This window comes from Magallana gigas, chromosome 6 (genome assembly GCF_963853765.1).
Source record: "Magallana gigas chromosome 6, xbMagGiga1.1, whole genome shotgun sequence".
NCBI lineage: Eukaryota > Metazoa > Mollusca > Bivalvia > Ostreida > Ostreidae > Magallana > Magallana gigas.
In genome coordinates, this window is record NC_088858.1 from 25,676,509 (window position 1) to 25,727,039 (window position 50,531).

At 32.8% G+C, this 50,531-nt stretch overlaps 2 protein-coding genes and 2 long non-coding RNA genes across 6 annotated transcripts; 3 read left to right on the top strand and 1 right to left on the bottom strand.

The window, feature by feature from the left end:
• Positions 1-1,283: 1,283 nt before the first annotated feature.
• Positions 1,284-9,794, bottom strand: LOC105324413 (vesicular glutamate transporter 3). Of its 3 annotated transcripts, XM_011423477.4 has the most exons (13): positions 9,653-9,794; positions 9,462-9,570; positions 8,622-8,824; positions 6,173-6,315; positions 3,689-3,803; positions 3,462-3,549; positions 3,234-3,320; positions 2,789-2,928; positions 2,542-2,691; positions 2,304-2,436; positions 2,062-2,172; positions 1,807-1,928; positions 1,284-1,713 (listed from the first exon to the last, which is right to left on the bottom strand). In XM_011423477.4, the coding sequence occupies exons 3-13, from the start codon at positions 8,763-8,765 to the stop codon at positions 1,480-1,482; spliced, it is 1,467 nt and encodes a 488-aa protein (XP_011421779.3). In that variant the 5' UTR covers positions 8,766-8,824; positions 9,462-9,570; positions 9,653-9,794; the 3' UTR covers positions 1,284-1,479. The 3 variants fall into 3 exon arrangements, with proteins under 3 accessions (XP_011421779.3, XP_034326442.2, XP_034326443.2); XM_034470551.2 differs by lacking the exon at positions 9,462-9,570 and having other exon boundaries at positions 9,653-9,789; XM_034470552.2 differs by lacking the exon at positions 9,462-9,570 and having other exon boundaries at positions 8,622-8,798; positions 9,653-9,782.
• Positions 9,795-13,845: 4,051 nt separating this feature from the next.
• On the top strand, positions 13,846-18,666 carry LOC105317198 (uncharacterized). The gene is made up of 4 exons (XR_010714656.1): positions 13,846-14,576; positions 15,631-15,667; positions 16,136-16,348; positions 16,502-18,666. It is a non-coding gene; the product is annotated as an uncharacterized lncRNA (long non-coding RNA).
• A 3,804-nt stretch (positions 18,667-22,470) lies between these two features.
• LOC136276282 (uncharacterized) lies at positions 22,471-27,288 on the top strand. The gene is made up of 3 exons (XR_010714753.1): positions 22,471-22,571; positions 22,740-22,807; positions 27,114-27,288. It is a non-coding gene; the product is annotated as an uncharacterized lncRNA (long non-coding RNA).
• A 76-nt stretch (positions 27,289-27,364) lies between these two features.
• On the top strand, positions 27,365-47,362 carry LOC136276355 (CD109 antigen-like). The gene is made up of 14 exons (XM_066088232.1): positions 27,365-27,386; positions 27,468-27,615; positions 27,727-27,797; positions 27,907-28,032; positions 28,131-28,170; positions 28,269-28,353; positions 28,521-28,617; positions 28,720-28,932; positions 29,438-29,638; positions 32,305-32,397; positions 33,481-33,546; positions 45,277-45,471; positions 46,773-46,922; positions 47,345-47,362. Exons 1-14 carry the CDS (start codon positions 27,378-27,380, stop codon positions 47,360-47,362), a joined length of 1,512 nt encoding a protein of 503 aa, XP_065944304.1. The 5' UTR covers positions 27,365-27,377.
• Positions 47,363-50,531: the final 3,169 nt, after the last annotated feature.

Here is a 50,531-nt window from a genome sequence, read left to right on the forward strand (position 1 = left end):
AATCCCTTAAATAATTAAAAGATGATATTGGCATCTGTTTTGTATTTCAATCATTAAAAGCTTCTTTATCGATTCATCAAATAAAAATATTGCAGGTGTGATGAGGACATTAGGCATGTTAGATTTTGCATTCTCATCGATCATCTGTCTTATAGACTAAACAAAAAAACATGGAAAGTCTATATATAGTTGATAAAGTCTATCAATGATTCCTACTTTTTTTCCATAACCATTTTTTATCTTTTGTTCCTTTATCTTTCCTAACTGTGTGTTTGTGAATCAACACTTCGTAAAAACTAAGATCCACACCTTTTTGAAGTTGTTTGAATTTATGATATTTGATCCCGATCACTTGGATCCCGATATGTGAGTAATTGATGTTGGGATCGAAATTCCAAAAAAAAAAAAAAAAAAAAAAAAAATTAATCGATAAAAATACACATGTATTTCCAGATAATTTAACTATGATAAACTTATCATGGAAATTTCTATTTTCTTTATTTTATTTTTTTGAATACTTCTTTTGATAAAAAATGATTTAAACAATTTAGAATCTGCACTATCTTAGAATGATTGCATAGTAATCTCACAAACTGTAGCATTGTAATTCTTAAAAAGAAGAGTTTAAAAACATTTTCCCATTATATAAGTTTATGTTAAACTTTGAACATATTTTGGAGCCGTACGTAGTATTAGTCCGGGGATCACGGTTTTCACAATTTAGAATCTACACTATCTTAGGGTACTTGTATAGTAATCTCACTAATTTTAGCACTGTAGTCCTTGAGAATACATTTTTAAAAACATTTCCCCCCATATATTTCTATGTAAAATTTGACTTTTTTAATCAACTTTGAACCCCTCTTGGGACCCCAGTATTGACCTGGAGATCGCGATTTTTACAATTTAGAATTTTCACTATATTAACAAGCTTTGGTGTAAATATTGGCATATATGGTGCAGTGGTTCTTAAGAAGAAGATTTTTAAGACACCCATCCAATTTTCGCAGTTTCGCAATTATCTCCCTTTTAAAAAGGGTTGTGCCCTTTATTCTAACAATTTAGAATCCCCTTTCCATAAGGATGCTTTGTACCAAGTATGGTTAAATTTGGTTCAGTGGTTCTAGAGAAGAAGTCACAAATGTGAAAAGTTTACAGACGGACGGACGGAGGACGGACAACAGGTGATCAGGAAAGCTCACTTGAACCTTTGGTTCAGGTGAGCTAAAAATGAATTCTCTCTTTCTGAAGATAATACTGAATGCCGTCAAATAACTAATATATCTGCTGTATAAAAATTTATTACAGAAATTGATATGTCCAACACATGAAAGCTCATCAAAGGGCAAATTGTGATCATTTGACCGGTACACCTGTTCCTAATCCGACATAAAAGATGTAATGAAAATTAAAATTCATCCGATAAATTTTTTGGTTAATTTAGCCCTTTTCATGGTTTTTGCTGGCATTAATTATCTATTATTTGAATATGTGCAGACCGACACGCCCATTCTGTGACGATGTGTCGGGAAACGGTTCATTGGTAGATTCATAAGTTGTTTGTTTGCGTTCACTCTTTGGAGTCACTAGTTTCTCATAAGCCGGTTGAGCCCATTCCTGCTGTTTTCCCGATCCAAAAATGGCGTATATTATAACAGCAAATAGATGTACTGAGCCGGTGATAACCAAAATCTTTTGCCAAGATTCAGCATTCTGAAAATGTTACAGTTAAAAAGAAGTCGATACCTGTTCATGAAAATCAAAAGCACAAATGGATGCATTCTTACACGACGTTGTCCCTTGTACCTTCTGTCTGAGGGCCCCTGCTATTGCAGTACTGACGATAGCCCCAAACACCCCGGACGTTACCAGCCCCGCAAGAACGCTTGCGTACTGGGGAGCTAAGTCCACGGGATTTACTTTGTATCCTGTCAAGTATATAAGCAATTAATCATAGTTTATATTTTTTTCATCATTAATTTCAAAGAGAAAATTATAAATATTAGATAAAGGAATCATTTTCAAGCATCTTTCAATGAATGCATTTGTGGATACACATACCTGCAATTCCAAAACCCGCAAAACCTTCTCCTATGACCAACAAAATAGATGCTACGGTGTAACTTTTGACAAAGCCCAGAACTATGATGATTGCGGCCTCTGATCCAAACCCTTCAGAATATTTTGAAAGTATTTATTGAATGTGTGTTTTTGAGTTACTAGTAGTGTTTTTTTAAAAGATCAAATATTATACTTTAAACTTCGATCCATCAACCACTTAGATTTATATGTATCAAATTTACCAATGCAAATGGAGAGTTTCCGACCAACAGTGGTGGATATTTTCTCCTTTTTTATCAGTTCATCCATAAGGACCCCGCCAAATATAATAAACACAGCCATCAAAACTGGTGGGAAAGATGTCAAGAATCCTATCTAAAATTGCGGACGAAATTATCTTTCCTAAAGATACTAGTATGTATTTTATACAGAATCCTCTAAATGTAATACAGAAATTTCCAGCAAATAAAAAAATCAAACCGTTGCAACATTAAGTCCGAAAACGTCAGCTAAATACTGAGGTATCTCCATCACCATAGTAGCAAAAACCCAAGACCTTGTTACATTGGCTAGAAGTAATGCCCACACAGGAAGTGACGTCAATATACTCTTCCATGGTATATTTTTGGCCTGTATAGAAAATTGGTGGACAAATGTCATGAAAGAAATGAATGGAGACGAAAGAACGTTCCCTTTTTAGTTGGTCATTTCATCGCGTGAAACTTACTACATCTGCAGAGGCTATTTTAATCTTTGAACCTTCCCTTTCGAAGATGGTTTGTTCCTTCTCGCTAAGATGAGGGTTTTTTCCGGGACTATCATAGACTACAGCGAACCAAACCAGGGACAATATAATTCCGAGAATGCCTGTAATTATACGGGTGTCTTAAGATGTTTGCAAAGTTAAATCGAAATATATTTGTTTATTAAGTACTTCCTAATTGGCTATTTTTTAAACAGTATAAATAAAGTTGTTGTTTTTGTTTTGTTTTTTTTTTTTGCTTTTTTTCTGGATAAGTGGGAATTATATATAAATTAAAGCTTGTGCAAGACGGTATATTCTATTTAAACTAAGTGAAAAAATACGTTTATCGAGGTAGATTAAGAAAAAAATATACTGATTATGAGAATCATGGAAGTTACGGATCACGATTGAAGTTCGCAATAATTACCGTAAATGAAGAGTCCGGCGTGCCAGCTGACGTAACAGGTGGCGGCCCCCGTCACTACCGACGCCAGAGAGGTGCTCAGGTAAAGTCCTGTGAATAAAGACACAAGTGGTGCAGGTGCAGGTCATTTTAAAATCTGAAATATGTGCAAATGAAATTTTAAATCTTACGAATTATTTTGTTAACAATACTACGATATTACATTTGCATATCCAATATCATTTTATGTACCTGAATATGACAATCCAACAATTCTGGCTCGCTCAGATTTCGGGGCCCAAGCCGACACAATAGAACTCATTGCTGGCTGACATACGCCCTGCATTTGAAGTTGAGGTAAATATAGCACAGAATTGAAACTTTAAGGTGATGTAATGTGGGGAAAAATCCAAATAAATGTACGAATCGGTTGAGTGTTACAGGCAATACTAAATAAAGTAAATTCCATTTAAACCTACCTCTACAAATCCTTGGATAAATCTGATCACAAAGACTATGATTCGGCTGTACTTCATTGTAAATGCCAAGATCACAAAACACGACCCGCTTATGAATATGGATCCGCCAAAAATTCTAAACGAAAACAAAAATCAGACTTTGAATGATGAGCAATAGTAAGACACAAACAACGACAACTACATAGAGTCAAATTAACATTTAACGACAGTTCTAAGTATTCACCCTGATAAATGAAATAATTTGAAAATCACGATATAAAATGGTTTGAAATTTTGAAAATTTTATAACCGATGTGTCTTCTCAACAATGGCAGCGATAAATTGAGACAGTACCAAAAAAAATCAGTTTCCCATGATGAAACTTAGAAACAAGAAATTGATATTCTGCAGCACGTGCTTCGTTTTAAAGGCTACCTTTTGCAATTTATATCAGTCTGTGTTTACAATCTCAGATGTAAAAGCACTTAAAATAGACAGAATGATCACTGACCACTGAGAAAGGAAACAGAGCCGTTGGAATTTAAATAAAGTTTTATGCATTACACTGAATCCTTGTCGTGAATCCTTGACCGAATCTTTCTCGTTTGACTTGCGTCAGCCAGACATACTTGACTGCTTAAGAGGTTCGTTCCTCTGTTTTGAGGTAACAATTTTGGATCACCTCTTGTCTAAACATTCTGCATCATATATTAATTCCACTAGTAAATTTAAACATCTTACAAACGAACGGAAATAAGAATTATTCTTTATTTCTCATCTTTTGTTTTCATTTCAAGATGTCATCATTTACATTTTCTCTCATTCTTGGTTTTTTTTTACCCTAAAGTCTAATCACTGTGAATGTCTCCTGCAGTCATTTTTTATATATTTTAGAACTGTTGACAACAGTTAGTGTGTCAAAAGTACTTGATAATTAATCCCTTTGGCCTAATTCTAGCTATCCAATCAGTGAAAAAAATATGATGAACTGAAGCTCTATTCCTTGTTTTGTCATCGTACAGATTTGTTTTAAGCTACTGCGTGGCCTTAAAAGGTCTTCTTCTGAGATTTCCACCAGTTTGATGGTTTTCAATGTGCTGCCTTCATGTCAAAATTCAATGTAAAGTCGTCGTCAGATTTCTATTGTTTGGTAAATATACATGTATGTGTACCATTTCCGTATTTCAACTCGAACATCAGTGAAACTTAATCAAAAGTCAGTCGCAAAGAATAGCAAAATGATCATATTTAATTTGATTTAAACTCGAACATCAGTGAAACTTAATCAAAAGTCAGTCGCAAAGAATAGCAAAATGATCATATTTAATTTGATTTCATTTATCGTTAACTGTAATTCTACGGACACTTATAAAGTAGATATTTAAGTTGTTATATATCCGAGTTTATGGCTGCGCCGGGTAACCCGACCACTGACTTGTTTATCTACCGTCGTAAACAAAATATTAAATATTCTTTTAATATTACTCTGTTTTATTATTTGTTGGCGTTTTTTCAGTGTCAATGCCAATTTTCACCAAAATTCGTCAATTAGAAAAGAAAATATTCGAGTTGTCTCAATAATTTCCGAACAACCCTCGTATTTTACAATGCAAAATAATTTATATTGAATAGAACAGTTTAAAGAAAACTGTATATTTACAGAGTTAAGTAAGGAACTATATTTTTTGACAGAAGGTTTTGAAGAACAAAATGATTTTTTAATTTTTTTTTACCTTCATAATTTTCAGTGCAGATCAAACCAGATAGTTCGTGCATTACGATTTCTTCATGTTGTTCCAAAATCATATTGTTTTTGAACATTTTGTTAATATTTCTATCGCCAGATTTTGGCATATTTAGCTTATAAATCATAAAAGTCCAGAAAATATTGTCTCCGATTTTTTGCCTTGATTAGCTTGATATTTCATGCCATATCTCAAATATTTGAAATGTGACCCCTACTTTTTTTTTTTTACTTCTACATGAAACATTAGAGTTATGGCTATTTGTATGCAAAGTTTTGGAAGTATAGCATTTCTTATAATGTTTTTATTTGCATTAATGTCTACTCTTGTGTTTATTATGTACATTGTAATGGCATTAGTAAAGCGAAGTTTTATCAACTTTGACTTCAGGATGTTGAAATACATGTACAAGTATCGTCAGTCATCCGGAAACCAATGAGGCCGAGGGCCGTGGGCAACAGTTTGCGAACCGGTCCGACAGATCAACTGTTGCCCGAGACAAAGTTAACAACAATTTTTTATACCCCAACTGATTTAATCACTCGTTTTCGCGGAATATGACGTCACCGGTCAACAGTCTTTTTTAACAGTCGGTTTTAACAGTTCAAGTCCAACAGTCAAAACGCTGGACTTTCTTGTATAGATTTATATAATTGTTGACAGGGGTAGTATAATAGAGATATATCATTATACATGTATATGTCGATCGCAGAATCTTCTGCCATTTGTCTTGTTCAGGGGTTTTATGAACAATGCTCACTTTGTAGCAGAGAACCTGACGGCTAGGAATCCCCCTGGTAACTGTGTGATGACGTAACCCACAAAGTAGGCCGTGTTGAAGTACTGTGACGTAGACACGCTCCAATCCAACTGTAGGTCGTAATCTGTGCCGTTTATTGTGCACTTCAACACAAAAAATAAATTTGATCATGGATTAAAACTATTTTTATCTAGATAATGGATGATTTAAGAAATGAATTTCATAACTTTCCTATTGATCGACGTATCAAATGAAAAATTGACCGAAAACTTCATCAATGCGCTACGGTCAATTTTTCCTTTAATACGTTGATCAAAAATAAAAAAATAATTTCTTAGCATTTAATAAAACATTTTCAAATCATAAAATGTGAAGTGTCATTGATCAAAAATGTAAGTGATGTAAATGAATACAAAACAACAACAGCAACAATTATATTCAAAATGGACGCGCCTTCGGCTGATGCAGAGCTATTGAGCTGAATTAATGGATTAAACACAAATAGAGAGTTAAAATCTGAACCGGATGAATAGAAAACGAAAAAGAAATACATGCGATGGCTTGTGATGTTATTCACTGTGCCGCAAGATTCGTTAAAACTGCTTTTAATGTGAGTTAGAGCGCTGGAATATGCAACTGGGCAGACAAAGTATGTATGTGCAACTTTTGTAAATGTTGTGGTAACTAGATAGCCAGTGAGGTATTAAATGATTATATGCCGCTTGGAATATGTCGAAGGAGTTGATGCACTAACTAAACATAGCTTTGCATTACGATGCGTATTCTGATGACCGATCATGTACGTGTGTTAATTTAAAACTTATCGTAACAAAATTTTAAACAGCAGTGTTACCGTGAAAGTGTACATGTATATGTATATGCCTATATGTTCATGGAATTAAAACAGCCAGCCTCTCCGTAAATGTTGATCGCCATCTAAAGCAGACGATATCGTGAGAAGACGCTTAATTTTCTGTTTAGTGAATTAAATAATGTGACTGTATTATTTTTTTTTAAGGTAAAACTTTAAATATTTTTATATTTATAAAGTTGTATTTTGTTTGCTAACAATTAAACAGATACAACTCTACATATTGTTGACAGTATTTATTTAGGAAATCCCCGTTCTATAAATAGTGTTAAATCAGAACAGATGAAAAAAGAAGATCTGGCAAAAATTTTATTGATTTAAGAAATGAAGATAATAATTTTTCTATTGATCGACGTATCAAAGAAAAAATTGACCGGAAAACTTCATCAATGCGCGTAGCGCATTGATGAAAAAGTTTTCCGGTCAATTTTTTCTTTGATACGTCGATCAATAGAAAAATTATTATCTTTATTTCTTATCATTTAATAAAACATTTTCAAATAAAAAAATGTGAAGTGTCATTGATCAAAAATGAAAATAATGTAAATGAAGCGGCGCGTATGAATACAAAACAACAACAGCAACAATATTCAAAATGGATGCGCCTTCAGTTGATGCAGAGCTTATTGAGCTGAATTTAATGGATTAAACACAAATAGTGAGTTAAAATCTGAACCGGCTGAATTGAAAACGAAAGGAAAATACATGCGATAGCTTGTGATATTATTCACTGTGCAGAAAAACTCGTAATAAAACTAGTTTTCATGTGAGATCCCTGGAATATGCAACTGGACATAACCATCCAAGGAAAGGCGATCGTGGACGAAAATAGCTGATATGTCGACAAAGAATAGTATGTATAAGCGACTTTTGTAAACGTTGTGGTAACTAGATAGCCAGTGATGTACTTAAATGGTATATCTGCCGCTTGGAATGCGCCGAAGGAGTTGTTGCATTACTCATAGCTTTTCTTTACGACGCTTATATTCTGATGACCGATCATTCACGTGTGTAAATTTAAAAATCATCGTTACCAAATTTGAACAGTGTTACCGTGAAAGTTTATAGGCCTATATGTTCGTTATAATATTCCTGGAAAAGGAACAGCCAGCCTCGCTGTAAATGTTGATTGATCTCAAGCAGACGAAATCGTGAGAAGACGCTTAATTTTCTATTTCGTGAATCAAACAATGTGTTTTGTTTATTTTTGAAGGTTAAACTTTCAAGTTTTTATATTCACAAGGTTGCATTTTGTTTGCTGACAATAAAACAGACACAACTTTACATTTTGTTGACAGTGTTTATCTTTGAAATTCCCGTTCTATAAATAGTGTTAGATCAGAACAGTTGAGAAAAGTAGATCCGGCAAAAATTTTATTGATGCAGGTATCAAAGAAATTTTTCAACCAATCAGAAGCGTCGATATCTCATCAAACGAATAAATATTAAATGATACAGGTATCAAAGAAATTTTTCGACCAATCATAAGCGCCAATATATCATCAAATTAATTAATATTAAATGATTCTTATATCAAAATCAAGTGGCTGATTTTAAAAAAAAATTGTTGGTTCTTACCTCTTTGAACAACGTCACACCGTCGTTGTCGTTATCTTTGATGACGTAAACCATCACCATGGTGAAGACCGTCCGGAAGCCAAAAAGGACGAGGAAACCCAGGAACGACAATAAAACGACGATTGCTCTCTTTGGACATCCCATAATGCAGTGCAATGCAGTGGAGTTTCCTTTTATCTCTATCAACTGAAAATTATGATTCCCTAAAACAGATTTAGTTAAAGATGTTAAGTTTTTTTTATTACAGAAGACATGCTGGTTATCATAACAGCCATGGAATAAAATGACAATATAATAACTAAACTGTGATTTGATAAAAAAAAAAATAAAAAAAAATGCAACGACTAGAAAACCACAATCGCAACTTTTTCGGGCCTTTCCAGCAAGCTCGGAAAAACACCTCGAATGTATTAGCTAGGCGTCCATGACAACCCCCCTTTTTATAAAACTTGATATAAATACAACACATTTTACGATCTGTTGAGATGTGAGCTATACTTCATTAAAGTAAACGATATCCATTAAAATATAACACAGAAGCGACATACAAGACTGTCTAGCCGATACTTATTTTAATGGGAAGCGACTCCATTTTGTATAAAATTCTAACATCCGGTGATGTTAATACATTCGAGGTGCTTTTCCGAGCCTGCTGGAAAGGCCCGACATATTGCGATTTTAGAAAACCAGTCGCAAACCACCGTGAAAATCCCGTTATGACTCGACAAAGTGATTCTGTATTAGTAGGAAAGAAAGTGTGTCCAAATTTAAGGCCCTGCTCACTCTTATCTAATTTTTATTTTTGCCAATAAGTCTTCAAGAAAGGTCAGACCCACTTACCGCAATCCCACTTTAAATTTCCTTTCGACGCCTTTGGGAAAGTTCGAAATCAGTTAGCTTAAAATACTGAAATCATGCCGTCGGCGCATTCTTACTGTGAGGTGGGTTTCTGTAGCAAGAATTATAACTATATTTTTACTTTGAATAATTATATAATATACTTCGATTATAAAAAATTAGGATGTACATACATGAAGAAATGCTTCCGTTCTGCTCCTGAGGCAAAAACTGTATTCATGACATGGATACTGCACTGTTCATTCACTCGATGACAGAACACAGGTGCCGTGTGCAGGTCTGCATATCAGCCCGGACACACTCGTTATATTAATTAGAACAAAGACGAAGCAAATTTTCAGGTTTGTTGCGCTTTCTGTGTTTGTTTGATATACATGTATATTATTGATATCATAACCTATTTTTCAAATATCAGTGAAGAAAGAAATATTATATGAACGAGGGTCTTGTTAATATGTTTATATCTGTCCATTCTACAACACACTTCGGGGTTTTTTTCCGATGACGCCATAGAAATAAAGGAAACAATGGTCTTATTAATTAAATTGCTCACCATACTTAGAATCGTACCAGCGATTAAATGTACAATAGAGACATTCATTGAAATATAAATTCACAAAGATTATCCAAGTACAATTTCCTGCAGTGAGGTTTGCTGAGTTCATTGATTTTGGGATGAACAGTAAATGTGATAAACTTACTTTAATTTCATTTGAATGTACATCATTTGGAAAGAATATCTTCATAATAAATACTATACAAGACCAATTGTTATAAAATATACAGAAATTATGTCTTCTAGCAACGTCAAATCAGTCGGGGGGGGGGGGGGGGGGGGGGGGGGGGGCTTGTACAATAATTGATCTAGTCTTCTCTCCTCAATAAATCTAGACACTTCATTTCCGTGTATATGTGTATAAATGTAGTTCTGTATTTATGTAAACATGTCTTTATATACTTTACATCTTTGTACACATGTTCCTCTTAGGTAATTTGTTATATTTTAACATATGTTTTGCGGCTCATATACCATCTAGATGATCTAAGTATTAAATGAATATATTGAAATGAAATGAAATTACTATAAGTACTTAAAATTGTACCCCGTTTTTTTAAATAGGCAATTGTACATTGTAATTTGCTATTGAAGTTTTGTGTTGATTTTGTATTTTGAAGCCTTTGACTAGCTACACCTTAAATTTTTGTTGATGGTTGCTTGGAAAAATGAGCATACTCAGGCACATAGCATCGTTTTTGAAAGGGGGAAGGAAGACTCATTCGCAATATTGACAAACAAACAAAATCCCCATTTATCAAACTCGAGGAGGGAACTTAGTACTTTACACTTCAATTTCGATGATAGTTTTTATATAATATATGATGCTCCCCCAAAAAAGGGTGATGGCAAATCCATCAAAATTCAATTTTCTTATTGTAAATTCAATAGACCCCCCCACCCCCCCCCCCCCCCCCCCCCCGATACATATGGGCATACCTAATACACTAATACACAGTATACAAACATGCATATTTCATATACATGTATCATTTCTGTACTAATCGTTCTTGTGCATTTAATTCATGTATTTTAACAATGATCAAAAGTATTGCTATAATTTCTTTAATTTTCATTTTCTCTTTTAAAAAATACACTCAAATTCCATCATTCTACAAAATCAGTAAATTAGAAATTTTCAATCAGAAGAACGGCTACTTCAAAGTGTAACGCATGTTATTTAATTTTGAAAGAAACCTCATATTGGATACAGAAAACTACTGAAACATCAAATACACCAATTAATGTAATACTCATTACAGCTTAATTAAATACACGCTGTAACTTCATTCATATAATGAACATTCATTCATTAACCAAAAGTTAATTGAACCACGGGGCACGAATGTTACAGCACTAAAATGACGGAAACTCTGGTTTTGGTTTAACTGTCAGTTTTAACACCGATCATTGGCCACTTTAAGCAGATGTCAGCTGTGGTCACCTGCACCTTCACAGTTTATAGTTATCTCTCTGGGTGTTATATCTAATACATGTGTATAGTGTAATTACAATTTCATTCAACATTTTGTACATTTTATGTGCTGAGTTCAGCCTCCCGGTGTTTTGTCGTCGAATATAGCGTTGTGAATACACTTAAAGCCTATCCATGCGCCATGAGCACAAATATAGACGTCAACACATGTTTTTGGGTATATTTATTATTGTAAGATTAAATAAAACTTTCAAATTTACATAACCAATTTGATATGTACCTATGAAAAATGATCATTTAATAATAAATCATAAATACTCATTAATATTAAAAGACTTTTTTCTACAAAGTTTCTGGCACTATATTTTTAGTCAAGTAAGCGAACTAAATAACATGGCTGCTCCATGTAAGTTTCTTGCTGAGAGCGTATATAAAGGCTTTTAAACGACGATACACTGAAATACTTCATACAAATTTACATCAATATGAATATAATTATAAGCATTGAATGCTTATTTTTGGATGTCGGTCCTAAAACAAACTAAGTAACCATACTGTCTAACGTGCGGTATTCAATTTGTCTTCACAGCCCTGGTGTGTTATAAAATGTACCTTTATTTAATTTACCTTTATCTAGTAAATGAAAGATGCCGTCAGGCTACATATTTATGAAATTCGGAATATAAATTCTTTCAATGATGCTTTATAACAATAGCTTTTTTTGATATGGTGTACCAGAGCCTAAATTTTTGGTAAATAGAATGAAAATCATGTTTTAAACTGTCAATTTCTATGTGATATGAAGGAAACAGGTAACGACTCTTGGAGTTTTGTCCATGTTTACAAAAACGGCATTAAACAAACTCTTGACCTCCCCTTTAAAACGATGTCAAATTGAACATAGGTATCGGAATTACCTTTTCCATTATTTAATTTTGAATGTCAAGAAACTGATTCATTTTCTACATTATTCCTTCAACGCCATAAAGTACGGGAAAAAGATTTTGACAAATCAATTTTGACGTCAAAATGGTTCTTAAACAATAAAAAGCCTTCTTTGGTGATTCATGCTGGTTCTGAAAATAGCTCGACATTGCAGAAAAAAATACATGACCGGCGTTAAAATAATTTTAACCAAGTCTTCTCAAGTCTTCTTAAATGGGAATTTGAGTCTGACATCATCATGATTATTTCGTGCAGTCCGTGAGTTTTGTTATAGGTTGCTGAAGGTTTCAACCAATCGACAAACTGGTTAAAACTGGATCGTGTAGATTTCATCCCTGTCAGTTTCTACAGCGCTGTGAATTGCAATCAGTTTGCTTAAAAAATATATCAATGTAAATATTCACTCTTAAAAAGGGGTGTTACTTTAATTAGAATAACGGAATATTGAAATCGCGATCTGTGAATTCGCTTGTGTGACGCTAAATTTGTATGAAGACTGGGCCTAGTCCTACTGTTTTCCAAATAGGGTAGGACATAACAAGTATAAAATTGATAATGCATAGCAACTATTGAATATTTTCCATCATTTTGTAAAGAGGCTGGATGTTCAACAAATCTATCTACAATTTTGTGATATGATTTGTTTAGCTATGAACTATTTTATAGTTAAGAAAACATCCATATATTTTGCCTTTAAAATTCAAACATTTGCCTACATATTAATATACATATTTTCTTCCAATAGGAGATCAATACAGTCTAAAAATGGCTACGACTATCGAACCTTCTTAAATCATGTAGCATAATTATGTAGACTTTTTATTTATAATGTTTTCGCTTTTGAAAATCTATTGTCCAAGAAAAAACCGCTATAATTGCTGTACTTAAACGTTATTTAACAATCCTTGCAAACACTGAAATACTTCAGGGTTAAATTCAGATCCTACAAATGAGTTATTCTTGAGTTTTATTTGTGCTTAAAACTCCCTTTCCATTACTGTAAAATGAAAATTCAACTGGGATAATTTAATCAAATTTTTTAAAAGACTCATTGATTTTGATCTTCTAAAGAAAAGAATTTCTGTCACAAACAACATGTGTAAGATAGAATACATATCTGTAGGTTTTTCCCGCGCGCACTGGTTCTTTGAGCTCGCTTCGCTCGCTATAAGTGTTTTTATAACAAAATTTGATACATGTTCGTATATCAGTAAAATCTTTTGGGGTTATGAAAAGCTACTAGTATATGAGATAATTTGGAAGACTATTATTTAAGAACTGATTTTTATAGATATACAAACATATGAATTTATCGATATAATAATGTTTTAATATTGAGAGTTTTACATACAATTGTGATTTACTAAAAACATCCAGACGACAGAGAAAGTCACCAGGCAACTAAATAACAGGTAATGAAAAATTCAGAAAGAATAAACGAAAAGGAAGTGCACACAATTTAATGTAACAGAATCAATATAGTTGCACTGAATTTTGTCATGCCTTGTTTCTCATAACAATTTAACTATCATATTGCGTATTTCCTTATCCAAGAAGTACAAACAGAGTATTGTGCAGGTACTCATGGGAAAAGGAAACATTCACATAATAACTGGTAATTTAAAAATATTCATTTTCGTAGGATAATGGCATATTTCAAAGAAAGGATAATGAAAATATTTATCTATGCATAATTTAAAGGTGAGTTACATGTACATTGTCTCCTTAAAACATATTCATGAACGTGTGGTTACTGTATGTCACAACATTACAGACGACGGCAAAACCAGTAAGTTCGGTGAACATTCTGTGAAATATGCGGCTTATGTTTTTGTCTACGCTTAATTGGTATATAGGATCGACGTACTCAAAAGAAATTGAGCTACAACAATGTACAACATTGAACTTAAACATCAAAGCCGGTGTGGAACTAATTGAGGAAAAAGCGTATCCATTATGGACTAACGACTATGAAACATATGGTGCTGCGTTGTATCACTGTTTTCCGAGATGTGAAAAAGACGAGCGGTGCGTTGGGATAGAGCTTTGTAGAATACGACCTGGCAATTCTCGATGCAGAGGATGCTGTGAATGGTTTGTTAATCCCCACGAAGGAGTGCCGGCTTTGAAAACATCCGAAGTATGCAGATATATTGAGGTGGTATGTGTAGACTTGTGTCCCTGAATAAAAAAATCTTAATTATTTGCTCTGCAACTTCTTTTTTCAAATTTATATCCTTAAAATAGCCCGTTTAATTTCTTTAAAAATTACTCCTTATTAAGGTAATGGTCCATACCCCACTAGATAAATAAAATGCGTGCAGAATTTTTTCAAATTTTTTTAACGTGTATCTGAGGATATGTTGTAAATACCTCAGAATTCAAACAATGCTCATTCAAAATTATGGAACATTTTCAAGATTTTTCCTTAGAAACGCTCCCTCTAGTTTATCAGGTTTCAATACACGGCTAAAAATGTTATGTCTATGGGGATTTTGTATGGCAACAGACCCGGATGATAACGTTAATAAAGAGTGTGAGGTTTTTGAGTGACTACCGAATGGAGAAAAGATGTCAACATTCCCTATTATAAATATCCGTAAGAAATCAGTTTTGTTACTGCGAATTTTTCCTCGTGAAAAATGATAATGTGTGAATGAAATTATCTTGGATATTTTTCAATTGCACATTTTCACATGTCTGATATTTTTTAAAATCGTCAAAATTTGCTGCATATATATCTTGGTACAGATTTAAGGTACATTTACCCACATTGTTACTTTGTTTTATCGATTTGTCTCATTAAATTCGACACACTGGCAGTATTTGACGTCAGAAAGAAAATATAATATGAGCCAGTGTATGAGTAAAGGAGTCTTGTGACATAACGTCACAATGCAGAGTAAACGTCATAGACGGATCACGAATTGCGACAGAGCACTATAAATTGTTCAAAAATGAACATGTTTACTAAAACAATAAATGAATGATGATATAAAATTTTATACTATGACAAATGTTTTATAATAAAACATTTAAAATTATAAAACAATAAATGAATGATGATATAAAATTTTATACTATGACAAATGTTTTATAATAAAACATTTAAAATTATAAAACAATAAATGAATGATGATATAAAATCTTATACTATGACAATTGTTTTATAATAATCGATAATGTAATCCCTGCTTTTCATTTCATTCCAATAGGACAACAAAAATTATATTGCCGAAAATGGATCTAATGGTAAATATATGTTTATCCTTTGTACATTGATTTAACTACAAAGTTTCGATAATCATTATACATAACAAAGAAAGATATTACAAATTGTTAAATCATAATGAAGAAATACTATAAAAATTTCAAAATTCTACAGAAAAAAAATCCCAAATTAGCCTATAAAAATCGCTTTTTGGCCATTCTCATCGAAAAATAAATCATTTAGTTAAATGTAACCAATTCCTTTTATCGCCACAAATACTTCAGTTTCTCTTTTACATGTAATGCATTTCATATTTTACCGTTTTCAACCATTCTTCAAGTTGAATAGCATGTGTACATGTAATATTCGAATAAGGTTTATAGAGAACGAATTTGGTGGTACTCCTTATATTTTGACAGTATTTTTGAATGTGTATACTATAATGCACATGTTTAAGTACAATTGTATCAATTGTTTAAACTTAAAGGAAGTTTCTTTCTTCCAATAAGTGGCATTGAACGCATCCACAACAGCGAGCTCCATATACGTGTTCGATTCTACACCTTTGTCACCCTCTAAAGCTGTAGATGGTGTAACCAGTTGTCCGGGCCCGACGTATATTTTCAGTTCGACATTTGAAGCTGATCCATGGCTGGAGATAAATCTTCAAAGAGTTATAACGATATGGAGAATAATCGTTCACACAAGACAGGACTGTTGTGGTAAGGTAACTCCTGCATTTACAAAGCTTGAATGACAAGACGTGACTCAGCTTTATTTGTATAATCCCCGTGGTTGTTCTTTAAAACGAAGTTGTTAGATATATCATAATATATGCAAGAAACGCAATTTTATTGAAAACTTTTGTTTTGTAGCGGGCCGTTCGGTAAATTTTTATATCACGTACGGTGGTAACGGCCAGAACAACAGCTGTGGGTTTTTTCCTGGTCCGTTGCCAAACAGTGGAGACGTTGTGCTGTTTCAATGTCCACCGAACGCTAGGGGAAATTCTGTAAATTTAATCATCCAATCCAAGCCAGGAGAGACCAATGTGTTAAGTGTCTGTGAAGTTGAAATTCTTACATTATAATGAAATGATGAAATATAAAAATAATAAATCCAATAATTCAAATATTAAAGTAAAATATGAATATGAATCCAGTTTGTTTTATAAATGTTCTAGCTGTTCATAAACAACAAAACTTGTTCATTTAGTCTATAGTGAACAATTTCTCGAGGGGGGGGGGTCTCAATAACTGTATTTAAATTTTATTTTTCGTATTGATTATTTATATATAATCATCGTGAGTGTTTGATTGATTTAACCATCATTTTTTCCAAAAGAAAAGCATCAATATTGCACAAATTGAGACGGAGAACACGGCACGTGCATGTTCGTTTAAAGAATACAAAAATTATCTATGTTCCAACAAGAGACAGAAATTTATTAGGTCAGAAATCAGGTCATCATTATACTAGTGTACAAATTTTCAATTCTTAAAAAGGGCAAATACCGCAAAATTCGGTAATAAAAGTGTACTATTCAAGGGGCTTACTATTGTAGTGATTTGATCCCCCCCCCCTTTGTTATTTTATTTTTAGCATATCCTTTAATGTTGCAGATGTATAATAAGTGTACATATGGAGAGGAATATTTGTACTTATAGCGGTATACATGCGCGGATCCAGAAAATTTTTCCAGGGGGGGTCCGATGGATAATTGTGTTTGCCAGGGGGGGTCCGAGGCATATTTTCGCGATAATTTTACTATGTAAATTTAATAAATTTTCATTTTCCAGGGGGGGTCGGGACCCCCCCGACCCCCCCTCTAGATCCGCGCATGGGTATAGATTGATAATGAACCTTAATAACTTACTTTCGTATCATTCAATCATTGTTGACATGTGTTACATTCATAAATGTGTACTTTCGTTTTTGCACTTCCGGAGTTTACCTTACTTTGTATGAAGAATTATGAAGTGTTCCGAATGTGAGTTTTATCGATTTCTCTGTTTATGCGGGAAATATAAAGTCTTTGTAAAATAGTTCGAGAGTGTATACGAGATTTTTGGGAACAAAACAAATATTTTACATGATAATGTTATGTGTTGTTTTGTTATTTTTTTTAGACGAGAATCGACGAGATTTTTATAATTGAACTCTGTATGTAGATTTTCTGTAATGATTTCTATTGATATCACGTGATTTATACAGACTCCGTGTTTTTTTTGTGTAATTCTATGTTTCGCTCGTGCGATGTATGGAATTCTGTTTTTGGGGATATAAAAGCCAGAAAAAATCCGTAACTCGCTCTCTTTGGGTTTTCTCTCATTCTGGAGACGACGTAAGTCGTTGTTTTTATTTTATTATTGTTTAGGCTGCATCTTTATTTTTGAAATGGAGTTTTATTGATTTTCGTGTCAAGATTTTTTATTTACGTTTGATGAGTGAAAGGGATTCTAGTTATTTATTTAGCTAAATTTTGAGACTTTGATCAGTTTAGTTTTTAAAGAAAGTTACACGTAGATTTGGCAGATTCTATTTTATTTATTAAGTTAACTTTGTTGGGAAATCTGGATTTTTTTAAAAGGTTTACCTTATATTTCTAAAACTGTGCTACATTTTTGGGGTGATTATGGATATCTATGATGAATTTTAGTTCGTATAGTGTTTGTTGAAATTTGAACTTGATGATTGTCTCAAGTAATTTCGGCAGTTAGTAATTATTCTTAGTAGTGTTTATTTGAAGCATGGGGAACTTCTCAAGAGTGATTTTTCCTCTAGAATTTGAAGGATGATTTTCCCCTGAGAATTCATTGTATGTTTTAATTAACTTTATTGTTCACTGAATTTAACGGGTGATAACCCCATATATTCATTTTATGTAAAACTTGAAATATTGCCTATGGTGAACTATCCCAAGTTGTTCCCCTTTAATTGTGTTATATTAGCAAGTCAATCTCGTTGTTTACGCGTTTTCTTTTGTGTCGTGTTTTACGTATGAGTGAATTCCTCAGCGAGTTGTTTGCATTTAACTTGTTATATTTGTTCAAATGAATAAATTTGTTAACTTTCTGAATTTGTGGTACTGGAACAGACCAAATGACATTAAAATGGAATTGGGGTAATAAAATCACTTACATTTATAGCTTGCGTGGTCATATTAGCAAATTTCCTGTAATTCGGTTAAAACGGGAGCACTCTTCAAGAAGTTTATCAACAACCAGAATCCCATAATCTTTCCTTCCTATGTGGTCAGTCAGAGGTCGTGGGATAGAACAATTGACATTCTAAGGAAAGTAGGTTTACAAATCCGTTAACATGCTGACCAAATTAGCTAATTTCTGAATTGAATACTACTATCTATTCAAGGGCAGGTTAACATCCACGGTTCAATCGATTGACTTTCATCTTTAGTCAGAGAGCGACCCAGAACAAACCAGTGATTCTGCAAAGGCTATGATAAATTTACAAGACAATTGACACGCAAAGCTAGCACTTATGTTTTCAAAATGTACTGGTATTCTCGAAAGAAGATGGGTGGATATGGCGTGTAAAATGCCCATACGCGGTCGGACAGGCTACTGAAAAATTAAAGTATCAATTTTTTAAAATAATTTAAAACAATATTATAATATATTTCACAAATCATTGATTTTTAACCTGTAGGTATGTTCAATACTTGGAATATGTTGACTCAAACAGACGTAAAAGTATCAAAACCTGCAAATACTGTTATTTTTTAAAACTTCAAGGCATTTTCTTTTATAGAGTGGGTCTGTGCTCCATATTTTTCTCATAATCTAAGTAAGGTCTATTGGAAAACAAACCGATTTCAATCAACAAAAATGTGGAGAGATGACCCACTATACATTAAAAATTTTGTAGCCCAACAATTGATCGTTTTGGAAAAATAATGCAAAAAAGTCCGGTAGTTCGTGGCCTTAGGCACACATGATATTTAAAAGGACTTGGACACGATTTGAGCTCGAAATTTTCAAAATTTATTTTTTAAATTTTTAATTTTTATGTCTAGAATTGTTAATAGAGATGTTTTCAATGCTTTGCCAAATTTGAAAGTCAAGTATCGAATTACAAGCGAGTTACAGAGGGTAGAATTCTTTGTTTTGTAAACAAAGTTTTAGTCCCGTTAATGTTAACATATTTGTTATATTGGTATAAGTTTCAATCTGATGTTGCTGTTTGTTGTAATGAAATTATTTATGAACCCATTGAATCAGTCTATCTTGTTTCCACAAATTATTTTCATAGAGAAATGGCAATTTCTTTACTTTACAGTATTTGTAAACAAACTTATAAGACTCGAGCTTTGTTTACATAACAACAACTTCTTTCCTCTGTATCTCGCTTGTAACATGACATTTAACATTCAAATTTTGGTGAATCATTCAAAATACAAAAGTAAACTATTGTAGACATAGAAATCAAAAATAAAATTTTCATTTGAAATCGTGTCCAGGTCCCTTTAAAAGCCCACTTCGTTGTGTCTGAAATGGCTCAGTGGTTAGAGTACCTGGCATAAGCTAACCTTATAAATATAGGGTTTTTATGTTACGGGTTCGATACCACCAAAATTTCCGACAATATTTTTTTCTTATTTTTTGTTAAATATATTAAAAACTGACTATAGTTAGAAATTTTGCTTTTGCAAAGTTGTATTATAATATATTTGAATAGATTTAATTGGGGAAAAATAAATTCAAAATTGTATTTCACTACTAAACCGAATGGGCATTTGCGCCATCTTATTCCCCCATCTTCTTGTCTTGCATTGAATGACGTTTACTATACATTTTGATCGTCTTACATTCAATGACTGCAGTACCCAACTGTATTTGTCATTATCCATGGCACTGATTGTAGGGAAGTGCTACCAACTCTTCCGAATTTAGAAAAAAATGGAATAAAAACATTTGGAATTTAGCCTGCGACCTATGAAGTAAAGTTTACCATTTCTCCTATGAAGCAAGTAGCTGTGTTGTATTTTTGTGATGAGTCGAGACCCTGTTAAAAATCGGGTGGCTGGACAATTTGACAAGTGTCACTTATATATTACTAGCTTGTTAAAAATAATTACATATACGTTACAAAAAGGACCATTTCACAATGTCTCAAAAAAAATTTCCACTGCGTTTCAACATAACAAAAAATTAAGTCTCTTTGTAAAAGGTATACAAATAAAACCAAGTGCATAATTTTTTGTTGAAACCATTATGTAAAGTCTAAACAAAATATTAGATAAAATGTTTTTAAAACAAGCTATTTTTTCTTTTTACCTTTAATACTATGTGTAAAAATGTATTATTTTATGATTGAATTTCCATTGAACTAAGGTGTTTAATTGGATTGTTACTCTATCTGCATCAAATATTACTACCTGAAACACCAATTTTAATGCATTGTACTAATATTACGCTGGAATATATCTTATTTCCAAGAGGTCATAAATACTAGTATGTGTTTTGTAATCATTCAGATATTGTTCTCTCATATATAAATACTAAGTACATGCAAATAAAAACAACTTTAAAAAATTAGAATACAAAAAATGATTACAGAATTAGTAATAAAATTCAATTGCAGTATTTCTTATTGTCATTAAATAACAGATCACTGTTAGTAGATTTAAATGCACAAAAATATAAAGGAAGTACAACTACGTGTATGTAGTTTGCATTGCAGTGCAGAGATGATTCAAATATAGGTAAGTGTATTAACAGAACTTACTTTACAATCTTTTACATTGTAAAAGTTTAGATTTATGAAATATGAACTAATTACATAGATATATTGATGTTTTGGGATTCTGGAATTTTCTGCAACATCTAGTAATGTAAATAGAAATAAACCGCTCTAAAACAGGGTCTCGACAACTGTCTGATCTAACTTGACTGTAGTAAAATTTTGTGCTTGAAATTTAAAAGGGAACATTTATTTATTTGCTTAGAAAATATGTATTTTACGTCGTCTTCGTGTTTTTTATGTCAAATGCTGCTTTATTAAAAATTTATAATACTGTCATTTTCCAACATTTTAACTACTGTTGTACAGTTTGGTGTTCAGCCAAAACCAATGTCTAAATTGAGAAAAAATTTTAAATTACGGAAAAGGGCAGCTAGAATTATACTGAATGCTAAAACCACTCAAACTCCCTCTGTTGCTATTTTTAGAGTTCTACAATGCATGCCTATTCAAGATTATTTTATATACATAAAACTTTTGTAAGCTTTTAAAATTTTAAAGGGCATGACACCAGAATACATGAATGTTTTTAGATATGTAAACCAAGTAAGTTCTAGACAAACAAGAAGTAGTGTTAGTGGATTGTTAATATATGTACCAAAATCAAGGACTGAATATTATAAGCGCTCTTTGAGAATATCAACAGCAATTTATGGAATCAACTGCAAGATTGTGTTCGAACATGTAATAGCATGTCTTCTTAAAAATAAATTATTTACAGTAATATTATCTAGCAAAGTAAATTTTATTGATTATGATATCAAATCAGTGCATACATGTATATATTTATTGATGAGTGTGTATATTTTATCTGCATTATTTATCTATGTGCTTATACTTATTGTTGTACATATGTTTTATACAGGACCACAATGTAAACTAGTACTTTGTTACTAATTGTGTTATCCTGTCTAAATAAAAGACTTTATTATTATTTATAGCATATCTTCAATAGCAATGCATTAACATATAAACAGTAACACATGTAATATTAAATTTCATACGTATTGATTATTGTTTGGAAGTAGTGCTATAATCTAAATGATGCATTTGCGTGTTAATATATGTAATAGATAAGTTTACAACATGTTGCATTATGACCAAACGCCCAGAAACAGAATTTGTTTGCTTTTGTATGTAACAATGCGATAAAGCAAATATTTGATTCGATTTATCAAAATGGTTTGTATTAATTTATTCAATCTATTGAAACCAAATTACGGTTTACTTTGTTATGGAAAATGATTATTAATTAAGATGTGCATAATTGTTCCTTTGGCAAAGTAAAAAAAACCCAGAAAGAAAATATTTTGTTTCTGTTATTGCATTTTATTAACTTTTTCCTTTAAGATTCTTCGTGATGGTCTGTTAGTGGTGTTGATTACAACAATCTGGTATTCGGAAAAGACAACAGGAAGGTATATAAGTAGCAAACACGTGTTTTCGATTAAAATAATTTATTGTAAATTTTATAAAATAAAGTATTTCCCTAGTAAAATTACTTTTCTATCTACCTGATGTCATAAATGCAATAAAATCATTAAAAAAAAAACCAGCGTAAGTGACACAAATTCGTTCTTTGAAATATATACCTGTGTCAGTTCAAATCATAAAAACTTTTATGCATTATGTGAATTGTTTCTGAAGATAATTTATTCTAATGAGTTAGAGAAAAGTCGCTGCAAGCTGTGACGTCGTTTCTGGATTTTTTGGCGTTACGTTAAAGCTTGTTTATTTAGTCCTTGACAAATACTGTAAGTCGTTTTAATTCAACGGTGTTAAAATTTCACGATTAATAAGAAAAAGTACCAATCGCAGTGGTATTAATTTCACGCTCCAAGAACACCAGTTGATCAAAGTATAAGCATTAACACGTTTTAAAAACTTATGTTGATATTTACGATGGGTTTAATTTAGCGGAAAAATGAAAAATCGTGAACATAGTGAAATTAAAACCATCATCATTATTTGCCAATCTACAGTAATTGGCAATGAAGCTCAATTAAAATGTTTTATTATTTTTTTCATAAATTATCACTCTTTTGAGTTTAATATAGTAGTATATTAAATATTATGTATTTGATGTTAATGATCAATGACTTTTCAATAGGTCATGATTAATCGTAAATGTAGCCTTATAATATAGCCGATGACATAAGAACTAACTCAAGCTTTAATTTTCCTTTAGAGCTTACATTTCTGTCTTCTTACTATCTGATATAATTATAAGCATGACACAGGCTTTTCATGAAACATTAAAACCAGTTAGAAGGTACTCTGTTATCTTTCTAACATTTTTAGCTTAATATATTAACTTCAACACATTTTCTAGCTTTTACTATCTATCGAAGCTAAAAATGTATTTGATAAAATTGATATCGTCGATATTAACACACTTTAAAAAAAATTGTTCAGGGTTAAGTAAAAATAATTAATACTCTTATATACGATAAATGATTGTTTTAACCTTGTGTAGCTTAATTTAAAAAAGAAGCTATTGCATTCTCAGCTATCTTGATAAACAGTTTGTAGATGAGAATTTTTTTTCTCATAAGACAATATCGACAATTTACATACAAAGAACAATTCGGGAGATTTGAATAATCCAAATATGACATAAACTTCATCGCCTAGCAACTGCATTTTTCTATTTTGAGTATGCAGCAAATTTACTTCTTATCTGGTATATTGAGCTATGCAAGAACGAATGTGATTTGTATATATTAATAATGGAGATCAATATATAACATATTTCAACTGGCTTATTGCATGTGTTTGTAAACAAACATAATATGATAAAAGGATACATTAGTTATGTTCATCAAAAACAATATGATCTTTTAGAAGATCAGTACGAGAAAAAAACACATCCTAATGCTCATTTAAAGTTTATAATAATTTAATGTTTGTTAATGTAATTTCTTTTTATTTTGAAGTGGTTTATTTGATAAAAAAAAACAATAACAGAATGTTATAACTCGTATAGATTCTTTAACATACCAATGGATAAATTATTGTTTGGCCAGCTCGTTTTTTCAACATCACTCTAATGTAAAATTTACAACAGAGGCATGTTTCTTTTTTCCGCTCTAAAGCGTTTTAGTTGCTGAATATCATATGTTTTGGAAGAAAAAATGAGGGAGGGGTCCTTCTTCCTGTAATCAAGTAAATGCATGATGCACTGGTGATTGACTGGTATCTTTGGTTAACTCCCACCCCCACCCCCACCCCACCCCCATTCTCAAATACGGTAAATTAAAGATTCATCAGTGTTAACAAATCATCATACTATCAACAAATTAGAAATTCAACTCCCGAATTTTTTTCAAAGTGCGTTAAGAGTGTCGATACTAAAAAATGTTGATGTACCATCTTAACGCACTTTGAAAAAAGTTTTCAAAGTGGGTTAACTTGGTCCAAAATTTAATGCACTTTGAAAAAAATGTTCAAAGTGCGTTGATTTGGTCCCAAATTTAACGCACTTTGAAATTTTTTTTCAAAATGCGTAATTTTTTAAAAGTGCGTTGCCACACCCCTGCTTTTAGCCACTAAACTTGTACGTTGTATTACGTATGTGTATAGCCCTGACTTTTTATCTCAGAATTTAAAGGGTTCATACTTCTAAGATAATTATGATATAATATCTATTAATGAAGTTTGCATGTATACTATCAGGCATTCGGCGAATTCTACTATTTGCGCACACATTACGATTTGCACTACTTTGTTAACTATGCAGACAGCTTAGTGTAAATTAATTTCATATTTTGATGCATTTTTCTTGAGATTTAAACTTTTATACAGTGACATAATTATTCAATCATACTTAAATGCTTAAAAAATTTTAATAGGGAAGTACTCTAGCATCGCCTACTATAAACAGTCTAGACGGACTCCCAAAACGGAGTCAAAGGAAGTGAATTTCTGCAAGCATTTTGGACTCCGTTTTGGGAGTCTACGCATGCGCACTGGTACAAAATATGGCGATTTTTCGATGAAAACATGGGGTCAACAAGAAATCGTCTTGCAAAGTGCTGCATGTGTTGGCAGACTTCTAACATGTTTTAAAAGACCCAGGATATAATTTACTATCGATCGTATTTGCACAAAATAGGGGTTTATTTGCACTTAAGAAAGTTATTTCTCTTCGAAGTTGGACGTTTGGATGATGCTTAAAATTGATATTTTTGTGTTTTTCATGGAATTTAATCGTTAATAAAAGGTAAATTGCATTAAATTTTACTTCTTTTGTATTGTGTTACAATTTAAAATCACCAAACATACAAATTGATAAGTGCGTAAACGAAAAAAGCTTCGATTACTAACAAAAATTGGTTGCTCTAGCGATGATTAAAAACGTCTTTTTGGTAATTAAAAAATAGGATTGGTTGTTTAGAAGCCCAGAAAATGAAACAAATTGTTACTCTAGATACAACAACTCTTTATATTGAACTGATAATTATCATCAAAACAATTATAATCGCTCGCGGCATTTTCGATGTTAGAAAACCATGTTAAATACATAATTATTCAAGATGATTGAATAATTTAGCATGAAAAAGATTAAAATGAGACTATACTTTTAACAAACAATGATAAATAAACATATCCAAGCGTTCAATTTATTCCAAAACAATCGCAACTTCTCGGGCCTTTCCGGCAGGCTCGGAAAAACACCTCGAATGTATTAACATCACCGGATGTAAGAATTTTATACAAAATGGAGTCGCTTCCCATTAAAATAAGTATCGGCTAGACAGTCTTGTATGTCGCTTCTGTGTTGTATTTTAGTGTATATCGTTTACTTTAATGAAGTATAGCTCACATCTCAACAGATCATGAAATGTGTTGTATTTATATCAAGTTCTATAAAAAAAAAAAAGGGGGGGGGTTGTCATGGATGCCTAGGTAAGACATTCGAGGTGTTTTTCCGAGCCTGCCAGAAAGGCCCGAGAAGTTGCGATTGATTCCAAAACAGTTTTAGATGTGTGTGATCGAAGTTATGGGTAAATTTTTCATTTTAAAAATTAATCTTACGTAATACAAGTAAACGGTTATGAACATATGACATTAATATGACACATAAACGTTCAGAAATGTTTTTGAAAGTTTAGAATTATTTTTTGTCGTGTTTTTGGCCAATTTTACAATTTAACTCGCACGTTGTTTACATTAGAAACGCCATTTTACCGCAATGCATGATGGAGCCAAAGACTCCGTTTTGGGAGTTAACTCCGTTTTGGGAGTCCCGTCTAGACTGATAAAGGTAAAGTTAAGTTACACGTGTATTCGGAAAACAACATAACATTGCAAATTATGGTATTTGATGCATGTTGAAGTTTCGGCATAAAATTAACTTATTTCATAATACTGACAGTTCATACCACATGCCGATCATTTCTTTAAAAGAAATACTTTGTTTCTATACTGTTCATCGACAACTTTACAATTACAGCGCCTTTGAAGGAACTTGTGTGCATATGGCATGGAATCCCGATTCAGATAAACGTGTGCTAGCCTGGTTCCCTGAGCTACCCATTACGCAAAGGAACCAGGCTAGCTCATGCGCAGGCTGAATTTTCCCCTTAGCATCCGGCTTTACCTCGCTTGTATTTTCTGCGTGGACCACGCAACAATGCTCATTGGAAGCGCGGTGCATTGTTAGACATTACATGTACTTTCGTATTAAGCCTTGTAAGTTGCCCAACTGCTTATTCGTTACAGTGATTTGATAGCAGCTTTCCCTGGAATTTACCGGCCAGGATCCCCTGTTATAGTGACTTGTAACTTACTCAAATACGGACAAAAAACTGTTCATTTAGCTCTAGGAAGAAATGGAGTAAACGTACTTCAAAATTCCTCAGTTGTAACATATGGCAAGTATCAAAAATCATATTAACGGGACACCGATATATAACTTTTATTGCGTTACGAAAGTATAATGTATAATGCAGGTTTCTCCTTTTTTTAGGAACGTCGAATCATGTGATGATAAATGTAAGTATATTAATTTATATTCGCACATTTGACGAACTGTAATGTAATAATACTTATTTATACAATTTTATTTCAATTCAGGTACCATTAAGCGTATCATCATCAGATATTACGGAGGCAAAACTCACGTTCAGTGGGGGGTCAATTAAGTCATCTATTAAGTTTGACTCTACCACGTCCGTAGCTCTCATACAGACAGACAGAGGGATGTATGCCGAAAAAGAGGACGGTTGTTTTTTACTTCAGTACAATGAAAATTAAGAAAGTTTGATTTTTATGAATGCTTTTATTATGATATAATTTGATTGAACTAACATTTTTTTTTTTTTAACATTTTTAGTAAAATTACGAGTGGTTGTGCTCCTTCCAAGTTTAAAACCTTACACAGGGCTGTTCAACATAGAAATATTTGTACGAATATGTTTGTTTTGTTGATTACAGTAATATTTTATACATTCCTTGCTGTCTATTCAGAATGTTGATATGAATGAACGACGGGCATTTAAATTGAATTTTTTAGGATGGTAAAAACAAGACAGTTAAGCAATGGTTAGATGTTCGAGGAAAAAAAGGAGTATACAGCAGGAATTTCCAAATACCCCAAAACTCAAATAATGGACATTGGCGTATAGTTGTTGAAATCATGGTACTAAAGGTTTTCAAAAAAATTAAATTTAATTTCTGCGTTAATATTAGTTTATTAATAAAAGTTGAATATTATACTTGTAGTTTTAATTTCTTTAGAAAAGAAAAACTGAGAAAGAATTTGAAGTCCGTAAATATGGTGAGTCTTACAATTATTTTGATTATTTACATTTTACTAGCTACTTCATTTTTCATGTTGATTGCAATGAAAAATTGAGTTCCTATTTTCCTCAACAGTGGTTCCAAAATTCAAGGTTCAAATTAACTGTCCAACCTTTTATACCAGATCAACAAGAAATCTCAGATGCAAAATTAAAGCTAGGTTTGCTCTCTCTCTCTCTCTCTCTCTCTCTCTCTCTCTCTCTCTCTCTCTCTCTCTCTCTCTCTAACAATGCAGTGCAATTGGTAACCTGACTGAAGACAAATAAAAAAGCAATTAACAGCAAGGAAATTAAACTCATGGTTTAAATTTAAACTGTCCAAACTTAGGTACTTTTTTGGAAAACCAGTTTCCGGCGTTATTCGTCTTCAGTATGTGACGAAAATTAGGAATACCAATCTTTTCTTAAGCGACGACGCTGCGGATGTAAGTAATTATTATTTATGATGATGATTTTTTCACGGGTTCTTGAGTTTATGATTTTTTAAATATAATCCAAATGGAACAAAATTGAAATGTTTCTTACAGATTACTGGAGAATTTACTAAGTCAACACCATTAAAATCGAGCACAATAATATACGAAAATGATATAGAGGTCGTTGCTAAAGTCAGCGACCCCTCAACAGGAAGCACCGTTATTAATTCCGTTATTGTTAAACTCAAACGTGATGGAAAAATGAAGTGGACTTTAGAACCAAAGCGGAACGATTTTCAACCTGGTTTGCCATTCGTAACGTTTGTAAGCAAATGATATACATGCATTATCTAGTTTTTAGATTACTTTTATTATACATATAATATGTATAATTAAGATGATCATTTGCTATCCATTTGTCTGTCGTCGGTCGTCGTGTGTTGGTATTAATCCTTAAATAGACATGTTTAGCTTCTCCATAACGTATTATGCACATCTTTGCTCCAAAATTAGTGAGTTCATCTTTATATTAAAAATTGTAGTTTCCGTAAGAAAAATTTCTACAAGTATGGGGCAATATCAATATCTACACTATCATCAACAACATCTCCTTCTGTGTACCATCAAACTTTTTTCCACATTGTCATTTTACACTCCTTATTAACCTGATAACATAACCATGATCATTTGAGGAATCAAATAAGATTTTAAAAAAATATTATTTGGATAGGAAACTATAATTTCTTTATTCCAATAAAAGTCATGCACCTTTCCAGATGGCTAGAGGAAACAAATAAATTTTCTCAATCATTTATCTTTATCATTCCAGCTCAAGTTTCAGAACTTAAAAACGTCTACAATGCCTGTAAAAGTCAAAATAATCGAGAGGAAATTAAAGACCTGCCACCATGTGTATAAATACGTCGTTTTTACCAATCAATGGATATCCACGTCGTTAAATGTCGATAACCAAGGCTATGGGAAATTATCTCTGACACCTTCAAACTATGCCTCTGAACTGAATATAATGGTAAGTACTTATCCGTAAAAATAATTGTTTTTGTACATCAGCAAGTTAGATGAAAGAAATATTCAAGTCGTATTATATGAGATAATGAGTCTGACATCATCATGATTTTCTCGTGCAGTCCGTGATTTTTCTGACGTATCTGTCGTAGCATAGGTACATGTACCAACTACAATGTAGCTATAATTGGATCGTGTATATATCAGCCCTGTCATTATGAATCACAGTTTTTTTAAGAAACAGAAGAAAAAGTACTCAGTAGATGTAATATTAATATCGTTAAAAGATTTCATATCTAATACTTTAAGGTTGATAATGCGTAAGTTACACAAGGTGTCCAAGTAGCACAGTGGACAAAGCAAATACTTATCACCGCAACAACCCAAGTTCGATCTCCATATCGACGGTGGTTGTATGTGAAAGGGTATGATAGACGTGGATTAGCTCTAAGTAGCCCGGCTTCTTCCGACAACAATTACCCCCCCCCCCCCCCCCACACACACACACACTTCGTGCCACCGAGAAATATACTAGCGGAAAAAAGAAACTGTGCATTATAAAAATTGAGTATAATTTTTCTATATCTAATGTTTGTTTTATAAAATTTAAACAATCGATAATGGTAATGTTTTTGACAATATCGGATGGTAACCGTCCGGGTGCACGGACTTTTTCATGCTTAGTGAGCACCTGTTGTTTATTGAAGAATTTGTACGCACGAGTTTTACGGGCCAATACTGTTTGGAATAAGAACTGTAAAGGATTTGTTTAAACTTTTTTGGTTAAGAACATCGCTTTAGTTTCAACAAAATTTACCCCTATGTCATGCCACGACTCAACGGAAACCAACGTAATCGTGCTGTTGGGATGCTGCAAGCTGGAATGGCACAAAATACTGTAGCAAGACACTTTGGAGTTCATCGAAACACAATCCAGTCATAATGGAGAGGTTTTCAACAATCTGGCAACACTCAGAATCGACCGCGCTCTGGGCGACCTCGTGTGACGTCACGTCAACAGGAAAACCACATTAGACTTGTGCATCTGAGAAATCGTTTCCAGACAGCAAGTTTGACTGCCCGTAGCATTCCATGGCTTCGACCAAGTAGTCCAAGAACTGTGCGTAACCGTCTGCGCGAGCAAAACATCAGACCAAGACGTCCAGCGGTGCGCCCAGTACTGCTTCAGCGTCATTGTATCGCCAGACTAGCGTGGTGCACACGACATTTGCGATTCAGAATACAGGACTGGGCAAATATTCTGTTCACTGATGAATCCAGATTTCATTTGGATAGCAGTGACGGCCGTTGTAGGGTGTATCGTCGCGTTGGGGAGCGTTACCAGGACGCTTGTGTTGTGCAACGTCGACAATTTGGTGGAGGTAGCGTTATGGTGTGGGGTGGAATATCAGCACGTGGAAGGACCCCTCTACAAATTGGCAATGGAAATCTCACCAGCGTACGCTATCGAGATGAAATTATTCAGCGTCATGTGATACCCTTCATACAGAGACATCAAAATCACGTCACTCTGCAGCAAGACAACGCAAGACCACAGGTTGTACGTGTAGTCAGGGACTTGTTTGTTCAACAGAATGTCGATGTCTTGCCTTGGCCAGCTGTTTCCCTCGAGCACGTCTGGGATGAAATGGAAAGACGTTTACGCCGTTTACCAAATCAGCCAGTGACATTGGCTGATTTAGGCCAGGCTTTAACCAACATCTGGAACAACATCCCTCAAGCATATTTGAACACTTAAGTGGCATCAATGAGGCATCGCTGTCAAGCATGCGTGAACGCAAATGGTGGTCACACGCGTTATTAATTTTGTTAATTCAATTTCAAACAAGGGCACCGCTAAGCGGAGCATCCCCTCGCGAAGAATAGAAAAAGAATAGAATAATGAAACGCGCCATTTTAAAAATAGATCTTTTCTCGTATTAACGAGATAACTAACTCGTAATAACGAGATCTTTTCTCGAAATTACGAGAAAAAAATATTTTTTTAACTGGCCCTATTCGTCTTTCGTAAATATAAGTTGTAGAACTAAATTTTAAATAAAACGATTTGTATTTCGCGATCCATCGTAAATTAACAGATGTATCAAGAAAACGGACTGCATGGACTGACGCCAGAAATAACTTACAAATGGTTGAACTATAAAATTATTATCCATAAATGGAAGAATTTGCTTTGTGAAACGTACACAACTATTATATCAATAATTAACGTACATTACCTCATTGACAATTATATGTAACAGTGGGAGAAGAGAGAGAGAGAGAGAGAGAGAGAGACAGAGACAGAGAGAGAGAGAGAGAGAGGTGTTCAACTTGGTTTATACGGACAATGAAAGTAGCGATCCTTGTATTTTTCAACGAAGTAAATGCTCTCTACCTTCATATTGACACAATTCATCGAAAATCTTTAGACATTAAAGGTTACAAAAACAAATTTCTTATTATTAAGGTTAAAGATCTATTTCGATTGAATTTTATTCGTTCCAAGTATTCACGTTGAAATGAAGTAGATCAGTTTTCGCGACTGTACGTGATAAAGCCTTTATTCAAGTTTCATAATCTAATAAGTTTTCAGGTAAGAATATCAACGTTATCTGAATTAGAATTTGTTAAAGAAAATGTGTGGGTTTTTTCTTTTTTTCTTTTTAGACCCATCATGGCGCTGACAAGGCATCGGAAACATTGTATGCTTCCAGAAGAAACAGAGGACTTGTTATACATCCTAGGAATCCTTATAGTGTGGTAATTTCCTTTATATATATATATATATATATATATATATATATATATATATATATATATATATATATATATATATATATATAATGCTGCATTAAACAGCACATTTGCGATATTCAAAACCATATTATTTTAATTCATAATAGTCATAAATTAGAACTTTCTGAAAAAATGTAACAAAAATTAATTGGATTAAATAAAAACTACATGTACATGTAGGGTATTCAATATAAGAAGACACAGTGATTCTATTTCATATAATTTATATGTACTGACAATATACGTTTTGGGTGGTTTAATATTAACACATCACCAGAAAGCTTCGGGGTCTAGATCTTGTTATCTACACAAAAAGTTTGCAACATCTCGTCATGTTCAGTAGTTCAAAATAAGGCGTTAAAGTTTCTATGATCACATCCAAAGAAGATATACATGTAAATGTGTACATGGTATATATCAATGTTGGTGTATATATAAGCAGAAAAATGTATATGTGATCACTATGGTCGTGAATGATTTAATCCGAGATTAATTTTGATTGTCCCACTTTATTTGATCACCTCATAATATTTTGAGAATGATTGTTTATTACTTATATAATTTTGTAATTTTCATCAATTGTACGTTTTTAAAAGAAGTCTGGATGGACGTGGCCATTTTAAGACTATATATATCTCCTTAAACATAAAGATGTAAATTGTAAATATAAAGATGTAGGAAAACATCCAAATTTGAAAATAGATTTATGATATTTTTCTTTACTAAATTATATTTTACAGCTAAACAATATGAAGTGGATCTGATGGTGAATTTGTTGACCACCAAGCCTTCTAAAATATTGAAAAAGTCATTGATGAAATGTTTTGGACTATACATTACAAAATCGATTCGTAGGCAAAAACACTGGAAAGAGTAAAAATTCTAAAATAATTGCTATTCCTCTAAACTAAATGATAGTTCATAACTTAAAAGAATTAAGAATATGAAAAGATTATTGGTTCATCTGTACGGTAGTTTGATGACCATCCAGCCTAATTGAAAATACCATAATCGATTGAAATTTAAAAAAATTCTTTAATATTTCAGATTGGGGATGTTGCTAGTTTTGATATTAGTACGAAGAAACGAGTTACAGGCCCTCTCTGGTATATCGTAAGTAATGCAATTGGCAGTGGTAGCTAGTTGATTAAGTAAATACTTAGTAAAGTAGCCACATTACTTACTAGGATAATAATAGAATGTACCTTAACCCCCTTTCACCATTGGCACAGGAGCAGAAGCGACAAAATTTTCGTGCGAACGAACAAATCGAATATCGTCTGTAAACTGTTGCTAAAGTAATCGCATATGAAAAAGTACCCGTACGAAACTCGCACGATTCAAAGCAACCGTTGTGCGATGTAAACGCATTGACACTTGCGATGTATCTTGCGTCTATGTGCAACTGTTGTACAATGAACGCGAGTGTTGTAAGATATTACGATAAGATTGCACGAAAGACCAGATGACTGGGCGATTGATGCGCAATACGATAGGATGAGCGGCTTTCGTCCGATCATGCGTTTCATCGTACTAATGATCGTACGAGTCAGAGGGGTATATCGGTATAAACCGCCCGATAGTGAAGCTCGATCTTCAGTAGAAATATTAAAATGTGTAGAAAAGATAAGGCCCAAGAAGATTTTCAAAAGCAACAGTCAATATCAAGGTCATATTTAGCTTGAAACCGATATGCTTATACAGTGTATACTTTACAAGGGACACTCAGCCCGATTCGGAAACTTGGTGAATTCCAATGTCTCATATTACCTCTCTTTAGCCAAAATATTATTGGGACGAATTCAAGACGAGGCAAAACCGTATTTTGATTCGAAAATAACATGGGCCGAAAATAGCCCTGTATCCAGTATATACTTTAGTGGCGGCAAAGCATTGAATCTGACACCGATAAATCTTGTAATGATAGTAAAACGTTGCATGATAACGTGAGACACGTTGAGCAACAGTCTGATGGTCGCACAACACACGCAAAAACAGCTGCGATTTATCTTACGATCTTTAAAAATCGTGCATCGCTCTTGCGAGCACACAGAATGTTGTATTGCATTGAATGCATTGCAACAATTTGGATCGCATTCGGTCGCCTCTGAATAGTGTGCATGTCTATAATTCTGAGAAGACTTGATAAGACCAAAAAAAAAAACCGCATGCAACGAATGCGAGAGTTTGTGCAACTAATGCGATCGCTCGTGCGAAGACAAAAAATTTCGATCACAAAATGTTGTAAAGTGCCTGTGTGCCAATTGTGAAAGGGTTTTTAAGCCCCTTTCACAATTGGCGCACGAGCACTTTTCAATACTTTGCGACCGGAATTTTTTTTAGATTCGCACGAGATCTCTCATACGTTGCACGAGCTCTCGCATTCGTTTTAGTGCTCGCATCAAGTCTCCTCAAAATAGTGGACATGCACACTATTCAGACGCGACCGAATGCGATCCAAATCAACGCAGTGCAAAGCACAAACATTAGTACGAACGTTTTACTATAGCATTGAATCATGATTTTTTGAAGTACATGTATACAGTCTCATAACTGCAGCGGTGTGTGCATGCAAATTGAGTAACGCGCATTAGCGCGTTATGAAAATTTGTATGCAAACATCGCTTCAGTTATGAGACTGTATACTTTAAAAAATCATGATTTAATGCAAAATATTTAAAATATTTTAAACTTCATGCCTTGTCTGCAAATGTCCTTTTATATCTTAAAATTCCTATTTATCCTAAGAGTAAGTTCATATTAATGGAAGAACCATAGTAACAGCCACAAGCATGAACTTTGATTTTCGCTTGTGACGTTGCAGTTAACAGTCTATATGCGACTGTTGTACAACGAAAGCGACTGTTGAAAGAGAATGCGATAGGATCGCGCGAGAGACCAGGTGATCGGACGATTGAACGTGCGCCAATTGCGATTGGACTAGCGATCAGGCGTTCCATGGTACGAATGCTCGTGCGAGTCAGACGGGGTGTATATACATGTACCGCCCATTTCCGACGCTTAAATAGACATAGTTGAAAGCTAGAGAACATGCCGCCCAAGAAGAAACAAAGATGCATCAGCATGTATTATTATACCTCAATATGATTATTCTTTTATATTTGATTGGTCTAAAATGTCACGTGTCAGGGCGATTTCATAGGAATAGAAAAGCCGATATGAGCCCATGATGTAGACAAAAATGTTAAATAAAAAAATAATTAATCATTATGATTCTCTATACATCACAAAACAAACTTAACTATATATGATTCGAAATTATGAAAGAAAAGAGAGACAGTAACAGAAAAAATCAAACAATCACGACGTTATTGCCTTTGAAAAGTCAAATAATTTTTAGAAATCAACGTATTTTGTATAATCATATGATTTTTCTTGGGGAAATAAATCTTCATATTTCCCTCACCATCATGCAATAAATGTATATTGTTGAATTGCGGTCTGAAACAGAAATGCTTATACAGGGTATAAATATACTAGTGGCAAAGCATGGCATATTACGGATAAGTCGTGCAATGATAGTAAAACGTTGCAAGATAACATGAGGCATGTTGAGCAACAGTCCAAGGTCGCACAATACGCGCATAAATGACTGCGATTCATCTTACAACCTTTAATAGTCATGCATCACTTTTGCGAGTACACAAAATGTTGTAAAACGTTCGTACTAATGTCCGTGCGTTGTACTGCGATGATCTGGATCGCATTCGGTCGTGTCTGAATAGTGTGCATGTCCACTATTTCGAGGAGATTTGATGCGAGCACTAAAACGCAGGCAACGAATGCGAGAGCTGTGCAACGTATGAGAGAGCTCGTGCGAATCTTTAAAAAATCCGATCGCAAAGTGTTGTAAAGTGCTCGTGCGCCAAATTTGAAAGGGGCTCAAGTGTAAACACGCTTGTTTGAGGACCAGAATCATTCACTCTGTGTTACTCGAAACAGGTGCCACTTAAAAAAAATCATGCCCAGCAAAGTCTTTGCGTTTGCCTTTCCGGAATATCTATAGAAAATGGTACAATTCTGGAAGAAGTACTGCAAAGTAAATGAAGTTCGTTTTTTGCAAAGAAAGTGTGCATTGGTGACATTTTATGCCAAAAATGCAGTAGGAAGGCTTACAGATTAGGAAAAAATGTGGATGGGTCAGTTGGGCAATCGGCAACAAACATCGTTAATTTTTTAATGAATAACGGACAATATTCTATAATCTGATCCTGTTCAAGCTGTAGGGCTACAATTCAGTATCGATACAACTTCTTAAATTTCTTTATTTATAATTTGAATTTCTTACACCAAATGGACGACATTTTTTGAAATTAAATGTATTATCTCCAAAGAAATTAGTATACAATCACTATACATGATGAGAACTAGAACCCAAGAGTTTACAGTGTATGGCCTAAAATCAAGAAGTAGAACGGAAATCGATATGCTATTTGTAAAGACAGAAAGCAATACCAGCCCTAAAGGTGGTCCATTTAATTGTAATACACAATTGATCCTTTATTTTTATTTTTTTTACCAAATCGGGGCCTCTTGGCGGGCAAATTTTAAAGAATCTTCTCTTCTCCAACAACTAAATAAATGAATGTAATGTCCATGAAGCCCTCTACTTAAATTGTGAAACCCCTAGGTTAGGGGTTCAGATCCCAGGCCGGGTTCAAAATTGCCATAAATTTAATATGTGTGGAATTTATTGTTAGGAAATCGTCTCTTCTTTTACAGTAGTAGGAGATAAACTGAATTTAAGATTATGTTATTTGTTTAAATACCTATGATATCATGATAATGCACTCATACTAAGATTTTCTGATCTCACTTCAATACGTCTTAAATCAAAAATGTCTTAAATATTTCATAAAAATTATTGTGAGACCTCTTCCTGGAAAACCTGGCTTTATTTTGAGAGTTACATGGAAAAGGGCCAACTATATTGCCAGTCAAAGTTAGTCTTCTGGGGAAGACTTAAAATTGGGAACGTCTCAATATATAACACCTGTTTAGTCCAAGTGAACTTTTAGTTAAGATCGGATGTTTGATGGAACCACCCCCAACCCCATGACTTTTCCCGGAATTTAAGCATTGGCCAACCAATCAGGAGATTACTCTTTCCCTCACTGTGATAAATAGTTTTTGGGACTGATATCATAAACCATAGCAAAATACAACTCCTAGTTTAGTCTGTGTGGAAAATCTACACAAGAATTAAGATAATTTGGGCTTTTCGACTTCAGTCGAAAAAACCTATTGTTTTTGTCTTTTTTTATTATTATTCTCAACAAAGTTTCGTCAGCGAATTTTTTGAAAACAGAAAGAATTATTTAAACGATTCTGCAATAGTCTTATAGCATTTGTAAATGACATGCGTATGTAAGGTTTGGACTTCCGGTTCTGGTACTTCCGGATTTAATAGAAAAATGCTAAAATTAAAAATTAACGCGATATCTTGCCTACTCTTTCAGTTATGGCATTCAAATTTTAGAATTAGATGTATCTTGTTAATCTGTATAAAAATTAAAGTATAAGTTGTTATCTATGTCATACCGTTTTAAGCTCACCTGAGCTGAAAGCTCAAGTGAGCTTTTCTGATCACATTTTGTCTGTCGTCAGTCTGTCCGTCCGTCCATCTGACCGTGACCATTTCACATTTTCAACATCTTCTCAAGAACTACTAGGCCAATTTCAACCAAACTTGGCACAAATCATTTTTAGGCAAAGGGGATTCAAATTTTGGGAAATTAAGGGCCAAGGCTTTTTTCAAGGGGCGATAAATTTTTTCAAAAATCTTCTCTCATAAATCAATTAAGCCAGGAAATCTGAAACTTGTGTGGAAGCATCCTCAGGTAGTGTAATTTCAAAGTTGTGAAATTCATGACCCCGGGGGTAGGATAGGGCCACATGGGGGATCGACGTTTTTCATAGGAATATATAAAGTAAATCTTTAAAAATCTTCTTCTAATAAAATCATGAGCCAGGAAAGCTAAAACTTGTGTGGAAGCATCCTAAGGTAGTATAAATTCAAAGATGTGAAAATCATGACCCCGGGGGTAAGGTGGGGCCACAATGGGGGGTCGACGTTTTTCATTGGAATATATAGAGTAAATCTTTAAAAATCTTGTTCTCATAAATTCATAAACCAGGAAAGCTGATACTTGTGTGGAAGCATCCTTAGTAGTGTAGATTCAAAGTTGTGAAAATCATGACCCATGGGGGTAGGGTGGGGCCACAATGGAGGGGCGAAATTTACATAGGAATATATAGTCTTAGAGTAAATCTTCAAAAAATCTTCTTCTCAGAACCTAATCAGTCCAGAAAGCTAAAACTTGTATGGAAGCATCCTTACGTGGTGTAGATTCAAAGTTGTAAAAATCATGACCCTCGGGGTAGGGTGGGGCACAATGGAGGGCCGAAGTTTTACATAGGAATATATAAAGTAAATCTTTAAAAATCTTTTTCTCAGAAACTAATCAGCCAGGAAAGCTGAAACTTGTGTGGAAGTATCCTGAGGTAGTATAGATTTAATTTTGTGAAAAGCATGAGCCCCGGGAGTAGGGTAGGGTTTGGGCCACAAGGGGGGGGGGGTCAAAGTTTTACATAGGAATACGTAGAGTAAATCTTTAAAAATCTTCATCTCAGAAACTAATCAACCAGATGATTCTTAATAATTGTTAAGACTTTGGCCCCAGGACAATTCTTCGGCCTCACAAGAAGGATCAGAGTTTGATGTAGGTTTATATCCAATATATAAACAATTGTTAAGGATCTTTTTGAGAACTGCAATACTCAACAAGTGATATGACTATAAAATCATTCTGTTAGAAAAGGGACTATTGATTATAAACTTAAGAATATCCAGGGGGAAAAGGGATTTTATTCATACAGAATCTACATGTATTATTGTATTTTGTGCAGATAGTTTGTATTATGAGTCCATTAAGCTGATTTTTTCCATACCTATTGTTCCTCGGGTGAGCGATGTGGCCCATGGGCCTCTTGTTTGAGATATAAGGCCTCAAATTTGATGACCCCCCCCCCCCAAAAAAAAATTGTTTTAAAAATTAGGAATTTTATAAGAGTTATTTATATTGTTAAAATGCATATTCATAATATGGGAACTAATGCGCAGACCTATTTATAATTAGATCTTCATAAATCATTAAACAGAGGATGTCTATAACATTAATATTGTTAAATATCCCTTCACAATAAGAACGGTACTGTTATCTTGCAATGCAAATTTATTTACTTTGCCTAGGTTTTAGATGGTAGATAATTAAATACCATAAATGAAACAAATGCCAGTAGGTCATATTTCACCGAACTATGTTATTTTGCCCTGCAAAAGATCAGTACGGCAGTTACCGTGGAGTGGTAGATTCGTCATCAATCTCCAATAGCTGTTCATCTATGACGTCACTAAAATGAGCCCATTTTATTTTTTTTAATAAAACTGAGATGTTTGTCCTTTAGTTGTTACGTTTATTGTTTTGTGGAAACCGCAGGGTAGTGTTGTTCTACCTCATTTTATATGTATATTCTAAGGAATGTCGATACGCTATTTATAGTTGTTAATTGTTTATTTAACTATTTGACCGTTTTTAATCAAACCAAAAACTTGGTATTTTCCGTTTGGTGACAACTATAAATAGCGTATCGACATTCCTTAGAATATACATATAAAAATCAAAGACTATGCGTGCCGAACCTCCTATACAAGTGTTAAAATGCATACAGCGAGTGGCTCTTAAAAGTTTAAGTTGTTATAGGCCGGTAAATATTTTTGGGCATATTTTCTGTTGATTTAATCTGACATTTATTTCTTTCTTTAGAAAATTGTCTTAAATGCAATACGAAAAAAATGAAAAATGGTCAAAATAATTAATAGACAGCATACCTCAAAACGCAGGGGTGTTACGGAAGCATATGGAATCCAAGTTTTATGTTCTTCCGCGATAAAAAAAAAAACAAATCTTAGTTATTATATACTTATTTAATTCATAAAACAACGAAACGTAGTCCAAAAATAAAAAAAAAACATGGACCTTTTTTTATAAATTAGATTGTATTACGTAGATTTACACATTGAAGACGTCATGACTGAATGTGGAATATCGTCAAATATCTGTCCTTTATTCTAGCCAATTAATGAAATAGTATCTTATCAAAATTAAATCTTCATAAATCATTAAACAGAGGATGTCTATGACGTTACCATGGATACACATACCCATCATTCTTAGCACAAAATTGTCTTGATTTTTACTTAAGAACACACTTTTTCTGCATAAATATTTATTTCAATTAGATTTGTTTGTGATAAATCTTTATCAAACTAACAAAGCATCACATCTTAACTATTGAATAATACATTTAGCAAATCAAAGTATTTATCTTTCTTTATTGTACCAAGGGCTTAAAAGTACTTGGTTAACGACTTTGTAAAAAACCTAGAAATGAGGCATTTTTGGTGATGCCCTGTAAATTCTTGCGGACAGGTTGATGCAAGCCGACAACAATCCCGAAATGACTGGGTCTTCTGTAATCAGAAACAATCAATCAAAACATGGTTGGGAAGTTTCCTCAAAATTGTTTCCATGGAAACAAAAGTGTATATTTTACAATTTTCAAACTTTATAAAACCCATACTATGGTTCATAAATATGTGAAAATTATGTCCTTCTCAGCAGAAATAATATTACTTTCATCAAGTTATCGATAAATTCATTACTTATCCCAAATGTCATAAAATTAGATGCTGATTTCAAAAGTTTATAATAATTATAAACCTAAAGGTATGTGAACTTCGATAGATAATAAAAGTAAATTAAGGAAACTCCTATCATAATACAATGGACCCTACAATACATTTTAATAAACATGATTTTTAAGTGTTTTCATGGGTAGGCCAGATTCATTGCTATTTTTTAGTTCTCTTTATGAAATTTGTAATTCTAAATACAACAGGGGAAGTGACCTTGACTCCCGACACCCCTATAGAGCAGTGCGTATAATGGAAAATTATTTAAACTCAAATTTTTGGAGAAATAAAAAGTTAGAAGATCTGTGTATCTGATATTTACAGTCCTATTCCTTTATCCCATTGACAATTATTGGCATAAAGAGCAGTAAACACAAGCTAATTTAAAACAATACCTATCAGTACAATACCCACATGTATTTTTATTCATTGATGTGAGTATGCTTTGAAAATTAATCCCCTCAAACAGTATAACGATTAGTTTGGTAACATGTTTCAACTTTCTACATAAATATACATGCAATAAACAGTTGTAATATTCTGAAAATGAATACATGTTCATATAAGCATATGTGAAAATTGTTCGATTTTAACAATCAATTTTCTAACGTAAAAATGATACATATGTGATTTTGTGTGTATTTTCCAAGCTTTTGTGGTGAGGGAGAGTTTTTTTAACTACATGTAAGGCAATAATCTTTATATTATTAATAAAATACCAGAATATGTATGGTAATAGCTTTATCTTTGCACACAGTTTTTGTTTGGTTTTTTTTGTTTTGTTTTGTTTTGTTTTTTTGCTTACAGATTTAATTAGTTTGATTTTCTTGTGTTTATTGATTTTCTAGTTTGTTTTCAATCAGAGATTGAAGGTTCTAACAGGGGAAACAACTCATACATTTTTGATTGAAAGGAACATTACATGTAATAACACATGCATGTAAAATAAGTTCCAGTGATATTGTATTTGATTTATTTGGTATTTTTCTTTGTAATTTGTGATTTTTCTCAGTAATTCATATGCATAACAAACCTGAAGTATCAAAGATCAATTAAGTCCATCTGCACTCCATAAACATGACAAGGCATTGGATGTGATTTCAGAAACAACAGTCGGATATAGAGGTGTTATATGTATTGTGACAATATCTATGAGTCATAACAAAAATAAGGATAAAATCTTCAAGATTTTGGGGAAAAAACCACTTTGTTGACATGCTGTTTCAAAGTTCTCTTTTTGAACTTTCAGCACAAAAGAGTTCTAAATTGCAATGGGGATAATTCATTTTCCAAAAATGTAATCATTTTTTTAACTTATTATTTTACAACAATAAGGATAGCTTCCCATCATATTTTTAGATAGCTGAAGGAATAATCATTTTAATTTTATGCTTGTTAAACGTTGAGCTTGCCGCATTTTTTTTATAACACTGCAGTAAAAATGGCCTATTTTGATGAAAAATGAAGTTTGGGTCTAGTTTCCTTGGAAACTGGTAGTATATAGACAATTTTGCATGTGCATTTTACATAGTTTAATGTTTATATTCTGAAATTTTTTTCGGCAAAATCCGTTTCTATGCGTGCCGAAAAAGTTTAAATGCTTACAGAGAATGGCTCTTAATTGTGCAAATATTTTTATATGGAAAACAGAAACAGATAAATTTGGTCCTTATCGCCTCGTTTCTGCCACAGGCCTATTTTTGTTTGTGATTAAAAAAAAAACAATCCATTTGTCAACTAGACAATATTAATTCGTTTTATGGATACTTTGTTTTGTTAAGAACGAATTTACCTATGGCATTAACTTAGAAACAATTCGATGATTGAATTGACATTAAACAAATACCAGCTGGAACTGGTTCTCTGTATGAATTCAAAATTGAAATACGGATATTTTTGTTGGTTTTTTTTTTGGGGGGGGGGGGGAATTGTATGAATTATTTTTACTGTTTGAATTCACTGATAATCAGAGCATGATAAAAACCGTCAAGAAAAGTCAGGGTTTTTATTGAGTCAATGAACTTGAACATGTAACAAAAAATATGTGTATTTTCCACTCGCTGTTGATTTATTGATATAATTCAATTTGTATTGATTCTACACTGAAATATGACTCATTATTTCCTTTAGATTTTAAAAGGATTTTTTTTATTATTTCATTTTTCAAAAGCTAAGCGCGTTTGCTAACCTTTATTAGGGCTAAACCATGTCCCATGATCTTTTTATAAGCACCACCTAGGGATCATGCTGACCGACCGCTCATATTTTAAAAATAGCAAGATCAAGGTACATGTAACCTTTATATTTACCAAAAGTTGTAGAATTATTGAATGGAGAAAACAAAACAAAATGCTATTTTTTTTACAATATCCGTGAAGTTTACAAATTTTTTGATGACGGAAAGTCAGTATCATCTAAATCACGTTCTAGAATTTCCACGGCGGAACTCAAACTGGCTCTTTCACAAAACGCACATCTTTCACTCAAACGTTCATATAACACAATTAAAGAATTAAAATATCTCACACCGGTGAATCTTTGATGGGAGAAATGAGTGAGACATTAATTTTAACACAAATTGTTTTGCTTTCATTTAATAAAAATGGTGAAAGCTGAAAAAAATGTCGAGTCATATGAAATAACACTTTCCACCAAGTATTGCAAAATAAATTATTCGACATGTATCAATTATGAATATGGATGAAGAAAGAGCGAAATCAGCCTTATTGCGCATTTCCGTGGGAAATCGAGTGGTTGCAATTGTTATTGTTTTCGTAATTACACATTTGTCAGGATTGTGTATAATTATACTTAACAATTGTTGATTTGAAATATAATCATGTATTATTTAAGCATTTAATGCTTATTTCTGGATGTCGTCAGTCCTATAAATACACCAAGGCAGTACAGTCAAACTGTAACGCGCGGTATCATAATTTGTCTGCACAGCCTTGATGTGTTATAGGACTGACGAAATCCAGAAATAAGCATTCAATGCTTAAAGTTACATACATGTATTGATGATTTTTGCCTGAAGTATTTGTGCTTCCGCGACTAAATACATAGTGCCAGAATTCTGTTGAGAATAATCTTTTTTTTATTAACGAATAGATATAATTTAACGATTATTTTTCATAAGTACATGTCAAATTAGTTATGTGACTTTGATCTTTTTATTTAACTATAATAAATATATTCAAAACGCGCGATGACGTTTATATTTGTGTTCATGCGCCGTAAATAAGTACATGTATGTGTTTTCACAGGAAATTGAACGTCGAATATTTCCAGAGCAAACATATAAGAAAATATTTAACGAAGGTTAATTTCTAGGTCTTGTACGGTTTTCATTCAAGATACCTTTACATTTGCCTGTTTTTAATAAAATAACACCTGCACAAACTAAAAACATGTCCCAAGAAAGTAAATACATGTACATCCCTGATAGATCACCCACTTCGTTACTGTCTTGATTTGATCGTCCTCGTATATAGGATCAATTTACGCTTACAAAATAGTATCCATTCTCTTTTAAAACAATATAGCGATAATGAAGTTGTTAACCCTCTACCCTTAAGTTAAGAAATATACTGCGTTTTCATCGTCTTTCATAACTGACTAAAATTTAGCGGGTATAGCTCAAAGCTTATAAAAAAACAGCTCCTTTTACTCTTTATCTTTGTTTACTGCCCCCGGGGATGTAAAAAAAAATTAGATGAACAAAATTTATAATTCGAGAACAAATATGTCATGTTGGAGATTTTCATTAATTTTTTATTCATTTCATTTTCATTCATTTCAGTGTGACATATGTTACAAACTCCTCTCTTCAAAACAATTAAAATATAATAACATGGCCGCATGCAATATCATGCATTTTCATGCAACAAGTTTTAATTGTTTAAATTGTGTACATGAATAAAGATATTAACATTTAATTCACAACTGACATTTGAAAAAGTAGCAATATGGTTAGATTAGCGCTTTTCAGTACTCTTAGTACTGTGATTATGAATTTTCTTCACTTTACATTCTAACAATAGAATATGCACCAATGTCTATTAAAGATTTCGTCAAGAGGAACAGAACTCAAGCATGGACGCTTTGGCCAAGGCACACATTCAAAATTTACATGTTCGTTCAACATCGAGCCAAATTTCTATCCTGGAATTCAATTACTTATTTACCATGCAACTCAAAATGGGAAATTTAGTGAAGATTCAATATTTATACCAGTAAAAGGAAATCCGACGAATAATTTTGTAAGTTTTGTTTTATTCTTTGGTTAAACTTTTTAATGTTATTAAATTGGAGTCAAATTTTTACTGCACGGGGATTTTTGGTGGAAATTGATTCGTTTTTAGCTCACCTGACGTCAAGCTTAAGTGAGATTTTCTGATCAGTGTTTTACAGTGTTTGTCTGTCAGTCCGTCTGTCCGTAACCTTTTCAATTTTTTTGAAATTCGTCTCCGGAACCATCGGGCCAATTTCAATCGAAATTGACACAAATCTTCATCGAGTATAGGGAATAAAAGTTTTGTTTTAATTAAAGGCAACCCTTCATTTAAAAGGTAATAATTAAGACTGGTTGAAAAAATGTTGCTAGTGTTTTTAAAAGAAATATTTTTCTCGAAAGGCCATTTGGCCAAAAAGCTGATGCTAAAACTTGTATGGAAGCATCCTTAGGTAGGGTAAATTAATTTTTTTTCAAATCATGAACCACGGAGGTAGGGTTGGGCCTTAATGGTAGGGGAGGGGGAAAGAGCGGGATTTTGAATAGGCATATATAGAGAACAATCTTTAAAAATCTTATTTTCACAAACCATTTGGTCAGAAAATCTGTAACTTGTGTCAAAAAATCCTTAGGTAGTGTAGATGCAATTTTTTTTCAATGATCCTAGGGTTTGGGGGCACACTTGGGGTCGATTTTTTTTTAACCAAAGAATATATTATACAGAGAAATTTTTAAAGTCATAAGCTTCTAAAAAATCAATGGGCAAAAAATACCGTAACATATGAGACACATGTAGCATCTTCAGTTGGTGTAAATTCAAGTTTGTTCAAATCATGGCCCCCGGGGGTAAGTATTGACCACATTGGGGGGTTGAATAGTTACAGAGAAATATGTAAAGAAATATCTTTACAAAATTTTTAATTTTTTTAAAAAATGTGCTTATAAAAGCCATAACTATGGTAAAAACATCCTCAGATTGTGTACATTTAAATATTTTAAAGTCAAGATCTTAGGGGGTAGGGTGCAACGCTCAGTATGTGATATGACTTTAAAATCATCCTGTTAAAAAAGGAGCTCAAAGTTTAACATACATGTAAGAATATCAGGAAAAAAAAAATTATACCGTGTCTATTTTACTTCATTGTCCAGATATTTGGAATTTCGGGAGAAAAATATAAATGTACATTTATACAATATCCATTCTACTACGATGTACATTGTCAAGATATTCTGTATATGACTCCATAAAGCTGATTTTATTATGGTTATTGTTGCTCAGGTGAGTGATGTGGACCATAGGCCTCTTATTTGTTTTGTTTTTTTAAAAAGGTTAGCATATCGACACATCAAAGGTCATGCAATCCAGGTGAGACTTTGCGATTTACAGTAAACTCGACAAGGAATTCCGTTGTCTATCTTTTAACTATTGATGAAGGAATTCATAGATCACAACATGGATTCGACATAAACATTGATGATGTAAGTATGCGACTTTTTCTTTATATTTTGTTTAATTGAACATTATATGATTGTGTTGGATTTTTTGCCCATTATTATATCATTACATGTATTTATCGCTAGAAAACATTTTAGTTTAAAATTAAGGTTTATTGTAGATTAATATAATAATTATACTTTCAAAGACAACAGTTTAGTGGATTATACACGTGCTTTGTAGTGCATCTGATATAAACAATTTTTTAAAAAGTTATTCCAAGCATCTACAGCAATCAATGGGCCAAACAACAAAATCTAAATTTTAACACCATTTCATTGTATAATTAACATAAACAATATTTGAATGGTCTTGGCCTTGAGAGATGCAGACCTCAAGTTTAATGTTTAGAACTTAATTACTTAATTGCAATGCAACAATAATCCAAAATCAATGACTCTTGTAGGGAAGAAACAGATCCTAGTTTTGTTTAAATTGTTTCATTTGTATTCGTGACATCAATCTTTGTTAAACATACAACATCGTGAACACGCGATCCTCTACGAATGCAACTTGTTAAAATTTTCTTACTTCGATTTACATTTAGTTTAATTTGTGGATCTCCTCAACAGCGCGATAAAAAAAATTGGTGCTCAACGATTAAAACTGAGCACGGTTTGTAAATAGACACCATCACCCAGGCCATGTTACGGTATATAAACCCTTCGATTTCGTTATACCCGATTACACACCTGAAACTCGTTGCCTACGTGTAGTAGTCCTTTCGTGGTCTTTGGAATTAATGCATTTATTTTTTATTTTATATGCATATTCTGTTTGTAAATAATGCATTGACCTGTTTTTATGTTAGTATTCTTCATGCTTAAAAGAAATGCGTAAAATTTGATTATTTCATCGCGACCAAGTAACACGGCGAGACAAGGTGTACGTCCACTCAGATGAGCCTTCTTCAACGAGATATATATAGGGGTTGCAGGGATAGCGGTGATAAAAGAGAAATGGCGGACAGCGCCTTTTTACGAGCAGTGTTCAGCTTTAATGGGGAAAAAACTATTGTTTTAAAGGCAAAACATAGATGCCAAGCCTTGAAGCATTGAATGAATTTTGATATGAAAATAAAAACATTACTCCTGTTTTACAGTATATAGGCTGGCATAGAACGTCCTTTATTTTTACAAAGTTAAAAACTAAACACTAGAAAAGATGATAAGCAGAAATGTTATGACTTTAATTATGTAATAAGAAGTTGATAACAAACGATGGCTATATAGCACAAGGGTTTGTAAAGTGCAGTCTGACCTGAAAACGACAGTATGCAACCAGCGATGATTAACTGTCAAAATTGTGCCATACATCATCCTGCACCAATTACACGGAGTAGTCATGATAATGACAGAAGCAAAGTATTTTTTATAACATTGTTATCTTGTTGTATTAAACTTGAATATTAGTAATACAATTCATAATATAATATATGCAACTGTCTTATATTACAGGTCAATGTAGCGCTTTCAGGCATTGTAAGTCAGGTATGGGATTTTTTTTTCATTATTGACATATAAAAACGTATGTATAACATTTTATATGTCAGGGTCTTATGCATTTCTACAAAAGCGATGTAACTGTGAATGGTTAATATATTAGATGAAGTGATATAATAATAGTAATCAATTTGAAAATATGATGAAAACTCGAATTTTTAAATTTGCTTGTTACATGCAAAATTTAGAATTAGCCTTATACATTTATCCAATAGAGTGTAAAGGAAATGGCTTGTTGAACGAGAAAAGAAAACTATATATATATATATATATATATATATATATATATATATATATATATATATATATATATCCCTCCTTGGGGTCTGAACTTGATTTAATTAGAATTAATCAAGTACATGGCGCTTTCAGACCACAAGGATTATGTTTGTCATAAATTATCTAATCAATCACATCATTGATTACATCAGTAATGGGAGTTATGGATTATTTTAGTTGTAAAATATTATGGGTAAAGAATTAAATATTCATAATTTTATGAACTTATTAATTATTGTTATATAATCATCTATTGTCATTTTCCTGATTATTTCAAACCAAATTTGGTTAACAATAAAGTCACAAAAGTGGCAGAGTGCAACATACCTATTTGTTATGTGATGTTTTGCCGTACAAAGATGAAGGGCTCAGGTGGTTCAATTTTGAGCGTATAGAGGTTAATTATTTCATGAGTGAGAAATAATGCTATATGCAGTAATGGTCTATTTTGAAAATTATCAATTATGGATAAATGATTTTTAAGATTTCTTAAAATATTTTATGCATATTGATGATTTCTGTTAAGTTCGCGAGAGTTATCTTTCCTGCGGTATTGTAAAAGTTATTCAGCATCTTCATATATGGACACAAAATCAACGTCGCCGGAGGTAACCAATGAATTTATTCCGCGGTAAAATCTTGGGAGCGTCATTTTAATAGCGTGGGTTCTCACTTCTTTCAGGACGCCGATAGCTAAGCATTGAAAATTTTCAAAGCGATCTATAAACCACCTCCACCCCTCCACCTTCCTTTTTTATGAACATGTTTATAAAAACGAAAAATTCTTGTGTATTTTCTTTTTTCTTTATTAAGCATGGCGCTTTCAGACCACAAGGATTATGTTTGTCATAAATTATCTAATCAATCACATCATTGATTACATCAGTAATGGGAGTTATGGATTATTTTAGTTGTAAAATATTATGGGTAAAGAATTAAATATTCATAATTTTATGAACTTATTAATTATTGTTATATAATCATCTATTGTCATTTTCCTGATTATTTCAAACCAAATTTGGTTAACAATAAAGTCACAAAAGTGGCAGAGTGCAACATACCTATTTGTTATGTGATGTTTTGCCGTACAAAGATGAAGGGCTCAGGTGGTTCAATTTTGAGCGTATAGAGGTTAATTATTTCATGAGTGAGAAATAATGCTATATGCAGTAATGGTCTATTTTGAAAATTATCAATTATGGATAAATATATATATATATATATATATATATATATATATATATATATATATATATATATATATATATATATATATATATATATATATATAATTTTATTGATGCAAAATAATGTTTCAATGGCTTTGCTCTGTTGTTTTAATTATATCATTTTTCACATACAGTATCTAAAAAATACTACAAAATACTACAAAACCTACTACATTTTATTTTTACTATGTCTCATTCTCGTTAAAAAGATTAAGGATATTGCAATTACAGTTGGAATGGAAATGTTAAGGACACCATAGCAATAGAAACGCTTCTTGATCGGCACTCACATTCTGTATACACACGATTTTGCAAATGGTCTTTTATGGACTTTTGCAAGTATATGTATATATGTAGTTGTTTTCAAGCTCATATAGGACCAGCATTCATAATATGTTTGATGTATATCGACCCGAATTTTTCATGCTGGGTAGGTAGGTATCTATTTTTTTTTAATTTTTTGCACATTGGTAATTAAATACTTTTTTCTATCCTGAGAGAGTTAAACAAATTCAATATTTATTGAGACAAAAACATAGTCAAATGTGTTTTAAATTTGACATGGACAAGAAATTAAAAAAAA

What these genes read in the sequence shown, in the direction of transcription:
- LOC105324413 (XM_011423477.4), bottom strand. Translation starts at nt 8,765, where the DNA reads ATGGGATGTCCAAAGAGAGCAATCGTCGTTTTATTGTCGTTCCTGGGT. An exon ending in TGTTGGATTGTCATATTCAG is followed by an intron (nt 3,321 to 3,461) that starts GTACATAAAATG and finishes CTTTATTCACAG; the next exon opens with GACTTTACCTGAGCACCTCT. An exon ending in GAAACTCTCCATTTGCATTG is followed by an intron (nt 2,173 to 2,303) that starts GTAAATTTGATA and finishes AATATTCTGAAG; the next exon opens with GGTTTGGATCAGAGGCCGCA.
- LOC136276355 (XM_066088232.1), top strand. An exon ending in AGATGCAAAATTAAAGCTAG is followed by an intron (nt 28,354 to 28,520) that starts GTTTGCTCTCTC and finishes GTCCAAACTTAG; the next exon opens with GTACTTTTTTGGAAAACCAG. An exon ending in GTTTGCCATTCGTAACGTTT is followed by an intron (nt 28,933 to 29,437) that starts GTAAGCAAATGA and finishes TTATCATTCCAG; the next exon opens with CTCAAGTTTCAGAACTTAAA.